This window comes from Panulirus ornatus, chromosome 48, assembly GCF_036320965.1.
Source record: "Panulirus ornatus isolate Po-2019 chromosome 48, ASM3632096v1, whole genome shotgun sequence".
NCBI lineage: Eukaryota > Metazoa > Arthropoda > Malacostraca > Decapoda > Palinuridae > Panulirus > Panulirus ornatus.
The window spans coordinates 22,868,536-22,931,035 of NC_092271.1; the positions used below are offsets into that span (position 1 = coordinate 22,868,536).

General features: G+C 40.3%; 2 protein-coding genes across 2 annotated transcripts in view; both read right to left on the reverse strand.

Annotated features, from left to right (window-relative positions):
* Nucleotides 1–14,308: 14,308 nt before the first annotated feature.
* Nucleotides 14,309–42,822, reverse strand: LOC139763827 (carotenoid isomerooxygenase-like). The gene is made up of 12 exons (XM_071690143.1): nt 42,699–42,822; nt 31,932–32,032; nt 30,589–30,700; nt 30,143–30,283; nt 29,344–29,488; nt 28,711–28,846; nt 27,362–27,561; nt 25,588–25,767; nt 22,915–23,061; nt 22,182–22,313; nt 20,773–20,871; nt 14,309–20,012 (listed from the first exon to the last, which is right to left on the reverse strand). Coding segments are annotated over exons 1-12 (1,572 nt in total). The 5' UTR covers nt 42,701–42,822; the 3' UTR covers nt 14,309–19,835.
* Nucleotides 42,823–54,977: 12,155 nt separating this feature from the next.
* Nucleotides 54,978–62,500, reverse strand: part of LOC139763828 (caspase-8-like) — a 20,148-nt gene continuing 12,625 nt past the window's right edge. The window contains 4 exon segments of the mRNA XM_071690145.1: nt 54,978–60,171; nt 60,173–60,330; nt 60,671–60,832; nt 61,990–62,500. The exon segment at nt 61,990–62,500 is cut by the window's right edge and continues 662 nt beyond it. Coding sequence (XP_071546246.1) covers nt 60,109–60,171; nt 60,173–60,330; nt 60,671–60,832; nt 61,990–62,500 — 894 coding nt within the window. The 3' untranslated portion in view covers nt 54,978–60,108.

Below are 62,500 nucleotides of genomic sequence, written 5' to 3' on the forward strand. Positions count from 1 at the left end.
CTCTCCACACACACTCACACACACACACACACAAACACACACTGGACCTGCCCGGCCACAACACGACCATCCTAGGGGGATCGGTTTCAGTCTGCCGTAGCGGTGAGGAACCCCGGGTCGTATCCCGGCGGTGGATTTGCATGTTTAGCAGGAGTGCGCCTCATTAGACTTGGCTGCCGGGTTCTGATGGCCCCGTAATGGCACAAGGGAATGTCTGGTCATTAGTGTAGACAACCACCTGCGGATGACGCCGCCCGCTATCTGCCGGAGAGCAGAAAGAAAACGAGAGTTGGAGAGAGAGAGAAAAAAACAAAACAATGGAAGGCGAATATTTGTTCGGTGAGGCCTTCCTGAAGTTGCGTGTTTGGTGAAGTTGATAATTGCATCGTAACATGATGATTGTATCAATCTTGATTATTATTATTATTATTATTATTATTATTATTATTATTATTATTATTATTATCGTATCAGGATGATTCTTTCAGTCTTGACAATTTGTTATTATTATTATTATTATTATTATTATTATTATTATTATTATTATATTATTATTATCGTTTATTATTATTATTATTATTATTATTATTATTATTATTATTATTATTATTATTTGACCTCATGACGTCTTTTATGGGACTCCTGCTACGTCAGGGGCTACGCTACGATCAGTAGCAAGGAAATGATAGACTCCTTAGGAGTGAGAAGTTCCTTACCGTAGTGACTGTTGGTCTAGCGATGACCGAACCAGCCTCGCGGCGCATCAGAAGGCAGCGGACAATCACATGTTTACCAAATGGCGTCCTAGCTTCGTCTCTTCGATGTATATCAACTGACTGTTATATTTCTCTCTTGTCTCCCCTGATGATGTGATTATTACACGAAAGTGCACTTGGGAACTTTTCGTGTTTCATTTTCCCCGTGGACTCATAGGAATATATATATATATATATATATATATATATATATATATATATATATATATATATATATATATATATATATATATTCCCTCTGGAGGTACTGGTTCTGTGTGGTGAGGCGGCCGGCTGAACGTTGGTTGATGCACATGCAGGGGTGGCTCTCTTTCAAGGAAAGGGAAGCTGAGAAACGTCGAAGTTTACTCCCCCAGAGGGTAATACTTGCCTCATTTCAAACTTCAGCCTTTTTGACTTCCATTATCTGGTGGCTGTTCCCCTTACCATGTTTGCCTTGCGTTGTGAAGGGGGGGATGGGGGGGGTAGGGAGAGAGTGTGTGGCGTATCGGAGGGAGTGACTAAAGGGTGTTGGGGTTGGGTGGGTAGGGTGTGGGTGATGGGGAGGTTCGGGTCGCGGCGGGTTCGTTGGGTGGGGTGGGGGAGGGAACAGTTGGTGGGAGAGACGACGAAGCGACCCAAATTATTCCACAAGTTGTAACAACTGTGCCAGACACAATTCTCGGTCAGAAGTTTTTGGGGCCAAACTTTCTTGGCCCTAGATGATTCCTGTCTTTGTGCAGCGTTCATGTGTGTGTCAGGGGGCTACAGGCTTACATATATATATATATATATATATATATATATATATATATATATATATATATATATATATATATATATATTATTTATTTTTTCATTTATTATACTTAGTCGCTGTCTCCCGCGTTAGCGAGGTAGCGCAAGGAAATAGACGAAAGAATTGCCCAACCCACCCACATACACATACATATACATCAACGCCCACACACGCACATATACATACCTATAGATTTCAATATACACATACATATACATATATACACATGTACATATTCATACTTGCTGCCTTCATCCATTCTCGTCGCCACCCCGCCACACGCTCACCATATACCACATCCGTCCATTTCATTTTATCCTATCCATGCCCTCATCCTACTGATTGATAGATAAATAGATAGATATTGTTTATGTGGCTGTAATTATTTGCCTCGACCAAAGAACGTACCAGTAAGAAAATGAGGTTAGTAAACTGTATTATTACTTGAACGCTTAAGGAAAAAAAAAACGGAAATAGGAAAAATAATAATCATCTTGATAAAAGGATAATATTAGAATGATTGGAACATAATCAAGCCGCCGGTGCCGCCCTGAGCTACGCTGTGATTCTAAACCCACAAATACGGCATCGGAGCGTTTTATCACACACACACACACACACACACACACACTCAAAATAGTTACACATTGGAACGACCTGTTTCCTGTAACAGCACGCCGGAGGACACGGCTGTTCCGGACAACAGCGACACGAACATTATCAATAGTAGAACAGCACCCAGCATCAGCTGCTGCTCGCCGTTGTCCAGAAGTACCACCTCCAACTTTCGGAACAGTGGTGACAGGGTCTTAGTTTCACTACGAACTGATAAAGCCACATGAACGTCCCTGCTGCATTCAGTGATATCTGTTGAAGAGATAATGTGTAAATGTAGTCGTCGAAAGTCATAACTACAAGCTTGAAATAACATGCAAGTTTTAGCCGATACAGGATCTATCCCTCCCGAGAGTCTCTCCCCCCTCGCTAAATATTTGTAAACCACAGAAAATGAGACGCTTCCTATCTCACATCTCCGGAATATCGTTTAGATTCAACTGATCCGTTTCATATCAGCCTTGAGTATAATCCTTTTCTGTATATAAAGTCATCCGGCAGCCTTTACTTACAATTATTCTGCCAGCGAATATTGGACTTGTTTTCTTCCCCCCCCCCCCCCCCCCCCCCCCGCTGCCAGGCGCACGACACAATTGTCTCGCACCTTTATCGGGCACATGACAAGTGTCGGGGCTCTTCACACATTGAATATCGGCCACGTACTTTATCGGTGCCAGATACAATTTGGCTTTGTGGAGCGCAGGAGGCGACAATAGGACGTAGACTGGTTATGAATTTTGGCATAGCAACGAGGGGGGGGAGGGAGGGGAGGGGGGTTATTGAAAACCCACGTGACCCTGAGATGGTTTGGGGGTCGGTTGAGGGACTTGTTTGAATCAGTGGATTTAAGTGTTCATTTATAGTGCGCTACATGTTTATAATGCTATTGCATTATCGAGGATATCTTCACATATTTCCGGGTGGGTTTTTTTTTTTTTCTTTTAATCACGTCCACCTAACTGTGCGTACAGTTAGCTAAATCCTGGCTTGCTAGATCTTGATAGCATCAAATTATGATTGTACTAGGAATTGTAATTAGACAGGCTTCACAAGAACGACCCTCGCTTAACATCCCTACGTCCTTTGATGGTTATTTTTTTCTTTTTTTTTAGAAGCAACCTTCATTGTTTTATAAGACGGATCACGCCATAAACCCCGCAATGTATGTGGAGATTTGGAGGAGCAGAGAATGTTGAAATCAAACCATCACGTTTTTGCACCGTCGTGGAACGAACGGCAGGTATGTGGTGGGGGTTGGGTGGTTGTTGGCCCGACACACGAGCGGACGTGGTGAAGCAGCTCTCCAAAGATTTTGAATTACGAAGCCACTAATAAATTCAAATTATTTAGGGATATCCCATGACGGTTTTTAAGTCCCTTTGTACAGGTGAAGGATGCGTGCTTCCTCTAAATCTTTATCGCAGCGGTTCTTCCTGGCTGGCTGTGGCGTCACGTTTGACATCAGCCATTGCAAAGACCTTGGGGATAGATTGAACTGTACGCATATATTTGCGTATATTGCCGTGGATCTTTTGTGTAGGTATTCATGTGTGTGATTAGGCGTATATGTGAGTTTTTTTTTGTCCCCAAAAGAGAAATATATATATATATATATATATATATATATATATATATATATATATATATATATTTCTTTCAAACTGTTTGCCATTTCCCGCGTTAGCAAGATAGCGTTAAGAACAGAGGACTGGGCCTCTGAGGGAATATCCTCACCTGGCCCCCTTCTCTGTTCCTTCTTTTGGTTTCGGAGTTTATTTAAACCCTTGAGCAACGACGGGTACGACCCTTGGGGTATGATGCCCTTTGGCTTAAAGGGTTCATCGACAACAGTGACCTCGTTACTAGTGTGCCCACTGGCACTACCGCAGTGGGCGCCGCTTGTAATGCCCCCCCACACCACAGCAGCCGTCAGCACCTCACCACACAGCACACGTCGACACCTCACCGCCAAAGCGGCCGTCAGCACCTCACCACACAGCAGACGTCGACACCTCAACACAGCAGCCATCAGCACCTCACCGCCGCAGCAGCCGGGCGCCTCGCCTGCGTGCGTCAGATAGGGAACACTAATTTAAAGTTTGGCGCGAGTTTAACTATTTAGCTAAAGTTTGAGCGAAAGATGAAGGCCACCACCTCTCTCTCTCTCTCTCTCTCTCTCTCTCTCTCTCTCTCTCTCTCTCTCTCTCTCTCTCTCTCTCTCTCTCTCTGCGGTGCGCGCTACGCGATAGCCCTGCCTTTTGACAAAATGCTGTCCAGGGTAGGGTGGTACTCAAACGTTTCAAGAATCGGGATATATATATATATATATATATATATATATATATATATATATATATATATATATATATATATATATGTACAGAGATGAAAATCATGTCTGTTCTTTGAAAACAGATCCCCTGTGACAGGTTCAAGTGACAAGGGGGATTCTCAAGCAGTTGGCTGAAGGGGAGGGAGGAAAGTTTCCGTGCGCCTCCTCGTATTTATTCTCTAGTCTTGTCTTGGCATCCATTTTCCTTCGTAGCTTCGTCCTTGATCAGGTTTAGGTGACTCAAAAAGAGATGGTTCCAGTACTATTTCTTCGATGAATATTTTGATGGCTCTCATCTTTGATGGTTGTAAATGTAAGCAGCTGCTGATCGTATCTCTTAGATATTCAAGGGTCAATCGAGAAAAGAAATGTCATCTGTAATGTTGAGGTCAAACGTAGTAACTTCGTTTTATGAAAATATTGTTCAGTTGGAAACTTTATGACTGCTGTTTTTTTCCCCTATTTTTTTTTTGGGGGGGTAAATAATGGCATATATCACTTGTTTATTCGTTATTATTTTTGTATCTTTTTTTTTGTCATAGGTAGAAGATATGTATGTTGTTTGGGAGACAGATCTTATGGGAGCACTAGAGGGATACGATTCTTCTCTCTTCTTGGGCAACGAATCTTTTCCTTTTATTTTACTGTTATACCAGCTCATACGAACCTAATTTCTGGCCATTTGGATGGCCTGTGTTATTCCGGTATCTTTCAGCTACTAATCTTGGCTAATTTTCCGGGGTTTTGTCATACAGAGTCACCACAAGGTCTGAAAATGATCATCAAACTGAAGGCATGGCGGGTCTCAGGTTCAGATATCCATCCGTTTTACCCAAACAACACGTAATCGTTCAAAAACTCATTTCGAGTCGAGAAAGAAGGCTTTTTTGCTGCCGTAAATATCTAGTACACGTTCTTGAATGTTACAGAATTTACAGATGGGTTCCCTCCCTACCCTAACCCCCCTCCCTCCCTTCCCTATATAGAGCAATATAAAAAAATATAGATAAAACCCCCAGGAGAAAGAGGGAGGGAGGGTTGCCGTATCCCCCAACGCAGTTATTGTCGCCCGCAGAAATGCGGAGACTTTGTATCGGGCAAAACTTTGGTCCCGTGAGAACACAAACTTGGTAATACATGTTTCCTTAATGCGATTATTTCCGACTTCCGGAATGAGGGAGACTCGGCCTGTGGGGCTCTCTAGTCTGTCTCTTCGGTGGCCGAGAGATGGAGATGGTTGGACGTGCGTAACGTACTAAGGGGTAGGTAGACTTGCTCGTTTTCTGTGCCGTGCCAAGGGTAAGGTCTTCATAGGGGGGAAGGTAGACTTGCTCGTTTTCTGTGCTTGCCAAGGGTAAGGTCTTCATAGAGGGGTAGGTAGACTTGCTCGTTTTCTGTGCCGTGCCAAGGGTAAGGTCTTCATAGAGGTCTTGTCTGTCTGTCCGACCATCTACTGTCTGTCTCGTTGTTGTTGTTGTTGTTGTGGTTGTTGCTCAAGGGTTTCACGATACATCAATTTAAGTCAAGATATCAGGTAGGAGAATACGAGTCGAAATCTTACGGGCCTTTTGTCTTTGTAGTCAAAAGCGATGGACGAGACCTCGCGTTCTAGCCAAGTCACCCGTGCAACGGAAAGCGTTATCATAGAAAACTGAGCACTAGGGACACTTTACATATATGATTACATATATGACTGGGTTTATTTAGGGCCGTATTTACACTGAGGCAAAGGTGGAGGGAGGGGCAGATGCCTCAGGGCCACTACATTTAAGAGGTATATGAAACTAGCAGTATTTTGAAGTATGATTATCTAATACTTAATATTCTAGACAAACATACAGGAGAAATAAAAACTTTCGTTACAGAATATATATTTTTCACGATGAATTAAGAAATAGCACCTAAATGACTTGGGTGGGGGAGGAATTCTTTGTTTCTGTAAGTATCCAGCACTATGTATTCGTTGATGATGAAGACTGACCATCAGTCTGACACATTTCCCTTTTTCCGAATGGTTATGCGAATTAATTACACCATAGTTCACAGGGGGGTTTCCAACCAGCGGACAGCATTGCGGCCCTTGGACTGGTTTTCTGTGCCACCCTTGATCCTCCTGAAAAAAAAAAAAAAAGAAAAGAGAATATAAGGTCTTACGGCATACGGGGGTCGGACTTCATGCTATCAAAGGGCCCCTGGTAGTCTCGCTTGTTGATATATATGTGTATATATATATATATATATATATATATATATATATATATATATATATATATATATATATATATGTATATATATATATATATATATATATATATATATATATATATATATATATATATATATATATATATAATCATCCCTAGCTTCCCAGTGACCACCCTCCTCCAACCATCCAAAGACCCTCCTTCTTAATTAACTTTCTTAGCATGTTGAAGTATATGCATAATTCCGTCTTTGTTCTCCAAACAAGAGAATTAATCTCTGAGTACACGGTGAATATTTTAACTGTGAATAGACGTTCACTTTTTTTCCGTATGGCTGGAGCAAGATTGGAATAAAAGACTTGCGAGGTATGTGTCCCAGGACATTAATGACGTAAACACGTAGCTTACAAGGGATGTGTCCCAAGACATTAAAGACGTAAACACGTAATTTTCTTTTCTTCGTAATCATTATTCATATATTTTTTTTGAACTTTTCATCAGTGGTTGGTACATTTGAAACTTTTCATCATTGTAAGCATTGTCTTTTGTTTTTAAGAAGTGGCTTAGGTGCATCGCATCAGTTGAAAGACAGGCACGGAGGTGTAGAAGGTATGTGAAGGAAATTTTTGCAAAAGGATTAGAAATATTATTGGAATCTTTGAGCCTTTAATAGGAATAAACCATTATTGTTTTCATCTACACACACACACACACACACACACACACACACACACACACACATATATATATATATATATATATATATATATATATATATATATATATATATATATATATATATATATTATCATTATACTTTGTCGCTGTCTTCCTCGTGGTCATGATGGACCTCAGAGATCCAAGCGCTTTCGTGATAATTCAAATCGTCAGGGAAAACGCTCGGGTCTTCGTGTTTCGTTTCCCCTGCGGCCTCCAGCATATTCCAGATTCACGTGTTCTTTTGTGATTTATATGCACATGTGTGTGTATATGTATATATGTATATAGTATACATATGGGTATACACAAGTAAATGATCCTGTGCGAGAGATATACATCTTTAATAAATGTCCTCTCACGGCAAGCCTCTCCGTTTTGCTCCGTGATTATCAGCCCTCGGACCACAGTTACGTTGTCGCTTGTTCGTTGATGATCTACGCATCTGAGGACATTTACGGTATGTGGGGTGGGTGGGTTATATCTAGGTTAGTGTTAAGAAGCTGGCGGCACACAGCGTAGAAGTATATGTAAGTGTGAAGCGGTGTGACGTATTCAGATCAGGAGAAATTCCGCCGCTTTTTATGTAAATTTGACGCTTAGCTCGCCTCCTCCCAGCGGTCTCATCCCAAGAAAACCTTCTCTCCAGTCTCTCCCACCACCCGCGCCATTTCCCAGCGACCAATCAGAGCCCGTTGCGCTTTGACCAATCAACTCGCTGCCGTTCGTCGGCTGACTTTAATGTATATGCATATGCCATGCTGTTCTTAATTGTTCCCTAGCGCAGAGTCTTGCAACTCCTTTTTCTCTGTTATGTGTACACTGCTTTCTCAAGATTAAGCTAGAATATTATAATATTTCTCTCTCTCTCTCTCTCTCTCTCTCTCTCTCTCTCTCTCTCTCTCTCTCTCTCTCTCTCTCTCTCTCTCTCTCTCATATATATATATATATATATATATATATATATATATATATATATATATATATATATATATATATATACGTGAGTGTATGTAACACAGCATACATGTATATGACAGGACAGTAAAATGAACTTCGTAGATTTTTTGATAAAAGTCAACAATCGCTGGCCTTCGTAAATACCTACGTCTCTCGTGGTAAACAAAGGTGTATATCCAAAAGTTTATAGCTTTTAATTGGTTACGATGTCGTAAGTTAGTTTTTTTTTTTTTGGCTGGCGTAGCCCAGATAATCGCAACTCCACCTGAGCTATCCAAACTTACTTTGAATATTCGAGGACGCTTGATTGTCATATGTTAATGTTAACTGGTTCTCTTTTTTTTTTCTTTTTTTATTTACACAAACTTAACGCGCACTAGCATAAGCACTGGTAAATATTTTTAAGTACTTAGATCCATGACTATCTGTAAAGTAATTGGGGACAAACAAAAGAGTATCAGTCGTTAGAATGTCAATATGATTTACTTTTATCCAAAAAAAGAAAAAGTTAAATGTCGAGCTTCTTGTAGACCCCTTTACCCACCTGGTGGAAAGACTGCTCCGGGGCTAAGGTAACTCACCAGGTGGTGTGGGGGGGAAAAAACCGGGTCAGTGTAAACTGCTGGTAATGTAAATCCCCTATCCAAAGAACCCAGAGGACGGAAAGACCTCCCTAGTCCGTGAAGGATAAAGTTACTTGCTGGGTGAAAACACTCCTCCGGGGTAAAGTGATCGAGTGGGTTACACGATCCCGTAGGGTGGAAAGACACCGCCGGGGATAAAATGACCCACTATTATCAAGCAGAAAGATCCCTTTCCCCACCAGGGGCGAAGTATAGCCCGTTGGGTGGAAAGATCTCTTTCGGGCCAAACTTTTCCGCCTGGTGGAAAGACCCCACCCCCCTCACCCTTCCGGCCCGGAGTGACACGCAGGGTGGAAAGATCGCTCTTGGCCAGAGTAATTAACAAGGTGGAAGGAACCCCATGAGGTTCTAAATGCCGGAGGGTGCTTTCCACCCGGAGAATCGCGTTATCCCGGAGGATTCTTTCGAAAATATGCAGCTCCACTTTCAGACCACATCCGTTCAAGCAAGAGGATGCTCTTATTTCTCTTTGGTACTCTAAGAGAAGCAAAACATTCCTATGAATATATCAGTTCTTATATATATATATATATATATATATATATATATATATATATATATATATATATATATATATAAACTGGACATCAGTGACTTGGTAAATGTTATAACGTTCTGTTTTTGAGATGTAAAGTACGTTTGTTTATATATATATATATATATATATATATATATATATATATATATATATATATATATATATGACGAGAGAGAGAGAGAGGGGGGGGGGGGGAGCTTGTCAGGGACCACTTCGTCTGCTCTCCTCATCTCTCACCCTTCGTGCGGGAGTACATGCAGTTTACCCTTCAGCATAACTTGGGTCATAACCCGATACCTCTGAGTGACAGACTTGTAATAATGTAACCAGTCGGTCTGCGTTACCTAATGAATCGAATGTCATAAGACCCATAACTCTGATTTAGGTTTTGTTATAATAAAAGGTTTAACTAGGAACTGACCTGACCCTGCATCGTAATTTTGAGAAAAATTCAACCCGTGACATTGATGCCTTACATATTTATTTTTTTTTCTAAGTATCGAACGAATTGAATGGCCCATTAAGACTAATTCTGATTCTATGTTTCATAAAGTTATTCAACCTGCTTACAGTCCCAGTAACTTTGCTACGTGCAGGCGACAGTGAGCATCCTTCTCCTGTCTCGTTTTACACGCTTGCATTTCTCACCTTAGCGAACAGACATCAGGAACAGACGGACCCGCTGAGCTTGTGTCAATCGTGTGTATAGCACTCCAGTGAGATATCACCTAACATATGAACAAGTCATATGAAGTATTTGAGTATAGATTTAAGGATGATTTTTCGCGTCGCCACCATCTGTTTGGAAATTTATGAAGAATTTCATTGGTTTAAAACGCATCTGTTCTTCAGTATCGATTACCATTTTTTTCTGGCCTTGTTCACAGTGACAGATTGGGCCTGCAGGAAACATTGCGTTGTTGTCGATGTGATCCCTTCAGAGCTCCACTTGAACTGCTAGAATATTGGAACACTGGCTCTCATAAACAACATGACATCAGTAACGATGTGCACCCGAAACCTTTTCTCATAGGAATCTTTTTTTCTTTTTTTTTTTTGAGTTGTGTTTCGTCCATCTGTTATTGTAGGAGTGAAAGAGTGAGATAGATGAAGTAGATATTCGAGGATTTTTTATTCTCTTTTTCATAACACCGTTGTGTACTCTCGTTGATATTAGTCATATTCTTTTTGCGGGTACTGTCGCAGGTGTTTTCGTCACCGTGCCTTTTCTCATTTTTACCATTTCTTGTTGGACATTACAGTCGCTGATGTAAAGATGGTTGTCATTATACCTCCGTGCGCAGTACGATTGACTTTTGTGAATTAAGAGAGATTGTTGATACAAGGTAGCATCCATACCGGATCGTGTGACTCGGAAGTTCGTGTTTTACACATGGCACAATACATTCAACATGCAGACATGCAAATAAGTGATATCTAGAGTGTAATTAATGCCGTGTTCCAGTAACCCGGTTTGCCCTGGGCGTATTAATTAATGGTGTCCTCTGGTATATTGCTGTGCGAACTAGGCTTTCTCGCATCCACCCCGCTTGGCTAGGCTTGGCGAGTGAGTTGCTCCCGTCTGGGGGTCGTCTGCATAATGCCTGGCTGTTCTTGCACTGGCATTATTCTAGTTGTATCATTTCTCTTGCATCATTCCAGTTGTATTCTCTTCATTCTGTCATTAGCGGTAAGTGAAAGTAAGACGTGGTGCTTCTTTTCGTAAACTGAATGCGCTCGACCAATCTCCATGTAAGATGTTCCGTACTTCATAAGCCCATTGAACTCGACGGTATGACCCTTGGAACCACGACGGTACGGCCATTGAGAACGATGGTACGATCCTTGAGCACGACTTTAGGGCCCTTGACCACGACGGCACTACGTCATGACCCTTGGGCACGAGGGGAACGATCCTTATGTACGATGACGCGGCCTCTTGACCTGCCCCAAAGGGATGGATCAAGTCAAAAGACTACACCGTCATATCCAACTGGTTCGATATCGCATTGCTTAAATTTTAGGCTGTATCATTTTTCATACTTATTTCTTCTTCACTTTATCAATGAATACACTAAACTAACCTTCATTCAGGAGTGTATATCATCTCTAAACATATTATCAAACATTTCGTCTACCAATAGTATCTAATTTTCCTGTTCAAGACTCATTCCTGTGTGCTGCAGTATTACTGTATTACCCTGTTAGCAGCGTGTTCTGAGATTGTCCGCCTTCACCCAGTGACATTAATTACACCAACGGGTTGATACTCATGTGGTGCTCTAGGACTTTGAAAAAGAAATACTTTAGAAGTATTCATGTAATGAATATCGGGTTGGCATCCGTCACACATGTAGGTGGAATTTCAGTTTTCTCAAAAGACAGCATTCAAGGATATGTCTCGCTCTTATCTGTCTACTTCATTTTGATAAGCGTTGAACACCTGACCATGATCTTCGTTTTCAAGACTTTTTTGATCACATTACGTGGAGGTTCGAAATGCAGTTCGTGTTATATGCACGAAAGAACTGTTGTCACGTTTGTTACAGTATGTTCAGTATTTATGTTTTAGCGATACTTGATTGACACTCTTAAAACTGTAGCATTAATTTGCTGATTTATTAAAGCGGTAAGATCATGACAAGTAATAGCGAATTCTCACTAGTAGTCACATTAATTGCACAGATTTTTCTCTATATTGTTTCTTCATCATCTGCAGATCAGTCCCTGGTTGTGATGAATGTTTTCTGCTTTTTTGTTTGTTGTATGAGATCTTTGTGCGTTTCTGTCTATCTTTTATGTATATTTGTGTTTGCGCGCGTTTATGTATTGTTGTGTATCCCTTTGCAAGTTATATATATATATATATATATATATATATATATATATATATATATATATATATATATATATATATATATATACACACGCCTGTGCGTGCACGCGTAGGTGTCATGCGGATGGCATAGCACGTTCCTGAGCAAATCCCTTGATGGTTTCATCGGGTAATCTTATTTCAAAATAGAGTAACAGATTTTCTGGATCCATCCCGCATGGCAAGTCTCAAAGCGTTTCCGTTTCATTCCGGTGATACTTACTTCCCTGAAACGATGGAGATTAATCCGGGACTTTAATAAACAAAAACGATAGAATTTCATATACGAATTCCCTTCATAATACCATTTTGAGTTTATCCCGGATTAAAAGCAGGGGATTTTACGGCGCGCTGGCAGCCCTTTCAGAGCCCAGGCGCAGACCCCACCTGTCCCACAGTTTGCTCTGGCCAAAATATAATCTGGACGGGAAATCCCTTAATCGGATTATAAAACAAATCGCAAGAACGATTTAGACCAATGAAAGTTCGAATTACTCTTAATGTTTACTTACTGTTGTTGTACGTACACTCCTTTGGAAATATGGCTCATAGAACGACCCAGAGTTTGACGTACATATGTAAATTTTTGGCAGAGTACGTTTGTAATTTTTGCGAAGGGAGGGGATATTGTTAAGGCCTTCCAAGTAGCTATTCATGTCGTTACTAGATATTTATATTCTCCACAAGACTATCTGTGATGTATCAAATGCATTGAATGACATGTATCTGTTTGTGATCGTGAAGTGCACGATTGGTCTTTCTGCGTGTTTTTAGTTGTGTTTATGTTTTATATTCCCGTTTCACTCCATGTGCCGGTGTATTTGTGTGTGTGTGTGTGTGTGTCTGGTTTGTTGGCTGGAATGTTTGTTTGTGCTCACTTATTTTGTGTGCATGTATGTTTGTATGGATGTAGTTCGCGCACGTGTGTGTCTATTTCTGTGATCACGTGCATACCTTGTTACACGTGTTACACGTTTTTGTACGCGACGAATGATTGATTAGTCAGGATTTTCATTGTATATGCGATAACTCGAAGGTAAGGTGCCTGAAGACTGGCGGAATGGGTGTTTAGTGCTTTTGTATCAAGGCAAAGGGTACAAAAGTATATGTACCAGTTACTGAGGTTAGACCTGTTGAGTATACGTGGTAGTGTGTATCGTGATTAAGAGAGAGAGAGAGAGAGAGAGAGAGAGAGAGAGAGAGAGAGAGAGATGTAGCATGCACATGGCTTTATACTGGGGATTAGCTGTGAGGCTTCGGTAGTGGAGGGTGTGTATAGACCAGATATTTCGTCTGAAGACTTTGTGAGAAATACTGGAGAAGGTGATGAATTTATGTGTGGTTTTTATGGAACTGGTGAAAGTCTGTGCTAGGGTTTATAGAGATGTTTTGTGAAGGGTGCTACGAATGTATTGTGTGGAAGATAGTTGATGCAGTAGGGAGTTTTTATCGAGAGAGGCACATATGCCAGCTGGGAGGGAGGACGGTGAGTGTTTCCAAATGGGGATGGGTCTGCTTCAAGAGGGTGTAATGTCGCCTTGGCTGTTTGATCGGTTTTTAGATTGGGTGGTGAGAGAGGTAAAAGTGAGGGTCTTACATGAAAAGGAGTGCGTATACAATTCGCTGGAGGTAGGGAGACCAATTGAGGCCATTTTTCGTCAGGCAGGTAGTAACGGTAATATACCTCCCTGGTTGGTGGCTGCCTACCAACCACTACTAAAAGAAGATTGAAGAATTAACATACAAAAAAAAAAAATTGTGCTGCTCATATACATATAGCAAACCATTTGTTGGTCTTACCAAGAAAAATGCATTTGAATAATCATATTACAGTGGTTCCAGGCTTAAGGAAAAGGAAATGAAATACACTTCAATCATTGTATGTTTTGATTATATAACATTTCACATTATTGTGCTAAAAAGCTCTATAGAGTGATTTTACTATATAGTCGGTCAGTTTCGGAGAAACAGTTTTCTTAATCTCATATAAGGACCTCCTGTTTTTATCAAAAGCTATAATTGGCACAGCCTTCAGCAATCATCTTAGGTCATAACCAAGTTAAATATGATAAGTGGTACATTCAAGAAGCAAAATATAGTTTCATATTGCAAAACAAGAGAAGCACATTTTAATTAGTGGAAGAATGACTGGCAAATCAAAATGATAACACATAAAATGACATCTTTTTCACCATATAAATAAATAGAATACATATTTATTGCTTTACACATTCATGTAAGTTTTTCATAAACCTAATGCTCAAACATTTGAAATTCAGAGTAAAAGTCAACTTGTTGATCATTAATCACTACTTTTTGTTTATCTATGTCCTGAGTATTATTGTCCAGTAATTGCAAGTATTATCACTGAACACCTTTTGGAACACAGATAAGCATCTTTGTATTACATCCTAGTGATGCTGTGTGGTATTTAAAAAGAAAACTTGCAGTAAACCTCTGATATTTGAAATCATAATTAAACAATGAATAAATAAAATGTGACAAATCAGCGTGTTGAAAGTGGCAGAATGACAACGTTTGCCTCCACTCATTTGTTATTGTCAGGCTCTTTGTACATTAATGATTTAGTATTCATCTGAACAGATTTGTACAAAATTACATTTTCAGTCTGGTTCAGTTAATAATTAGAAAAATTCAAAGCATTGCAATGCTTTAAAAGGCTTCTTGAAAATATATATATAAAACAACTCATATCCATCAAAAATCTAATCCTCATATTTCTGGTGTTGTTAATGTATATTTACGTTTTACCACACAGTAGTTATTTTACTTACCAGCTGGTTGGTCCAAGAATTCACAGCTAGCATAAATACTCTGCCTTAAGTCTATAGAGTTAAAATATCCCTGAAAGCTTTCTTCCTTACATTCTTAATAACTGCAGTTGATGTGCACTATGCACAAAGCCTTCATATGCAGACTTTTAATATACAACATATTATCTTTTGAGTTATATAATTCCTATAAAATATCATAGCTTAGGTATACAAATTATTTAAGTTATCCTTAATAAAATTTCTTTAAATACAACAAATAATACAATAGGTTTTCAAATGAATTTATTTCCTGCTACCTACTAAATAATTTTATTCGACCATGTATCAACATTAATATCTGTAAGGCTCATAAAAGACTGTAATTAAACCCCAAGACATGAAATTCAGGAAACCTGTAGTTTCTCTTTTCTGTATCATGTGCAGCTTTTTGATACTCAAAGTAGACAAGTATATGCCGAACCCTGCCTTACTATATTGACTACCATATACTTCCATGGCTCATGACTATGAAAACCCAATAGCAATACTCATGAACATGCTGAAAACCTCTGTTCCTTTCAATATATTAAAGGTGAAATAATGCTCTTTGTTAGTACAGTGAGTGTAAAGAATATGATTGTTACCTCAGTAATTTTACACAAAAGATAAAGAAGGTTGAAAACCACAAAAGATGAAATATTGAGGGAAGGGTCAGCAAATGAAATTAAAGAAACACCAAATTGCAATCTTTGAAACATAGTGTAGTCTAAGAATATCCAACAGTACATATTAGCAACTATTCTGTGATATTGCTTATGAAATTTTTGAAGAATCAGTGGGGTGGAGGATAAACCCTTTGAATCTCATTTGAGAATATAAAACTTGCATGGGCAAGCAATGGCAGGTGATCTGCTGTAAGCAAACCTGTAATTACAGCTCTTCATTACTTTCCCAAATTCAGCAACTCGAAGGCTCGTATATAATTTTGAACAACAACTGCGAACCCACCAGTTGTTTGCCATCTTTTATATTCTCCTTTCATAGTACTAACTTGAGTAGTGTTGAGTGCTAAGATAGATAAGCAGATGAAAATAAGAACTCAAAAAGCTGCCCATTACAAGAAAAATCAAACAGATCCATAAAGCTAATGAAGAAAGAAATGAAACAGTATTTGCCTACTGAGGAACAGGGTATTCATAGTCATCCATCTTCAGTACAGTTTATCAAATGCACATCTTAGTGTGTACACATCAGCCTTAGTGAGATAAATGACACAAGCAGTGACACAAAGCACTGCTTGAATCATATCTCCTGATGTCATAAGCAGCATTTCTGCTCAACACAAAGTAATTACTGAGTGCATTCCATTTTTTAGAACTGCCTTTTTACAGTGATCATTACAGGTTTTCATCTGCTCTCTGAAATGTTGATTATACTGTTTGCTCAATTACCTTCTAGTTATGTAACAACCATATCTCAAATAAATAAAAAGGAGAATGGGTTGAGAGGGGGAAGACAGTGAGAAGCCAGATGAACATTTCAAGTGAGCCAAACTGTCCCCTTTAGTTGCATACATATGTGTTTTTGAGTTTACATATGCATGTGATTGAGTGTGATGTAAAGGGGCATGTAAATGAGCTGCATGTGAATATATAATGTGTGTACATGCATGAGTGCATGTGCCATAACACACACATGGATGTACACATATCCAGTATACATCAGCACAAACATGAACATACAAAGTGGGTATACTGTAACTTGCCTACCATCTCCCTCCATCTCTGTCATTTTCTTCCTTTCTTTCCTAGATCCCCTCTTAAACTCACTTCACCTCAGATGTGAGGCACATATAAGTTATACCTGAAAAAACATCAAAGAATTGATTGCAGCATGGTAACACAGATATGTCAAGGTTTTTCTCTAAAATAAATTTGTATATCATGCACTCAAAAATTTGAACTTTATTAATAGTGCTTTCACTCGAGATGTTTATTACTTGAACATTTTACATGTAATGGATTGAACGATATGTGGTCTTACTTGCATCAGTGCAGAACTACTTAAGGAATTGTGGTCTTACTTGCATCAATGCAGAACTACTTAAGGAATAGCTTTGTATGCTAAAACATCATTAGTTAAACTGACCAAGCTTGAGATACTTCTAAATGCAACATTTGCAGTTAATACACTCAGTAACTGAAGCAGTGAATTAGCTTATCCAGTGAATAAACTACACAGCCTCTGCAAAGAAAGTCTCATTTCAAGCATAGAGCAAGAAACTTGTTGAATACATCCTTTTATCCTTAAATCTAGCAAAAGAATATGTCAGCAATTGAATGTGAATATAAAACTGAACAAGACTTGTATGTCATTCATTCCTTAGTCATATTGAAAGAGAAATCTCACCTCATATTTGTTGATTGTAAAAAGAACTTGTTAACATCTATAATTCTCGTCTCTCCAATATCCTGAAACAGACGAAGAATGGCCCATCCACTCATGTACACTTATATATACATAAATGCTCGTACACACCCATATACATACAACTTTGGTGATATAACCTTGCTAGAGCTGACTTTTCACTTGCAGTATAATCAAAAGCAAGCAGAGTCCAGCAACCCACATCGTCATTCATTAGCACATGCACGTAACAACCATATCACTACCAAGTCAATAAGTCATTGTGATGGATTATTCAGCATTTGTTTGAAGTACTGTTGCTGGGGCCCTTACATTTGGAAAAAGTATGCAAACGATTATGGAATGAAATGTGGGAACACGACTCTTGGTGCTACTTTACTCTAAAAGTGGAAAGGAGCACAGCTAACACAGATGTATTTTACTTTCACTATTATTTTGAACTAATAGCATATTGAATAGAGGCTATTCCTGCATAATGTGTCCTGCTCAAAGTAGTTTCATTTTAAAGAAGTTGCAATATTAGGGAACATTTAGTTAATATAGTTCCTAATCTGGTTTAAAACTGTTATTTGATGTCCATAGGTTACTCTGGAGCACTGGGCTCCCAGGAGATTAGCAGTGCCAGCCATGAGTCACCATGTGGTGATGTAAATTTGCTTGTAGTGACAGTTATTGTGATTCCTTTCTGTAGTACTCCATCCCACTCATGTAAAGTTTGTGATATGCATTGATTGATAAAGAATGCAGAGGTGCAAACACAAAGAGAAAGATCACTAGTTTTGAAATGAAGCTGAATGTCTTATTACACTTTTAGGTAGCCATAAAAGCAACCAACTTTGCCATAACCTTTTATCTAGTGTTATTTGTGGGAACAAGAACAAAAACTGAGTACTCACTCTGTGATGCCTTTCTACTTCTGGATTATCGTATAGTTATAATGCTGATGCTAACAGGAGATATCTCAATAGTTTGCAAGACATTATTAAAGCTGGCAACACCATGTATTGAGTGTTGAATGATGGTGAATTTCATTGTTTTGGAAATACATGCCAAAGAAACCCCTTATATCCACAGAACAGGAGATGGCTGAGGGATTTAAAGTTGCTGATACTACCATCCTCTTCAGGCTGGTAATGCTAAAGGAGACTTTAAGCTTAAGCCATTACTAGTTTTATCATTTGGAAGCACCATGGGCTATAAATGGCTACAGCAGAATCCATCTCCTTGTGATTTGGCACACTTACAAAAAGGCGTGGATACCTATGAGTATTTTTTAAGTGTTTCTTGATGTATTTCTGCCCAACTGCCAAAATATACTGTACCAAGAACATTATTCATCCTCAGTTATGCCACATTCCATTCAGCAAATTTAAATGTTAAAACAAGGAAGGGTTGAGTCTCTTCCCAAGAAGACAGGTTGTTGATTCAGTCAAGGTGTTGTTTTTGCACTTTAGGCTTATTGATTAAGAACCTTTGCACATCTCATTAGCAAAACCAAAAATAATAAATAAGAGACTTCTGATGACAAATTACCAACATGAATATGATACAAAACATTTCTTATTCTTAAGAGGAAGTTACACTCACCACAATGAAAGATGTCAGGAAAAACCTCTGGCCTGAATGTGTCCAAGGCTTTGATGGTTTCAAGGAGACACTTCCAAATATTCAGAAGGTCCTGGGCCTTGCCAAAGATCATGACTTTGAAGAAGTCCAGGACTCTGGTGTTCTAGATAAATTGAAGTTTCATGTGAAAGACCTTGAACAACAGTGAGCTGAATCAGGAGAGGATGAGTGTGAATACAATCTTTGTCATTTAACTATGAAGAAGTTGTCTGTATCTTTCATGCTTTTGGAAGTACTTCAGAGATCATAATAGAACATGATCCATGCTAAGATCACAGCCTTAACATTTGTACATGAGGCAACAATTCATTCCAGACCTATAGAGAATCCTATGAACAGGAACACACTTGCTTAACATAGTACTTTTCTGGGAAAGTATCTTGTGCCTTAAGCGGGGAATTCCATATATTAGAATTAATTCACTGAACACTAAGGCAGTATATAAAATTGGTATGGTGCATAACATTGTAAAAGCATTTAACTCAGCAGAATCTACAAATAGAATATGGCAGTTTGATACATATCATATTTAGCACCCAGCAATGCATTACAAACTTTCCAGTGACTGCTTACTGCACAGTGTTTGGAATATAGTGACCATGCAAGGGCATAGGAACAGCTGACGGAGTTGTCACTGATGCTCTACATATTTCAGTCATATTTGCAGCATCAAGCACCAAAAGATAGGCTTTCTTTTCATCTTGTGAATCAACACACTGCAACATAATGACTCCATCATCTTCATTCTGAAAAGAAAAAAATTATGAATTAATCACCTGAAAATAGCCTACTGTACCATCACCTTGTAATCTATAACATTTTTTTATATGCTAGTACTAAACATATTTTCAACAGAGAATATCAAGAAGATTCTTATACATGTGATGTTATTAATCAGCTCCTAGAAATGTTTCCGTGCTCTGTCTGCTTGCAGTTATGTGAGTGAAAAGTCACCTTTAGCAAAGCCTTATCGCTGGAAGTACAGTCTCATCAAAAAACTCACTACAAAGGAGTCTACTTATCCTTGCTACTGAAAGTAGTAGAGCCTTGGGCTGCAGGAACCTTCAGAAAGGTCTTGGATGACAGCAGGAATCTTTCATGGAAATTGGATCTGGTGTGATTATAAGGAAAACTATACATATATTTCACTCTTGTTCACCATTTCCCATGTTAGTGAAGTAGTGCCAGGAACAGCAATAGAAATGGCCCCATTTTCTTATATCCATTCTCTAGCTGTTGTATAAGATGCACCACAATTACATCCCCCTTACCACAAGCAAGCCCTGTATAATATATATATTATTTATTACCCAGAACCCATTTCAGAAAGGTTCCTGTTGTTAATGGTGGAGGTGCCCTGAGGTTATGTATAACAATATAAGCATGAAAAAATAGGCATTATTGGACTACTGGCTTTTGTTTACACCACTGGTGAAATATCATCAAAAGTATATCTAGTAAGTATCAGACTCTCAGAAAAAAGATATGTCTCTATCACATGCTTACCACAGCATCAGGTTTTGCTATAAACTCTGGTGCAGCACAATATATCTTTTCTTCTGAGAATGTGAAAGTTTCTCCCGAAGAAACACTCAGTTTCATCACCTGTTAGAAGAAATACGGAAAAAATACATATTTATTGTAAAATTAACTCCTTGCTGTACCTAGTATAATAAAAACATGTTTAAGAGAACAGCATAAAATCTCAGTACAGTAATACCTCTGTTATCCAGAATGCTTAAGGAATCGGCCAATTTGGATAACAAAATTTTCATTTATTCAAATTTCTTTTGTTATAAACTACAGAAATGATATTTTTTTAAGTATTTTACATATTTGTAAATGTTTCATATAGAATACAAATTCATTCACATAAGCAAATAAGCTCTGCTAAATGCTATAATCTTATGCTGCTGGTAGTTTTAAATAGTCAGCATGCTGATGTTGAAGTCCTTCATAAGTGCTGCCTTGGACTCGCCCTTAGCTAGCTTCTTACATAACTCCATTTTCTTTTTAAGGTTCAAAACTTTTTCTTGTGCTTTTTGTGAGATACAGATGTCTCCAAGGATTGTCAGGCAATTGCTGACAACACTTGAAAAGAGTCATTGTCCATAGTATTTATCTAGGTACTCAAAATTTATGAATGTGCACAACCAGCACACAGCATTGCACGAGAAAGAGCATGGGATATGGTAAATAATCACCAGCACCATAAAACACCGGGTGGTGAGTACACTAATCGTTGTGGTGCAGCACAAATGCAATCTGAAATATTTTTACATTATTTTTCAACTTTTATTTTTGGACAATCAAAGGTTGCTGACCAAAATTGAAAAACATATGTTGTTTTGAATGTTTTGCTGTCTTGAATTTAGATAACAGAGGTTTTACTATACTTCGAAAATTTATCATCTAAATGATAATATGCTAACTCAAAACTAGTCTTATATTTGTTGGATGAATTTGATTTCAGTGAGTATCAGAAAAAAACACTTTCACAATTTTCACAAAAGCTAAACTGGAAAGGGATGAAGCATGAGGTTTATAGATGAAAACAACAAAAATATTTAACAGTTATCAAAGTTACAAGGAGAGAGAGCGAGCAATTATGTTGACAAAAGAGGTACAACATATACAAAACTGGCTAACTTAGACCCTTTAGGTAATAAACAACCAATACCCCCTATATTGTGCTCAAGAGCCAGGACAAACTGTTTTCAATCATTTGCCCATAAAACCATAATGTAAACTCAGGACTAACAGCCATTTTAAAATAGAGACAAGCTTGTAAGAGTACACTGTCCAGTACCTTCTCTTAAAGTTTCTAGTTCTTTTAACAGAAAAATCAGAAAAAAGAAATAATTACTAACATGACATAAAAGAAATATACTCTACACAGTTGCTAGAGTACTTACAAAACCTGAATCTCCTCCATTAGGATCTGGTCCCATGGCCCAAATAAACTGGTGCTTTGAGGCCTTCATCTTTGGGTTAATGCATGGATTTTCAATGGGGATCTCCGAAAGTTTCTCGCTCTGAAGTACAATCTGGAAAAAATTACCGTGTTATCAATTAGTGGTTATTACATAAAATCTTGCATTGGACCAAACATTTGTTGGGGTAGTGAGGGTTTTCTGCTCCTTATGGTAATTGCAGGTCCATCTGTAGTGTGTGTGTGTGTGTGGGCAGCCACCAACCAAGGAGGTATATTACTGGTACTACCTTCCTGGGTGTTGGTAGGATTAGTATGGGTGCATAGTATACCAGAACTTCAGTGGTTGTAAAGCTGCAGTCCTCTGATCTAATTAGTTACCTTTCTTTCTGCCTTGCCCACATGTGGACTGCTGGCATTCTGTCCACAACCATACAATCTCTCCTTGTCATAAATAACACCTGACACCACATTATTATTATTATTATTATTATTATTATTATTATTATAGTTAGGAGGGTAAAGGTAATTGAAGCCCTAATCAAGGCCAGTTATTACAATATTTTCTTCAACATTTAATTTTTAATACATTAAACTTTCAGATTATTTCATAAAATCAATTCTCTTTCCCAAAAATCAAAGCCAGCTGATATTCCCACTGGTTGAAAAGTAAATCATTCATGATAAAATATTACAACCAAACATAAGTCTCATACCTCTTGGCCAGACCATGAAGCTGTGCAAGATGTGTCTGGCAGTGTGATCAGTTTCTCCTTTCCTTTAGTATTGACTGGAATAACAAATCTGTGCATCGTTGACTTGAAGGAATCCAAGTAATCCTGGGTGTTCTTCCCTCGCTGCTCCTGTAAAGTCACGAAATCCCTATAGATAGGTTTATTTCCGTATTCATGCCCCATTTATTTTTCACAGTTGTCTTCACTGGACCCAAATAGAGTGATGTCATGATTCATGACTTTCTCTCATCTCTTCATGACAAAGGTTCTTGTCATAACAAAGTCATGTCATAAAGGGGAGAAAGACAAATTATTTAGAACAGATGTATACAAATTATTTTGAACAGATGTATAAGCATTTTGTATATGTTTATGGTGTATATAAGGAAAAGATATTAAGTCTCTCCCTATAACTTAGGGTTAATTAAAGAATTCACCCTTTCATACAGTACAAGGCTTTCATAACTTTGCCAGTAACATATGGGACATGCTTTTAGTAGTTTTTTTTAGCAATTTTGACAGCATGTTAACAGGGTTCCTGTGGTAATCATAAGTTGCTAATGGTTATAATACATTTACCCATATAGAAGGAAACAATACCATTCATAAATTATAATCTTCTAGACATAAGGAAAACATCGAATGCTGTCACTCAAGCTTTATGATGTATTTACCGTTTGTAACATAAAAGTGGTAATAGAAAATTATAATTTACCTTTGGGCACTAAGGACTCAATCCCCAGTCCTACCACATGGCAAGCCAATATGCTAACTACTGGACAACGAGGTAGGACCAGTGATGAATTGTTAGCACCCAAAGGTGTCCAATGCATATTAGAGATGTATTGTGTAAGAAATGCGGTATATTACTAGATTGTATTGAAAATATTGGGGAGTAATGTAAACAAGCTGAGAGCATACAATAGTTACAGTGCCCTTGAAAATACATAAAATATCTTAATATTTACTGCACAAATGTCCCCTTTTTTCTACCAGACCACTTCTTAGAACTAACAACATATTAAGTTGATTTTAGTGTGTTTTTCAATTGTTTTGAAACTTTCAGTATGTTGTACTCTCCTAGTTGTGTACACAAGTAATATGGTCTATCACAGGTCTTTACACATGACTTGTTTGTCAGTAGGCTGAATATAAATAGTTTCACAATGCCTGTTATCCCATTCACTCAGGGTGATTTGTAACTGCTTCCACAATGTTTAAGTGAAATTATATTTTGGTTAATTTTTTCATTGTTTTATAATTAAGTTATATTCAATATTTTCTAAAGGTTATTTTACAAAAATTCAGACTAAATTTTTTGTTTGCTCATTGTGCGACTATGGCCTCACAGAATGGGTCAAATACCAAATATTCAGTACTGTATTTCAGGATAGTGATACTTACCAAGGCAGATGCTGTCAGTAGCCTGTTCTGACATAGAGGACTAACTGTTACATAATGTTTAGCCATGTGCCCTGTAGAACTTAGCATTACTGTATGTACTGTGTGTATAACAACTTGAGAATACAAAGTTGCAGGAAGATGATTCTTTCAGGTTACAAAATATTTATCATGGAATGAATACAGGGCTGTAGTGGCCTCCTATTATCCTCCACAGAGCTTATTACGGCTCCTTGCATGTAAATAGAATTGCACTTATCAGTTTGTTAGCAAGCTCAAAGTATGTTAATTGGCTAATTGGATTCTACATGGGTACCATAGGAAAGAAGATATGAGCTAATGGTGTACATGCACATTTGGATACGGCTATTTTTACTCATCCAACATTAGTTAGTGAATCATTAAACCATTTCATCATACAGGATGTTGTGATGTATTAAGGTAGCAATAACATTTTATTAGAGCATGTACAAAATTCTACAATGAATATGTAAAAATGCAATTCTCCAACAGGATTTGCTCACCTCGAGTCTTTACATGTTTGTTGTCCAGTGGGTTACAGGGCTTTCAGTAGACTTTAAGGTAACTGGTGCCCTGCTTTAAAAATTTAGTTGGCAACAGCAATTTCATGATTTAAAAGTGTATCTGTGTAAGGATTGATTTACTTCAAAAGAAGTGTCAGGTATTGCATGATAATGAAATTACTGGAGTAGCTTCAGTGTTTCAACTCTTGATCAAGAGATAATGTACATTTTCTCTTTATACTGAAAATAGTTCCTGTTATTCTTATGAAAAGCATATAATTATGGCCAAAGATTACTGGATAAGAGTGAATGACTGAAATGGACTTTTCTTCCCTAAGTTTCTTTTCTTACTATGATTTCTCGCTTAAATAATGGTTACTGGCCTGTGACTGTCCAGCTAATTTCATGATCAAACTTGAAAGCAGTGAAGTACACCAACTTTTCTTTTGGGGGGAGAGGGCAGCAAAAAGGCAACACCTCCACAAGCATACATCTCTAGTAATATCTCAAACCTTGATGTAAGATACCCCAAAGACATGGCATAAAATGGTAAGCACTGCCAAAGTTACAGAGGAGGATTCCTTAACAGCAATCATGCTTTGACTTGTGGAAGTACCTCATCTGATCTTGTGCCTTGGAAAAGAATATTATTTGATTTTAGAGAGGTACAGACTTTACATGATGAACCTTAATGAAACTAAAGTACTGTTGTGAAAATATAACAACTTACTCTGAGTGTATTAATAAACATATTGTGTAAGATAGATGAGTTCTTGTAAGTTGGTATGTCAAGTACAACATGTTCACCATCTTCATATGCATTGGCTACATGCATGAAGAAGAAAGGATCTGTAACATATCTTGTTTTTACTTGCTTCCATGTCTTTCTATCGATAATGTGAATGAGCACCTGAAAAATAAAATGGAAATATAGCGAGCAACATTAGAATTTTCATACCAAAGAACTGTCAAAATTTAGTTAAAATTATCAGTTTCAATGTTGCACCAAATGAAAAATACTGCAGATTAACACTAACTCAATAACCCAAGTGTATTTATCATTCAGAGAAATTATACACTATACTTAATGAAACAGTCTGGCTTTCATCTTCAAGACAGTTGTGCAGAATAACAATTTAAAACAGAATTGAAAGGAAAAATCTGGAACACTTGAAATTAATGTTACTAAGGTGGTTTATGATAAGAGAAAATAAATGATGTATTGAGTGAAGAAAAAAATACCACAATAATGAAAATGGAAGTACAGCAAGATGATCAGTTCAAGGCTCTTGCAGATACGATTCCTATAAATGTAATCAACAATATAAAGACTTTCAGGCAACTTATGTTTGTCCTCTGTTCTACTTAGCTGCACACTTTTCTTGCATTTTAATTATTTACCCAGACTGTTTTCTCAGTTATTACCTGGCTGAAGTGTTTAATCACCTCTGCTTCCTGCAGTGTTTACCTATCAGTATTTTGGCAAACTTGGATTTCATAGCTGTGCATTAGAAGTGGAGGCTATCCTTTATCACATAGCCTTCTTGTAGCCATGATATTTACCTTCTTCTACCATAATTCAGTGGTTAAGTACATGGTGTACTAAAAAGGAAGATATCTTAAAAGTCCAGTAACTTGAGAAAATATAAATGAAACTATATGAGATTAGATATGAAAGTGAATGCCTTTTTGAAAGGCATGGATTTGATATGCATAATGAGGGAGAGCAGACACAGGGTGGTACAAAAATGTTTGACTTTACTACCACCGTATCAAACCAACTTCCTTACTTTTGTAAAGAGCCATGAAGAGGTATACATATTTCATTCTGCAGTTAACATGGAACAGCCAGTCATCAGACTACCACTTCTGAAGGCACAATACTTTGAAATTCACATGAATTTATGTCTAGCACAGCTGGAAGAAAGTATGTCACGATAAAGTGATTCTGTGTAACTCACGATATTTTGAATGTTTCTCAACCTCCATACAGTCATGTAGGCAGATGACCTGGTCCAAGACTTTTGTGAGTTCCCAGTACAGGGATGCATTCTTTATACCCAAATTAGCATGATGATATTTGTTTCTGAGACTACCTCGATGAAAAATGTTCTTTCAACAACACTTTCTTTTAACGATTTTATAATGCAAGCTCCTTTTAGGTTGAAGCACATTTTCAGAACCTTACTGATTTCCACAGATGAAAATTTTTTTCTCTCCTCTCCTGTTTCCCTTTGATTAAAAAATTCTGTCTTCCTACCTCCTTACTTGCACTTTACCTTAGTGCACCTTCTCAGGTAGCCCCCGTTCTTTTCGCATAGTTTAAAGTTGTGATGTAAGGAAGTTTTACTTCTAGTCATATGTATTGGTATGTAGCCTGAGCAGTTGGATGAATGTGTCACCTTGCCTTGTATGCAGATAAAGGGAACATATGGATAGCTAGATGAAGAAAACTGATATACATACTAAATGCTTGGAAGAAGAAAAATTTCCAAGTCACTTACTGGTTCATCATGCCATTTAAGCCCATCGATGAAAGGTGCATTGCTTACTATATCACTCAAGAGCTCTGAGAGAGAAACGGCTAATGGCTGTTCAATTATCACGGCATAATTTTCAGTCATAGCCATAGAATGTATATATGCTGGTGACAGTCGCCATCTTGCTGGAACAGAGGCCACAATCTTGCCCTGTTTTAGATTACCTGTAAATTTTGAATGTATATTTTACTGCAATATTAAGCAAAGTAAAAGTTTTTAAACTTTGCTCAGACCTCACTGTATATATAACAAAAAATCTCATTGAGAGTTTGCTTGCAACTGTTTCCACAAAACAATTGGTAGTTTGTTCAAGTACAAGATTTTCGCTTCAAATATGCATACATTCTAAGTTCCTTTTTTTTTTATCACTTGTATTTGCTTACTTTTTAAAGTAACCTGAATTGTTAATACCTCAATAAAAACTTACACTTAATGAATCTCAGTTCTCAGTGAATGTAACTACATAGTTATGTATCAAGTACAATTTCCATTTTTTCTTCTGTACTGTTGACAATACTGAGACAAAGTTGTTAAGAGTTAGTAAATAGATTATGAAAGAAAAGGTCAGGAAATCAATGAAAATAAAAACAATGTTGTAGTATCCAAGTGAAGCATAATGTTACAGAGCTTTATACTAAACAGGATGATCAGACTTAATTAAGAATGATTTATTTCATAATCAAGAACAAAGAAGGGCCAGTATCTTTAAAAAGGCTTTAACTTGCAACCCTTGATAATGTTTAGCATGTTTACTATTGGCTAGCTTTATCTTCCCAAAGCATTCCCCCTTCTTCCTTAGGATCCATGTTTTAACTTACCAAGCCACAAGCCACAGTTTTGTCAACCAATATGTACTATTCACATAGCAATGAAGTAAACCTTGATTTATATTCTCACATAAAGTGAAGAATCATATCTGTATTAGCACTTAACTGAACTTACTGTATACTCATCATTGTATACCAGAGAGATTCTTTGAATAACTGAAGAGTCACATGATTTTCTACTTGTTTATATTCATTCTATAAACTTCATATTTTTACTTATTTTTCTTTTATCTATAATTGACCAAGGGCCCCTTTCTTGAAGGGGTCCTGGTGTTACTCCAGGACCCCTCATCCAGGAGTTTCAAGGTTACAGTACTTCCAATAGCATGGAAATGTTGGACTTCTTTGGATTGAGAAGATGAAAAATCCTTGCCAAATGTGAATTTACACATGCAGTTTAACCACAAACATGCAGATACATATACACCCTTCATATTTTTAAGATCATGCAGACATCATCGATTATTAAAGATGTTTTGTACTTACCATCAAGAGGATACCTAAGAATGCTGTATTTGGGTCCAGTCACACCCACACCTTGACCAACAGTGTACACTCCATCACTAGCAACTATGGGATGGGGGCTTTGTGTCATCAACCCATATCTCTTGTTTACATTTACCTAAATGTACAGAAAGATTTAAATTTCTGCTTGGATTAATATATATATATATATATATATATATATATATATATATATATATATATATATATATATATATATATATATAAAGAAATATAAGTCAGTTGATATACATCAAAGAGATGAAGCTAGGCGTCCTAGCTTTGTCTCTTCAATGTATATCAACGGACTTATATTTCTCTTTTCTCTCCCCTGATGATGTGATTATTACACGAAAGTACACTTGGGAACTTATCGTGTTTCATTTTCCCCTTGGACTCATAGGAATATATATATATATATATATATATATATATATATATATATATACACAGGCAACATTAATTATGAACCTCTGTCACTACTACTTTTACAATTGAAATCCTATAAACTATTTCAACTGACTATGTCTTGTGAATGGTGTTCATATATAGACAATTTCAGGTAAAAAAAATTAATATGGATGAAAACTAGATTAAATTTCTCTTTATACATACCCTTTCTTCTGTTTCAAGGCTGTCTGGGTTGATTTGCAGCATAAAAGGTGTTTCACACATTGCAAAGTGGCGTTCACCAATTCCAATGACTGATACTAATGCATTGTCCGAAAACATCTTCTCTGGATCCATAGCATCCAAAAATCTATAAGAAAAAAAGAAAATATTCAAACCTGTTTTGCTAACAAAAGATTTTTCACAGGCAGGATAAGGTTCATCGTGCAGCATCTGGAGGAACTATACAATGCCAGATATGAAAATATACTTTGAAGATTTTCCCAAAACATTTCACTGGAGAGATTTTTGACACTATATGGTCTAAAGTACTGAACTTGCTAGGGCTGAAGAAGGTAAAAAAATGACATAATAATCCCCTTTCATTAGCATTATAAACTTGCTTTGCAGCTTACTAATATTCATTTGTCAGAGAAGCATAAATATAGCAAAATTCCTCAGCAGCCTCATTATTGATAGGCCACATTTTGCCCAACAGGTGCATCAAGTCTTTTAATGCTATATGTAGCGAAGCTTGAAATAAGCCAATTAGCCATAAAAAATATGCAGTTATCAGGCAAGTTCATATCATTATAAAGATCTTCAGCTTTTTCAATCAACAGGACCTGAAATTAGTGCAAATTCAGACTCTCTCATTTTGAACTGTTCATAAAGTGTGAAAACCACTTGCTCTGGTTAAGAAACTTTTATATATCTTACCATTTCAATACACTGAAAAACAGAACACCTTTATGGGTCCACAACTTATCATCATACATGCTGATAGAAAAACCGGTAAACATACCTTGAGAACATGCCTTTCGAAGCTGGGGCAGGGGTACCAAATTCTGCACGTGTGATAGTCCCAGCTGCCTGATTCTGTTCATAGGTCTTTGAGCGTACATACTGGCTGCTATATGTAACCTTCCCATCTGAAATCTCAAATCTGAAATCAGAGATAGTATCTTAGTGTTATTAAGAGAGCCTGTCACTGGCAGAACATATGTTCTATATTTAATGATCTGTCTCATGGCAAATGTTTCATGGTCAGCTGGAAAGCATATGTATTATGCATGACTCATTCTGTATCCAAAATTATTTATTTTGTTAGAGTTGTTATTTCTTTGACCATTTCCTTTCATCCTATGAGATAGTAGTCCCTGAGGCCAAAAAGGTTTCTATACTTTATCCAAGTTCTTTTTTGTAAGGAACTGTACTGGTCAGCCAGAGTGTGATGGTAGGTGCACTCACTTTTGCAGTACTGCAGATGCATCAAAGGCATGACGGTATTCATTCTGGCCAACCTTGGTCAGGCCAGGGCCATTGTAAATGAGTTGCCCTTTTAGCCACTCTGGCACCGTCCCTGGAAAGAAACACATCAGTTATGGCAAAGTAATGAGAAATGAAGGTGGTCAAATTTTAGGCGACAGCATATCTGCTAAGATATTTGCACTTACAGTAGCCATGGCATGCTTGATTGGTAATCATAATTCTGAAACCCAGTATTGGTTTAAACCAACTTTAAATATATTTCTTCTCAAGAAATGCTGATTAATATAAATAATAATGCAAGTCTTCACAAAGATAAGAAAAAGTGAAACCACATGTTTACTACAATTTTCATAATCCATTTGCAAACCTTTGCACTGGTGTTACTATTTTGATGGATGATGTCCCAACTCAAATGCAAGGTATGGAAACCCATCCATATTCATTTTGTTTCTGGCCTGATTATGGCACAGTAGCACCATAAATGTAAAATTTTCAGTAAGATATGTCCAAAATTAATTCATCAAACTTTATAAGAATTTTATTGCATCTTTTGTTCTTATGGTACATTTTATAGCATTTAATCTCTCAGATTAAGCTGACATGACTGAGAGTACCTATTAAACATTTCTTGACATTAACATAGAAACTTATACAGTGACTATGGAATCTTAAATTGGGAGAGCAGTTCCTGCAATATGCTAATGTCAGAAACATTAGAATTAAAACATCATTACCAGAATTACTGTTTTAATCGTCTTGTCTAAATACCCTGTAATATTGTGCTTAGACCAACCTTGGACACACTATTTTGAAAATTTTTTGTTCATATATGTGAAAGATTTTACATGAAAAATAAGTTTAGCTTGGATGAGTGTCATAGTTTTGTGGGAGAAGTGCATCTTAATGGTTTGAGACAAAATGATACTTATTTCAAAGCTTATTTCATCAGACACTGGGACTATTTGAAGTCCACGATGATTACTGTTTTATTTGTACAGCAAGATATTTTTTTTTTCTGAAATTTTTCTTCAGACGAAGATATTATTTTATCTATCACTGTTTTCCTTATAAAGTTGTTCTACTTCTATTGTAGAGATTAAGTTTAGAGTATATTGTTTAAGAGATAGTACTGAATTTACAAAAAACAAATTTTTGTTTCATGAAAGACTGCAGGAGAAAGACTGCATTTCATATGTATAAAGAAAGAGCATTTTAGCCAAATTTGGAACTAATTTGTGTATGTAACCTACACTGTAATTCAGTTCTATGAAAGAGGGTACATTTTAGCTAAGAGATATTTACTTCATTCAAAAATTACTCACCCGAGAGTTGGCAAGGGATGGGGTCAGGACTCACTTGGTCACAGTGTCGACACAACACTGAGAAGTCATATTTGCCACAGTTGCTGTCCATGATGTTTGACCTAAGGGTAAAGATGGTGCTAATGAATTCTTAATAATTCTGCACTGGATAATGATATAATCATGATCATCATAACCTTGACCTTTGATGTCAAAGATTAATTGGGATATTTTTTTAAAGGAATAACTCTTCAGTTTTGATGAAATCCACCCAAAAGAACTTGAAATATCAGCATAGCATTTTGTTTTCCCGAATTATCTTACCTGATTTTGGTAAGATCAGAAGGTGGGTTTTGCAGTTTTAAGTACAGATATTGAACTGTGAATGAAGGGACAACAGAAAATCTGATTTCTATATAATATGCTGAAATTTGTTTGGAAATATGGAGTGAATGAGTCAAGAGAGGTTAACATAGAAGTGGAGGGGATAAGGAGAAGGGGGCTTAAGGGAACACTAAATCGGAGATGGAAGGATTTTGTCACTCCCAAGACTTCTGGGTAAATTTCAGAATGATGATTATTATGAACAGCAAAATAACTGCTAGAAACCCTCCCCTCCGTGTATTTTGACTTTCTAAAAGGGGAAACAGAAGAAGGAGTCACGCGGGGAGTGCTCATCCTCCTCGAAGGCTCGGATTGGGGTGTCTAAATGTGTGTGGATGTAACCAAGATGAGAAAAAAGGAGAGATAGGTAGTATGTTTGAGGAAAGGAACCTGAATGTTTTGGCTCTGAGTGAAACGAAGCTCAAGGTAAAGGGGAAGAGTGGTTTGGGAATGTCTTGGGAGTAAAGTCAGGGGTTAGTGAGAGGACAAGAGCAAGGGAAGGAGTAGCACTACTCCTGAAACAGAAGTGGTGGGAGTATGTGATAGAGTGTAAGAAAGTAAACTCTACATTGATATGGGTAAAACTGAAGTGGATGGAGAGAGATGGGTGATTATTGGTGCATATGCACCTGGGCATGAGAAGAAAGATCATGAGAGGCAAGTGTTTTGGGAGCAGCTGAGTGTGTTAGTAGTTTTGATGCACGAGACTGGGTTATAGTGATGGGTGATTTGAATGCAAAGGTGAGTAATATGGCAGTTGAGGGAAAAATTGGTGTACACGGGGTATTCACTGTTGTAAATGGAAATGGTGAAGACCTTGTAGATTTATGTGCTGAAAAAGGACTAGTGATTGGGAGTACCTGGTTTAAAAAGAGAGATATACATAAGTATATGTATGTAAGTAGGAGAGATGGCCAGAGAGTGTTATTGGATTACGTGTTAATTGATAGGCGCGCAAAAGAGACTTTTGGATGTTAATGTGCTGAGATGTGCAACTGGAGGGATGTCTGATCATTATCTTGTTGAGGCGAAAGTGAAGATATGTAGAGGTTTTCAAAAAAGAAGAGAGAATGTTGGGGTGAAGAGAGTGGTGAGAGTAAGTGAGCTTGGAAAGGAGACTTGTGTGAGGAAGTACCAGGATAGACTGAGTACAGAATGGAAAAAGATGAGAACAAAGGATGTAAGGGGAGTGGGGGAGGAATGGGATGTATTTAGGGAAGCACTGATGGCTTGTGCAAAAGATGCTTGTGGCATGAGAAGCGGGGGAGGTGGGCATATTAGAAAGGGTAGTGAGTGGTGGGATGAAGAAGTAAGATTATTGGTGAAAGAGAAGAGAGAGGCATTTGGACGATTTTTTTTGCAGGGAAATAATGCAAATGACTGGGAGAAGTATAAAAGAAAGAGGCAGGAGGTCAAGAGGAAGGTGCAAGAGGTGAAAAAGAGGGCAACTGATAGTTGGGGTGAGAGAGTATCATTGAATTTTAGGGAGAATAAAAAGATGGAAAGTTCTGTGGGGCCTGGATGTGGAAAGGGAGCTGTGGTTTCGGTGCATTATTATATGACAGCTAGAGACTGAGTGTGAACGAATGGGGCCTTTGTTGTCTTTTCCTAGCGCTACCTCGCCCACATGAGGGGGGAGGGGGTTGTTATTCCATGTGTGGCGGGGTGGCGATGGGAATAAATAAAGGCAGACAGTATGAATTATGTACATGGGTATATATGTATATGTCTGTGTGTGTATATATATATGTGTGTACATTGAGATGTATAGGTATGTATATTTGCGTGTGTGGACGTGTATGTATATACATGTGTATGTGGGTGGGTTGTGCCATTCTTTCGTCTGTTTCCTTGCGCTACCTCGCTAACGAGGGAGACAGCGACAAAGTATGATAAATAAATATAAAATACTTATAAAACCTGAGCATTTCAAGTACTTCAATTGATAGCTTGCTTGTGTATAATATTGGATCTGTGGTTATCAGCAGCTGCTTATCATGAAGGCAGATTCCGACAGCATGTTAGACACATTAAGACTTAGTGTTACTGTTGTCATTCCCTGTATATCAGAGATTGTAGGTCTTGCTCTCCCGGTGCTATGACGAGCAGTTGGCATATATATATATATATATATATATATATATATATATATATATATATATATATATATATATTCTTATGATACTTCAGTCATGCTATATTACTATATGATCGGGTAATTTATCTTGGAAAGTGCGACAACAAAATCATAATGACCTACTTCATGGCCGAGTGACTTGAAATGTAACCTCCCTCCCCCATTACTTGCAACGTTAGCTGGTGAATCATCAACGGAATGTAGTAATGATTTCTTGATTTTCTCTTAAGATGCACATTTCCGTAAATCTCATACTTCAGAGCCAAACAAAAAAGAACGCATTAGTAACACCGAATGTAGCAGCGTGTAGCCGCTCCTTCAGATTGGGACAGAAGCTATCTATAATCTTGTATATCATTTCGTTCGGATGAACTCTTCTAGATCCTCTAGAGCCACTTTTGAGTCTGGTTCTTATAGAATTTACAAGACTTCAATGTATCCCTTGCCTTGAAAAGAAAAAATTATAGCCTGAGTAATTTGTATGGAAAAACTCTTTTTAAGTTTTGTGCTTCACTTCATGTAGAATGAAAATTATTGTATTTACTGAGAGCAGCCATAACTAAGACATTACTTAGATACGGGGAGATCACGATAACTTTTTTGTGGTAAATAACTGTATTAAACTTGCAATGCTCTCTGGCAACACGACACAGTTGCCGCGTTAGCCATAAGATAAGCATGGGTACAGTGAGATTCCTTTGAAAAAATTTGGTTAAAATTGCCTTGGATTCCGGGATACGGAAACTAAAAGCATTATTTACATTTCTCCCTCTAACAACAATAATTTCAGTATTCATCAGCCAAAATGAGGATGAATAATTAAACTATCTCTAGTGTAGTACATCATTCTCAAGTGATATTCAAGGTTGAAGTGCAACATATCTTTTGCCTTCCAAGTGCCTCTTTCTCCCTCCCTGTCTCTAAGGGAGATGGACGAACAGCTACTGGTTATTCTATGGGTATCGTACCATTCAAACTCGTGTATCGTACCATTCAAACTCCTGTAAAGATCATTTCCATCATACAAGTGCTCTTTTTTTTTTTTGAGTCTGAAACGTGCGTTATTGAGGTACATATGTGATTAATCTGGTAACCAAGACATGGCCTTGGAAGTTATGTAATCAAGTTCAGTCACATTTCATGAGAAGTTGCGAGCGATAAGCATTACGTTAACTGATTGACTCGTCAAAATCTGGACCAACGCAGCATTGGACATACCTCCGCATTATCTCGTGCTTGGATGTGAAGGAACCAGTTTATAATCCGTCACACTGCGCAACATCCAGATCTTGCGGTAAACGATCGTAAATCGTGAACACATTACACGGAAAATAGTCACAATGGTCTTTTACCATGCGTAATACAAATTTGTGGATCCAGAAGCTTGGAGACCAGCAAGCGATGACTAAAACACTTGGGTGTCATCGTCACATGCCTTCTGGTCACCAGTGACTCATGAGTAATGAGCTGCTTATCCCTTGACTACCCACCTTCCATCGCCGCCATAAGCACAAAATTAAAATCCTACTTTTGTTCAGACACAACATAAGAATGTCGAGTGGTGATGTATATGTGTGTGCGTATGTGTGTATATAAGAACTATGATGATGTAACCATCACCTCTAAAGGTGATCCTACAAATTAAATTCACGGATAGGCTTTGTTTATGATAGCTTTACCAGTGTCCGAGAAGCAAACACATGTAGACATACATTTTCTCCTGTGTAGGTAAACTACGCACAATTCTTTAGCTGCTCAAAGAAACTGAAACGCCATCTTCCCTGTCTTCCACAAGATTATACTACCCTGTGACCACACTCTTCCCCCAGTGCATACATCACCCTGCCGTACAATCCCTGCAGCGCTTGAACGTTATATAATCCTCCTCCCTACCATCCGACACACCCTGCTACTCATGAAGCCCCAAATGTTTGCCACTTCCTCCTTCACACTGTCCACAACACTAGCCACAACCTTCTACACTACTCTCTAGAGACTTACACTGCTCGCTAGACCTCCAGTACAACAGTTCCCCCCTACTTTATTTTCACATTATCCTACTTCTTGCCGCCTCACTTCCATACTACCCTACTACTAGTTTTCCTTTGTTTATCCCTCCTCCCCGCTCCAGCCACATCTCGGGTAAAAACGCCTGCACGCCTAGTGACAACCTCAAGCCACCCGTACGACAGCCAAACCATAACCTCCACCACCACCCGTATATTCCTCAGGCCCCGCACTCCCCTACATCCCTCTGTGCGACAGCTCTCGTAAGTCCTCCTCCTCTATCCTTATTACAGACCCCGAGGCCTTCTCGTCCGGCCCGCCAAAACCACAGCGACTCGGCAACGCGAGCCGCTCTACTCATACACCCCCCCTCGCGGAAGGCCTCACTACTCGACTGACAGTCACTGCTCAGGTTACAGACCACACCCTCACTCCTGATGATCGTATTTGTATAAAGTCTGTCAATAGTTGGGTGTCGATGAACCACGCAGACACACACTATCTGCAGCCGAATATGACGTGGCCTTTATCACACACACATGTTTACCTTTTAAACTACATCATAATACTCTAACGGAGAATATTTGTTAGAGATTACGCAGAGTTCCACAGAGAGATATGATCAGGTGAGTATTCCATACTCTTACTCAATCCTCTTAATTTTCACGAGTCAATCTGTTTCTTGTTTACGGGGAATACTGTAGGTATGTGACACTACATATACTGAAACAAAAGCGAAAACATATACATAAGTCGACAGAGATGTCACCAGACGTCACTGTAAAGTTGTCATAGGTTAAATCACTTGTGATTTGCTTAATTCCAATCCCTTGAGCAAGGCATCTGAAGCACGATAATACGACACTGGGGTATGATGGGCGACACGTTTCATCTGAAACTTCCGAGTCATATCAAAGGCCAAGGGCATCATGAAAGGGTAAGGGCATCATCATACCCTTAGGGTTGTAACGTCGTTCTCAAGAGTATATCATCTAGGCATTTTGACGCGTAAGTAAGAATTACAACTTGCTCTAAATGATACTTGGTCTGAAGACTATAATGTTTAGTTTACCTTTTCGAGTCGTACGTTGTTGGATAGGCTTATGTGATGTCGAGGGTGTTGTGAGGATGAGGCTTCGAAGGACGAGGTTGTGGTGAAAACGGGTGTGGTGAAGACTTCCTTGGACGTAACCCGTACGCGTAGTGGAGACGCGTTTGAACGAAACTCTTAAGGATTAGGTCGACGGCCATTGTTATTTGAGTACGTGGTAAAAACGCCGCTGCCTAGAGTGAAGAATTTTAGTGATATACCGCGTTCATAACCCTTGAGCACGACGGTACGTGACTCACCCTTGGACGTGATGGCCCCGGTCTCTAAAATCTGACCTTTAAAACGGTAACGTTAAAGAGACCAAAACCGTCGTACCAGGGTGGGTCGCACAGTTAATAACAGAGGGTTGTATCCTCGTCTCTAAAACGTCGTAGTATCGTATTCGCCAGGTCTTACTCACCCTTCATCTTGAGGACATCAGGTTTCGTTTGATTCCATGTGGTGTGTGTGTATTGTTTCCTTCTCGTGCCACACCTCCACTGTGTAACTATTACATGACAGAGGCGGTGTGGGAGGATCAGCGGGGGTTCGTGTCGACTCAAGAGGGGGCACTAGCTCAGCTTTGTGACACCAATCCAGAACTGGTTGCCTCATTGGTGGCCTGCAGTGTCCACTTTCATTTCAACCGGCATCAAAGGCGATCTCACCCATTCCAAGAATTTGCGGATGACCAAAGCGGAGTGAATGTTGTTTCCCTGACCGCAATTCTTGCTTGAAACAAGTCGAGCCTGAGCTTGTCATTTTGTTCGCTCGTGACTGTGTTATTAGGCATCTTTAATGACTGTGTTTGTATCGTGTAGGGAAGGGACTTAAACACTCCTGGGGCCACACGTGTGTATGTGTGTTTGTCAGTTACGGGGAGAGAGTTCTACACAATTATTGCCCCGTCTCTTAACCTTGTGTCTATGCAGTCTTTGCTTGTGTACACACACACACACACACACACACACACACACACACACACACACACACACACACACACACCTCATCCTAGGCTTGCTTCCCATTTATCGGCCAGCCCCAATAGGAGGATGATCACCTAGATTGGGTGTGGGCCGACTGCCGCTCCCAGGATTCGAACCCATGAGGGGTTAGTAAATAAGAATAGTTTTCTTACTACACGGGCGTAGGGATAATTGCGTCAGATAAGAATAATGGTATATGTTGTAAATCCATCGGTGACTTTCTCCATTTTGTCTCTCTGGTGAGCACAACGCGCTCGCCCTATCTTTTGGCAAGTTCTCGTTGTAGGCACCGGAAGGACTATTCTGTATACAAGGGAATCGCATCTTTAATTCTGTGAACGTTGTATTCAGTTCCTTTCTGATACTGCGCGCTTACATTAGAATTAATCTGAACGAAAAGGCACTCCTAGATAAAAGAACATTGATAATCAGCTCTTCACCAACTTGAAAGAAGGAGGGTGGACCTAGCTAGCTAGCTACGTCCAAGCTTCACAAAGCGAGTCTTGAGTCACCAGGCTCCGGAACGTAGGTGACGACGAGAGCTCCCGGAGGTATCCGCTTGGAAACACCGTCTAGTATTCTCTTGCTGGGAAGCGCACACTCGAAAAGTCAAGGTCACGCGACGCGTTTCCGCCAACGACGTAGGTTTGGTTGTGATAATATCTTGACGTGAAAGCTCCCTCGTTACCTTTCGACAACAACAAAATATCACCCCCCCCCCCCCCCATGGATTTTGACCAGCAAGGTCTCAGAACAGTCTTTAAAAATGAGTGATCATGCCTAACCCTTCCTCGAACAGGACAGAACGACGTTTGGTTACGATGGCTAGGCCTTTGTGACCTGACCTAACCTGACCTTTAAAAGAGTCGTATCGCTGCGCTCAAGCATCATACCCATTGCTCTTAAGGGGTTGGTTGATTGATCTCGCGAAGAAAGGGTATTGTTGTACGTATTTATGTTGCGACCCTGATGTAATTTTTCAGTCTAGCATCGCCCTTCTCTCTCTCTCTCTCTCTTCTCTCCTCTCTCTCTCTCTCTCTCTCTCTCTCTCTCTCTCTCTCTCTCTCTCTACTTTATTACAGTTTATTCTGTGACAACGAAATAATCATTATGTATTAGTTTTTCCCTCCGAACCCATGGAGTTACGTCTATATTATTTCCATCTGCTTAAAGTTTCAGAAAGGTACTGCGCAGATAATTTCGAATCCTGGTTGCTGCAGTCTGTCCACAGTCGGCCTAGCTGTTCATCCACCTTTAGGATTCGGTCAATAAAATGAGCTGGCCTTGATTAGGGCGTCAGAAATTGAAGCCTAGCTCATGCAGATTTTGCGCTCAAATGAGAGGCTGATCAACTTGACGGAAGTTGTTCCATCGATACACATGGAAACTTAGGTGTACCCTGAGCGAAGCTCGCCAGATGCGCACTTGTACATGAGGGTCAGTGGAATTTCGTCCGATTCGCATTCCGAGAATGTCTTAAAAAAAAACCTAAAGTTGGCGGGCACTATTAATGGAACTTGATCCGAGGTGCCCTGAGGCCAAAAGTCCTATTGTATGATGGACGTAATAATTGTAACTTTGTATTGTTTAAGTACATATCAAATCCCTAACACTGGATATAAAGTTCATAACCCGTAAGACACACTCAAAAGTTGAACAGCACCACTATCAAACATCTATAATAATGTCCTTGATTGTGATTAGTTAAGTGTAAGTTCTCAGAACTCACACTGTCGCGAAAAAAAAAAAAAACCAGTTTCAGGAGGCTATAAAAACAAGTACATGTACGTCTGTTGTATTATCGGTTGCCGGTTATTATTTCCTTAACAACGAGAACAAAGATTAATTCTGTTGACCTTTAACAAGTCGCCATCTCCTACTTCAAGTAATGAACTCATTTTTTTACATTAGATAATAGTTAGATAAGTGAACGTTCCCAAACATAATCTGCTTTTCGTACGTTCATAGAAAACCTCACGGTTTACTTTTCCCACTGAAATACAGAGCACTTCATCAGTAACACTTCATATCTATCACTTGAATGTATATGTCTATGGGAGGAATTTACCTCTCCTTTATCCGTCCGTTTTATACCGTTCTTAGAAGCACCACATAAACAAAGCGTTATGTAGCACATGAAACCTTATAAATTAACCACAAATTCGCATTTTGCCGAAGTATAGAATACCCCATACTTGAAGTTTTCCCGGGTAAAATGGAAACTTTCAGCTGCTGTAAAAGGCAAACCTGACTGATTTGACTGGCTAAAGCAGCCAGCCGGGTACACTTGGACCAGAAGTACACAGCACGCGAGGGGTCTTTGCCCTACACTCCTGAATTCCACATGACAACCCGCTACATCAATCCTCTTGAGCACGACCTTACGACCCCTTAGGTATGAAGGGCTTTCCTCTGACCGCATCTGTGTATCATCATGCTTACAGACGCCTCAACAAGTTCATATTAAGAAGGATCAATGTACTAAACTTATTGAACCACTTTTTTTTTTTTTTTGTGGATGCTTCTCCAGGACGGACTAGTTACAATTAGAGCAAAGACATAGAAGTGATCCAGGACAATGCTATTTAAGGTTACATGTAATGGACGCAGGTGGATAAAACATGCAGACATGTTAGCATAACCATAATCAATCTCTTCTGGAAGTGCCACATAATCAACATCACAAAACCTGCTCCCAAAAAGCTGGGAGCCTTATGCAGGTGCCGTAATTATTTTCGTGTAAGCAGCTGTTCCATATCTAGAGGTGTTTGATTCGCCCTAGTGTGGGGTACTTCTTGCATATCTGGGTTGGCTCTTTCAACCACACCCCTCTGCGTCCGTGTTGCTGCCCTCACCATGTGCAACAGATATTATTTCGGTCATTGCACTCATGAGTTTGGCGTGCGTTCCTGCCAGGTAGGCTTCGGAACCCGTCGCACGCGCCTCAACTAACCGCTTCCATTATATTCTGTGTATAGACCAGCCACACCAGGATCACCCGTTATACCTTCTTTCCTCAGGCAGCGAAGCAGTGGAATTCTCTTCCTTTCGTCCCTCCCACATCCTATAGCAATTAAGAGCCTGGTATACAGGGCATATTTCTGCTCGTGCAGTTTTGGGTACTAGATAAAGAAAGACGTAATAGATGGGAAGGTTTAATGTGGCTGCTTAAAAATGGAAACGATGTAACCATAAAAGTGTCAGGCATCAAATTGTGTGGACGAAAATTAAACTTCATGGCCTCTCAAGCAAGAAACATACGTCGTTATTAACCTCGTAAAGAATAACTTGAAAAATACCCAAAATATATCCAACCAAAAATATACGAATGCCCTGGTAGACAGCGCAAACAGCTGAATATTGTCTACAAACAGAAATAAGGAACAAACTACAGGAACATTTTTGTGATTGAAACCAGTCCCAGATGTGGAGAGAGCGCTTACTCGCTCGCTAGCCATTCCATCATTGCAAAATCTCGTCGTAGGGACCTGTATGTAAGTACTCTTTGTCTTTTACAATTAATCAGTCGGTTCATATTAATGAAGTAATGAGCATGTTGCGTGTAGGCATGAACACCAAAATATCCAGGAAGGAAAAAAAAAGTTTCATTACAGAAGCTAAGCGCATAATAAGTGATGATGGGCCAGCAAATAAGCGGTCTTGCTGTCATTTGTGAGATTTAAATACCTAACAGAACCGTTTGTCTGGTGATCATGCACCAACCCGTCACTTGTTCGTAAACGTCTCAAGTGACTTGACAGAATATTGTCAACAAGTGTCGGGGGATCCAAGCAACGTGGTAGGTGTGAGGAAAATCAATAGAGAAACCCAGCTGGGTGCATCACATGGTCGGGCTACTGGCCCTGCAAGTCTGTCTCCCTTGTACTGACATGATATCTCGGGGGTGTTGTCGCGAAGCAACACTGCAGAGTCCTAATATCGCTATTACCCGTTGTGTTCGTTAAGTCTTCGTTCTCCCTTGACACATCATGTGCATGTGGTTGATACATTGCACACCTCGTATAGTTACAGTACGCCGTTAACAGACTATCTGAATCAGTTAAATAAAGGTATATAGAAACTCGAGTACGAGAGCCTAATACGCGCTGATCTAAGGGGATGAATGGAGTCAAGCTCTTAAAAACCCTGCCATAGAACTGGTCAAACCAGGGTAGCACACTTACATTATTGGTACGTGTCTCTTGACTACGCGAGTCCTTGTAAATCCACTTGCTTATCCTCTTCCTTCGACTCGTGAACGAAAACTGTTCTCGTGACAGCCAAAACCTCACTATATAGGATCGGTTGTGCTGGTGACGTAGGTCTGGCAGCGGAGAGTGCGACGACGACCACCACCTCCTGTACGATAACTTTGTTTACTCCTGAAGGCTTAATGATGTGTTGGTGTTTATAATACGAAATTTGTATGCATGGGCATATGATGCTTTAAAAGACATGTTAAACGTCTCCATCGGGGACGAAGCGAATCCTAATTCAGTGAAGTCAGATATTAACATATGGTAAAGTCATGCACTTTGATCTTGTGATTTATGAAATATCAAACTCCTGACGGCGAATATGAGCTCGAAATATTTTTTTTAAAACTTATAGTCTCTTGGTGGTAAGATTCATAGTTCTAAAAGTGAAAAAAAAATAGAGATTGACGTTTGAGACAAAGGAACATGCATTATGATAGCCTTCACCGCTCTCTCTCTCTCTCTCTCTCTCTCTCTCTCTCTCTCTCTCTCTCTCTCTCTCTCTCTCTCTCTCTCTCTCTCTCGTCTAATCTACTTTCTCATAGTCCAAGACAAACGGCATCTCATAGCTGTTGACGACCTGCTTAGCCTATCCTCACCCAAGTTGAGCCCCTCTCACCGTAGACTACCTTTCCATGTCTGCAGACTGTCACTCTTCACTCCAATTGATTCCTTCTTAATACGGGCATTGCTCCCTCTGGACGTCCTGCCTTTAACCCAGATGACTTTCTATTCATTTCAAACTACCTCTCACTCCAGATGACCTCCCTTCACCCCCCAGATGACCTCTACTCACCCCGGTGACTTCTCCCCACCCCGAATGACCTTTCCTCGCCTAAATGACCTTTCCTCATCCCAGAAAACTTACCCCAGATTTTTTGAACACCCGATTGGCTCCATCCAAAGACCTTTCTTGTTATCGTATTCACCTTCTCCGGATCCGACACAGCGCTCTCTACACCCTGGAAAACCCTCTGTTCTTAACCCGCCTATCCTTACCTAAAGAATCCCCCTTCTGCTTCGAGGCTTTGGGAATCTTTCACCACCTCACCACTATCCCATCTTTCCCACACACAGTCTCTTCGGACTCGTCACATCCCACACAGTACCTCACCCCAATTCTTCTCAAAGTTGAACATCCCACAGCCACCAACCCCACAGACTCCCTTCGTGCAAGGAAGATATCGCCATTCGAAAGTTTTCCAATATTGTTCTTCAGCGACGGACTGATAATGTGATATAGGAGAGGAGAATTCCATTCTTATTTTTATTTTTTTTTTTTCTGTGAACGGATGTTCCAGGAAACAGAGAACATTCCGCTGTTTATGTAGGATTATAATCTACCACAGGTGAATTTGTTAATCGGTTTGCAAATGTAAATTGTTTTCTTCGGTGCATTTCGGTGAGTGCGAATTTATTTAGAAGTAAATCTCGATCCTGTCTGCCCGGTGAGTGGCGTTGAACAATACTAACTTAGTCATCCCTTCATTTCGTTTTCCCACGCATACAAAGGTAACGTACTCTATGATTTCAAGCTAGTGTGAACTCTTTTTATTCAATCTTGCACCCACGCAGCAGTGTCTTAAATTGGTTTCTTGCTTAACTGTGACGTTAATCGTTAAAATCCATAGGTTGTCCCATGAGGATACTTAGCTTGCCAACAAAGTGCTTATACGTCATTATCTCGCCACTTCCTTAAACAGGACTTTCAAAATTGTTTAGTAAAAGATGATGTGGAGGTATCTTGCCAAAAAAGAATGGTTGTACGTTTTAGGGTGGAGTTGACTGCTATAGTAGATAACTAGCCCATCAAATATCTCGGATACTTCACAACAGAATCGTCAAGAAATGATAAAACACGTCGCACCTCGGAAATAAACATGAGTTTATGTAAACACAGAGGTTCATCCTCAACTTGGTCCATTTTGAATAAGGGTTCAGAAACTTGATTACGTATAGTTTTAGAGAAAATCTCACATAACACTGGTGTCAATGGCAGTTCCAACTGGGTGAATCGGCTGCTGTCGGATTTTGAAAACTTTGCATAGACCACTTGTGTCTAATACATCATGTTCTTATAGATAAAGCAGAAGATGACGGCATGTTCAGAGATCTTTATAATAGTCACGGCTTTGAAATGAGCAGACCACAGACTAAGTATTGCTCTCTGATGATTAAGGCAACTTGTTATTTATAGCATGTAATTATGTGAATTTTAGAATAAAAGAATTGCTGGGTTAAACTGTTTCATTCTGGGGTTATGTATATATATATATATATATATATATATATATATATATATATATATATATATATATATATATATATATATGCGTGTGTGGAATGATTTTAGAGTCGAACTCTTTATAGCTATGTCTTTTAGAAATTCACTGGTGTCGAGCTTCGTTGCCTTGCTGTCAACATCCCAGTACTGGTTTCAGAACCGTTTCCTGAGGTGTTCAGAAACCTTCCACATCTACCATTCCAGGCGTCAGTTGCATTTTAGCACGATGTCTGGCCGCTCGGTTTGCGACTTTGGTAGACCTTGTTACGGGAACATTATCAGTCCAGGTGTTCCGCTGGGTGTCGCATCGAGGGATCCACGAAGCAGTACAAGTTGTGAAGATCCTTAGCGGGTCACTGGTTGTGCTCTGGTTCGTCCGCAGTCGTCCCACTATTGTTTCACCCCCCCCGTTCGTCCACCTGTTCACTATCGTGCCAACTCACCCAACGTAAGTAAGTGTCTTTACGTATCCCCAAGTTGGTGAGGTTCATAGAATTTATCCTTCCTTCAGTCCTTCAGTCTGCCTCCCTGAATGATGAACACCTGCCGAGAGGTCATTCTCTCCAGGCTTGGCCTCGAGATCCTCTTCCTCCTTCTTCAGCTCTCCTCACTCCTCCTCTCCACACTTCCTTCAGTCATCTGTATCCTTCCTTCTCTTCCTCTTCTTCAGCGCCACATCCCGTCATCTCCCTTCACCTCTCCTTCCAAACAGGCTTCCATCCCCCCCCTCATCTCACCCCTCCACAGCCAGCCACATGAACCCAACTGGACTGTATTTGCTCTTCGGATGGTACTTACCCTTCCAGCCCACTACAGTTGGCCACTCACGCACTCTCGCCCCGGAAGGTCGGGTCTTGATGCCGTTCATCCCCTTCACCCCTGTTGTACCTGCTCCTCTTCCTGCCTCTGGTTTCACCCACTCCATCGTATCAGCTGGTGAGCTGGGTCTGTCTTACTGAACATTCGAAAACTTTGGCAGATTTAGAAAAAAAGAAAAAGAAAATCGCTTGATTACAAAATCTTGTTCTTGAGGATAGCCTACCTACGTAGCTTCTGCTTGTCCTGGAAGGCGACTCTGAGAGACCGTAGTAGGGAAGGTGCTGAGGCTAGGGTGCAGAAAGAGCCTCCCTCTTGTATTATTACTTTCTGAAATCAGGAACAGGAGAAGAAACAAAGTGAGAACCTTTCCTCGAAGGGTTAATGACACGTGTGTTCCCGATATCAACCCTTCTTAACCTGTCAAAAAGTAATGCGACGATCATTAGAATTTGCAAGTCTAATATATACTCTTTTCTTTCACGAATGTCGTGTTGAACAGCATTACAAGAAGTGTCGAAAGTTATCCCAGAAATTAGTTGTTGGGAACATTCGCATCAGACTTGTGTCTCACCGTGAAACCAATTTAGCTAGAGCCCACTCCTTAGTCAAGTGGAGACCGATTGTACTGAACGTATCATTGATTCGTTCGATTATAGATGTGTTAACTGAATATTGAATTTATTATTTAAGTTTACTCAGTTCATATGTTTTGACATTTTCTGAAGAAAACAGCGACCTTCGCTTGAAGGAAGTTAGGCGCGGATGAGCTGTTTCAAAGTCGCTCCGGAGGCCTGCGGTAGAATCGAAAAAAAAAAAAAAAAGACGGTCGAGTCCCGCCCCTGTTCTTCCGCTCCGTCCCTTGGTGACGGCAACATATACATGTCGTATTGGGGGCACCGCCACTTTTACCCATGGCGGAAAACCGTGCTTAAACCTGACACGAACCGCTTGGTGGTGCCCCTGCGGAGCTGCCTAGGACGTAAGCGAAGCACGACCACTCGCCCTTTCCGAAGGATTAAGGACGCAGCTATGTGAAGAAAAGCTGAAGGTCGGCGACGAATGGCGCCGTTTTGCTAACACGTCTAGCACCTTCCATCAGCAGTACCTTCCTTCATACGTTGGTGTTTTAAATTTTAGTTGCCTTCTAATTTTTTTTTTTCCTGTGGTTGAATGTTATGATTTTTTTTTTATTGTTGTAATGATCATTCACTGTTAAGATATAATTTGTTTCAGATTTTTTTTTAGTGATTACTTATTATTATTATCATTATTATTGTTGTTTGTTGTTGTTGTTGTTGTTGTTGTTGTTTCGACATTGTTACTGTTCCTGTAATATTTCTCCGTTTCGAGATGCAGTTTGGCTGGCCATCGCGAGCTGTGTCCATTCTAGGGTGGAGAATTTTCCACTCGACAGGGTAATGCATCAGTCACTGTCTAGCTCATGATTTCGCCAGTGGCCTGAGGTAGTTTAAACCCTGTAAGTTTTTTTTTCTTATTTTCGTATTGATTTACATTACATAATGTGTATAATATATAAGCTACAGAGTTTGAAAACGTGAAGGGTGAAAGTTTATAAAGTTATTTATAGTCATGTTGAGGGAATGAAATGGGGCGGTTGTAGAATATTTAAGAGGTATATGTGTGCAAGTTGATAATTGTGAAGCTTTTTTTGTGGTTTGGAGGAATTCATTCGATTCCTCAAGGAGATTATATAAGCTGAGGATGTGTATGAATGAATTGTAAGGTTTGTATACAGCACTTGATCCTCTCTATGGAAATGGACACGAAGGGTAGAAAATACGTCGTGATCTCGGAATATTTACAAGTGAAGTGTTTGATTCCTTGTCATTGGGTATCGTCATTTCATGATATATATAAAGCAGGACGACGCACCTGAAGAAGCACGGAGAGCTAATAGAGAAGGTCCAGAGAGATGGTACCAGGTTTAAGTAAGACAGCTTAGGTACAGGAAAAAGCTACGGGCCATAGATTTGCCCTCCACTGACGAGGAGTGAGGAGTGACTTGATCAAAAAACCTTTAAGGTTAGATTTAAACCAGACTGATAACGTAGACAACGAACACTTCTTTCGGAAGATCAAGGGGTAGAAGAACCAGATGACATAACGCCAAATTAAGCAGGAAAACCTATTTAGAAAATGGCGAAGGCATGTTTTCGTGGTGTGTGTTGTGGATGAATGTAATATACTGAATAGGGAAATGGTAGATATGGGCAGCGTACAGAGAGTTAAGAAAAAGTTGTGTGACACCAGAGAAGATTTACGAGTGTGTAACTCCCTCCCCTTTCACTAGAAGTAGGTAATTACACACACAAAAACAATTAACATGGCAAGAATATCTTCCATAGTTTAAATACTGTGGTTCAGAGGTACCTGGTAATCGTGCTGACATCCGAAGGGGAGGTCATATGTGTAAAAAAAAAAATATATATATATTACATTATTGATATGATTATAATGATACGGTACGTCTCTCTCTCTCTCTCTCTCTCTCTCTCTCTCTCTCTCTCTCTCTCTCTCTCTCTCTCTCTCTCTCTCTCTCTCTCTCTCTCTCTCTCCAAGGTTTAGGGATTGTTCCTTTAGAAATGGCTGGCAGTAGCGCGACGGGAGTTCGTCCTCAACACGTTGATATTCTGAGTGGCGTCCTCTTGGTTCGTCTCTGGACGCCTAGTGTACCGGTGGATATGTAAGGCTTAGCTTGTGCACCCCGTGCCGTTTAAGTCGGGTTGGAAAATACGTTAAAGGAAAGATGGACGCAAAGTAACGCCCGAGAGTCGTTTACGTCGTGGACATAACCGTGGACTTGACCAGGAACGTAAATAAAGTTTGTGTGGACTTAATCAAGGACGTAAATAACGTTTGTTTGGATTTAATCAAGGACGTCAATAATGTTTGTGTGGACTTAAGGACGTAAATAACGTTTATGTGGACTTAATCAAGGACGTAAATAGGACTCCTTCCCTCTTGGGTGTGTCTGAACCGAAGAATTTGAAATTCTGAAGTGTGAAGAACGGATCGAACGCTTTAGTAAGCGGGGTGTCACTATGGTAGTTAGGATCCCGAACACCCTCGTGTGTCCAGGCCAGTTATAACGCCATGTCTTGAAAACGAAATGGGAAGGGGGGGAGGTTCTTCAGCTACACACACACACACACACACACACACACACACACACACACACACACACACTGCAAATCGGTTGTTGCATTTCTCAGACCTCGAATCATGTTTCGTCAAGTCTATGGAAAGGATGAGACGCAAAGGACGAGACTGCTGCTCCTGACCAAGGAAAGAAAGTGCCGTGGTTAGATAACGGGTCCCGGGCTCCTGCAAGGCTTGGTGTTTTATCATCAGCGAGCGTTTTGCCGCCCCTGGATCTCGCTTTCCCGCCGTACATAATCACCCTTGCGCTCCCTGACCCTCACACTCCTCCCTTCACGAAGACGTGCAGGGAATACGTGGGCAGTATTCGTTCTCCTCTATCCCCATGGACAATATATATATATATATATATATATATATATATATATATATATATATATATATATATATATATATATATAAAGGGTGTTACCGGACTCCACCTGCAAGAGGTTGCAGCAGCAGTAGTGTCGGGCCAGTTCTCATAAGCACACTTACACAACTAACATCATGGCTCGTGTGGCCACGTAGACGCCCTCGCTGTTTACACCATATTCCACCGTGATTGGAATAGTTAAGTGTGGATTATCATTGATATGATCACAAATTAGCTGATAAGTTGATAGACGGGATTGGCAGCTGGATGATCGCGCGCGGGGTAGGTCTCCGGAGGAAGCCTTCGCGCGCCCCTGCTCTCAGGGAAGAAGGTTTAACCGTTGCTCCGAGGCGTCTTGGTACCACGCAGTGATTGGCCAGATTTAATCCGTCTGATGACGGGATTGGTGGGCTGGGTTAGATCGCGGGAGCAATATTAGTGCGAATCGGGAGATATGTTAGTAGGATAATCGGGAGATGTGTTAGTAGGATAATCGGGAGATGTGTTAGTAAGATAATCGGGAGATGTGTTAGTAGGATAATCGGGAGATGTGTTAGTAGGATAATCGGGAGATGTGTTAGTAGGATAATCGGGAGATGTGTTAGTAGGATAATCGGGAGATGTGTTAGTAGGATAATCGGGAGATGTGTTAGTAAGATAATCGGGAGATGTGTTAGTAGGATAATCGGGAGATGTGTTAGTAGGATAATCGGGAGATGTGTTAGTAGGATAATCGGGAGATGTGTTAGTAGGATAATCGGGAGATGTGTTAGTAGGATAATCGGGAGATGTGTTAGTAGGATAATCGGGAGATATGTTAGTAGGATAATCGGGAGATATGTTAGTAGGATAATCGGGAGATGTGTTAGTAGGATAATCGGGAGATATGTTAGTAGGATAATCGGGAGATGTGTTAGTAGGATTTTCAGTTATTCATTTATTTGTGTGTTTATTTTTCTACCATCAGTTTGGCGGTTTTATACGACAAACGTTAGTGTGTGTGTGTGTGGGTGTGTGTGTGTGTGTGTTTTAGGTTGGAGCCTCCAAGTCTCGGACTAAAGTCCACATCAAGGCCGGGCCTTGATAAGGGGAAGATCATGGTCTCCCACTGACCATATTAGTGCTGGTGGAGGAGGTCTGGCTGAGCCTTATTATTCCCGTGAGGAGAAATATACAACCCTTGAGCATAATAACGTTACGTGAGGCGCTTGGTTGAGATAGCAGACCTCTTTACCTAATCCTCAGGTTCAGTATTACCAGAAATGAGGAGATGAGGTCAGTTCCTGTATTTGCCCTCGTTACCTGCAGGTGATCTGACCGATCGTATATATTTCATCGAAAAAAGAGAGTATATATATATATATATATATATATATATATATATATATATATATATATATATATATATATATATATATATATATATATATAATTATCCCTGGGGATAGGGGAGAAAGAATACTTCCCACGTATTCCCTGCGTGTCGTAGAAGGCGACTAAAAGGGGAGGGAGCGGGGGGCTGGAAATCCTCCCCTCTCGTTTTTTTTTAATTTTCCAAAAGAAGGAACAGAGAAGGGGCCCAGGTGAGGATATTCCCTCAAGGGCCCAGTCCTCTGTTCTTAACGCTACCTCGCTATCGCGGGAAATGGCGAATAGTATGAAAAAAAAAAAAAAAAAAATATATATATATATATATATATATATATATATATATATATATATATATATATATATATATATATATATATATATATAATTTTTCTAACCCCAATATTGAGATTCCTCGTCCATCAGGATTAACATTTTCTCTGATCTAATTGGATATATAATAAGCAAGTCGTCCGAGTTTCATGAGAGTTTTACTTGTGGGTAAGGGAATGACTTTCTGATTACCTTCATCTTGATCTTGTTTTTATTCCTTCCTTTCCCTTCATCCTTGATCTTGTTTTTCTTCCTTTCCCTTTCCCTTCATCCTTGATCTTGTTTTTATTCCTTCCTTTCCCTTCATCCTTGATCTTGTTTTCCTTCCTTTCCCTTTCCCTTTTTCGTAAGCATTTGAGGTTTTCATTCCCGGGAGCAGTTGGCTCCCAGCGACGACGACCTTCGTTAACGACCACGAAAACACACTTCCTGGAAGCTTTAATAAAGCACGGATGTTTTCACCCCCGGGTACTACCACGGCTCGACCTTATGGGGAGGAGGATAGCCTTGTCCTCTCACCAGACCCTTCGAGGTTACGTCAGTCACTCCATCGTACGCGCGGGTCGTGCCTTTGCGGTCAGTGGTCGTACCCTCGTGTCCGAGAAGAAAACGGTACTGCAGGGGTCAGGAGTGTAGAAAACACGCCGTGAACCTCTGGATTATCTACAAGTGAACTGTTTGATTCCTTGTCATTGGATATCATCATGTGACGATGTATGAAGCAAGACGACTCACCTGAAGAACCACGAAGAGCTGATCGAGAAGGTCCAGAGGAGGACAGAGAGATGGTACCAGGACTGAGAAAGCTGAGTTTACTGGGAAAAGCTACGGGTCTCAGATTTTGCCCTACGTTGACGAGGAGTGAGGAGTGACTTGATCAAAAAATAACTCTGAGGTTGAATTTGAGTCAGACTGATAACGTAGACGATGAACAGTTCTTTCGAAAGATCTAGGAGTGGAAGAACCAGACGACATCACTTGAAACTGAGCAGGAAACTTGTTCAGATAAGGGTAAAGAAGTGTTTTTACCGTGCGAGTGGTGGATGAATGTAATAACGTGAAAGAGGAAATGCTTAGTACATATGGGCAGCGTACAGGAGCTAAAAAAAAAAAGTTGTATAATAGCAGAGGAGGTTTTGTGAGTGTAAAACTCCCTCCCCTTTCAATAGAAACAGGTAGCCACACACACACACACACACACACACCAGATATCTAATAACTTATTCATCTGTTAACCTAATTAGCTATTCAATAATGAGTCATGCTGGCGTGTGATACCGGAGTGACGCCCCAGGAGGACTGATCACACGCGGTGAGTCACCCCAGCAAATGAAAGACTCGGAGCATCTCATGCCAGTGTCTTGGTGTTGGGTGACCGAGGGACTTGGTTGGGGAGTCCGTCAGGTCAACCTTGGTATAAAGAGCTGGTTAACGTGTCGTCTGCCGTTGCGCGTGGACGGGCGAACCAAGGCGTGTGTCGGCGGTAAGATGAGGGCGGGGGGAAAAGACAAGAATGTTGGGAGCTGGAGGGCATGGGGGAGGGGAGGGGGGGTAACCCTGACGCCCATCCCCCAAACCTCCTTTCTCTTAGCTTCCTAACCACCCAGTCAAAATAGAGGCGGTGAGAGAGAGAGAGAGAGAGAGAGAGAGAGAGAGAGAGAGAGAGAGAGAGAGAGAGAGAGAGGTTTACAAATACTGAGGAAAGTCAAGAGTCCTCTTCTTCTCACTTAACGGGTATCAGACCGCTTGAGAATTCCAGTTGTAAACACTGTGCACAGACAGTACGATGGAAGACGACGACGGCATCTCACACATCAAGTTAACGTCGGTCCGCCGCCTCCCGTAGAAATTCACACCACCGTCTGGAGAAGCGGCTTTGTCCGTAAGGAACCGAAAGAAGAAATACCGAATGAAGAAGGATCGCGTGGAACAAGTAGATGATTTGAGGTCACCATCACAACAGTGCCTTTAGGCAGGCTTCCTGAGCCAGTTCACTCCTTAGGTTTGTTTAAAGAAAAAACACACAGGGAATATGATTAGAATCAGTAACGAACTGTAGCAGAGAAGTATTAAGTCAGGAAATATTTTACTGCGAGTCTGAAGGCAGGGTGCGTGACGAACTTGACAAGGATCCAGCCGGCTCCTCGGAGGCAGTAAGTAAATGCAGTTTCCAAACGAGACACGTCTATCAAGCAAGAAAGACCAGCGATATGGCATGAACAGAGAGGAGGACCCCGCGGCGAGGGTATGTATACATCAGGGCGACCCTTACTTACCGGCTGAAGGCAATATCGCTTCCGGGTCTTCCTCTCTGTTGATGCCTCGACCGCCGCTAGTCTTTCCTGCCTCAATACACGTGCGTCATTTGGAACTGCATCTATTTACATATTACTCACAGGGCTCGACCTAACCCAGACCAAGCTCTGTTCACCAACCAACTCAGGTTCCTCCCGGTGATTCATCCCTCTCTCCCGGGTCACATGTTATAGTCCGTGAGTGACTTGGCTGGATGGGAGATGCTAGTTAGCCACCTGACTGACCGACTGGCGGCGGCTAGGCCATGAGTCACTGACCAGGTCAGGTGAGGACGGGCGTCAGTGACGGAAGGATCTCGCCACTGATCATGCCATTCCTCGGCCTGCTTGGCTTATGCCGACAGCCGCCAGTGGCCCAGATTGCTCAAATGTGCGTTGTCTCCTACACCCGGTCGCTTCCTGTCGAGCTTTTAGAGGAGTGTGGGGGTCCGAACCCATTCCCACGTCCACTTAGAGGAGTGTGGGGGTCCGAACCCATTCCCACGTCCACTTAGAGGAGTGTGGGGGTCCGAACCCATTCCCACGTCCACTTAGAGGAGTGTGGGGTCCGAACCCATTCCCACGTCCACTTAGAGGAGTGTGGGGTCCGAACCCATTCCCACGTCCACTTAGAGGAGTGTGGGGTCCGAACCCATTCCCACGTCCACTTAGAGGAGTGTGGGGTCCGAACCCATTCCCACGTCCACTTAGAGGAATGTGGGGTCCGAACCCATTCCCACGTCCACTCGACACTTGCGCGCGCGGGCGCGCATACCCGCGTCCACTCATTTAACCCAGTCATTTCCGCTCGTTGTCGTAATCGCGCTGATTGTGGAGAGTCTGATATCTATAATGAGTCTTGTCGTCCTATAAAGAGTCTTATCGTCTCCGCAAGTCTTGGCGAGTTTACCTGGATGTCTGAACCTAAAGATCGTCCTTATTTGATGTGTATGTGGTGCTGCCATTACGTCATGTGTATGTGTGTTTGCTTTGATGATGATCGCCGGCATATCTCTGTGGCTTGGTGGTCTTTCTTCATTGCGAGTGTCTGTTGAATATGTACATGTGTATGTATGTAATGTCTGCGTATGTGTATGTATATATATATGTACGTATTCCTATGAGTCCACGGGGAAAATGAAACACGAAAAGTTCCCAAGTGCACTTTCGTGTAATGATCACATCATCAGGGGAGACACAAGAGAGAAATATAACAGTCAGTTGATATACATCGAAGATCACACATCAATTGTGTGATCTTCAGTTCTACCAGTAAAGAACTTCACCCAACAGGTAACGGGTGGACTTGATCGAGGAAACAATGGCTGTTCCTAATTTAGTGTCAACACTGTTTATTTTCAGTAAAAAAAAAAAGACCTTTACTTTTTAGACTTTGGTTGGTAGTCATTTATACGATTTTCTGTTCCCACGTGGATTATATGCTCTGTGTCACAAACTCCTGTTTTACAGCTAAGCTTTAGTTAGAGTGTCAAGTTATAGACGTATGATATTTTTTTTGTAAGTCACTCATCCGTGTAGGTGATTCTATTTTTCTCTTTCTTTTTCTTTTTACATTTGTCTATTTTTTTTTTTTTTTTGCGCCCTTGAACTCAGTGCCCGTACGACCGTTGCGCGCGATGGGTACAGCCCTGAGCACGTTACTACGACCCTCAAGATGCACAGTGGTACGACCAATGATAAACACGTTGGTTCCCCCCACGACAAGTACGACCCTTGAGCATGACGTAAACGCCTCTGGCGCTGCGATAGCCAGACTCTTTAAATTCAAGCGTCGGGAGTGGTGGAGAGAGACGGTCTCTTCCTCCTGTACGATGTTGACGTGGAGGCGCTTCAAGGGGGTGTGGAGTTGGGGGGAGGAGAGGAGGTTATCACCGTGCCGTCGATGGAGCAGAATCCCGCGGGCGGTGGGAGGGGACACGCGCGCTCGGGGCGATCAAAAGGTGGAGAGGACAAGCACGTAACTGACTCATGGGGATGTTCAAAAGGAGGTGTAAACTCTTGTGCACCGAACGCCCAGTGCATTACCCCCTGAACACGTCGACGGCCGGTGGAGGGAGGGGGAAATTGTTGACATTTGGAGGCTATTTTTTTATTTTTTTCCTTTTTTTTTTGAGCTTTTTTCTATGGCCGCTTTAAGCCCGAAGTTGCGACCCCTTTGAGCATGACGATGCTGCTTTTTTTTTTTTTTCTTGAGGGGGAGGGGGTATGATTGTTTGGTCTGTGTGGCCCTACCCAAAAGGCTCGGATTATTATTTAAAGGCCAGGTCACATCGTGCTCAGGGGTTCTACCGTCATACAACAAGGGTCGTGCGCTTCCGGGCATAACAGGTACGATAACTTGGTGCTCGTCTCATACCAAACACACGATGAAGAAGAAGAAGAAGAAACTACCGAGGTAGTTTTCTAAGATTCAGGGTGCTGTTTGGGAGGCGGGGGGCGGGTGGTGGTGGTGGGAGAATTGGATAAACCTACCTTAAATGATAGTTTTAAGGGGTTACTTTGTGACTGTTGAATGAAAGTGTTCTAGATAACTGACGTGCAGCGGATCTGTCTGTACCTTGTTATTATTAGTGCGCCCTGCCGGGAAATGTCAGACTTATCATAAATGTTTACAGAGGAGCGAAACGACTTTAATGCCCAAAGGGGCATTAAAGTCAACCTTCCATTTTGTCTCTTTGCCTATAGATGCCGCTATGCCCCTGTAATGGTCCTTGGCGTCGCCAAAGGGGATTCAAATTAAACCTTTAATTTCTCTTTATTTTTGGATGCCTTCAAGCAACTCTATTGGCCTTTGGCATCCCTAAAGGGGCATTAGAGTAAACCTTCAATTTGTCTGCCTTTGGATGCCACTATGTCCCTGTAATGGCCTTTGGCGTCGCCAAAGGGGATTTAAGTCAAACCTTCAATTTCTTTTTTTTTCTTTTTTTCTTTTTTTCTTTTTTTTGCATGCCGCCATGCCACTCTACTGGACTTAGGCACCCCCAAAGGGTCTTTTAAGCAAACTTTCAATTTCTCTCTTTCCCTTTAGATGTCGCTATTCCCTTGTAATGGCGTTTAGCGCCGCCAAAGGGGATTTAATATAACCTTCAATATTCGTTTATATTTTTGGATGCCTCCAGCCTTCTGGACCGTTGCGTGATTGGCGAGGGACCGCTTTACATTACATTCATCGCTTCGGTTTTAATCCAGGTCAGAAGCGACTGTGGCTTCAGGGGATTAACAGAAGGAAATAGAATCTGTCTGAGCCAGGTCGTCACACACGACACCGTCATCAATTGACACTTGTGAGCTGGGCTTGACAGACATTTTGGGGTTCTGCCGTCGGCGACCGACAGTTCGCTTTGGCACTTTGTTAGTTAGTTCTGTGTTATAATCATATAATCCTAGCACGCTCCTGACGGGGAAGGGCTGCTCCTCCTCCCGCTCTGAGGCTGCTTCCCATGCAGGAGCAGGGGAAATGACGGTGTCCATCGGGGCGCGCTCCTGACGTGGGGGGATCCTCCTCCTCCCTCTCTGAGGCTGCTTCCCATGCAGGAGCATGGGAAATGACGGTGTCCGTCGGAGCGAGAAGGTCCTCGACGAGACCTGCTACTTCCCATCCCTTGGTGGTACAACAGCTTCGCTGAGGGTGACTTCATTCTGGCCGAGTCTGTGTTCACATCAGCAGGAGGATGAACAGCTGGGTTGACTGCGGGCCGACGAATTATTTATGATGACCCTTGAACCAGTCTCTCCTGGAACTTTTCTAATGGCTCCATCTCAATCTTGCGTTACTAATAGTATTTTGGAGTGAGGTTTTCTCCGACGAGACTCTACCCGTAATGATACAGCCTCGCCAAGGTGCCTTTTCACTCGCGCGGTGTAACCTCGAGCAGGCGGAGTCCGGTAACACTCGACGACTAATACATATATATATATATATATTCCTATGAGTCCACGGGGAAAATGAAACACGATATGTTCCCAAGTGCACTTTCGTGTAATAATCACATCATCAGGGGAGATACAAGAAAAAAGTATAAGTCAGCTGATATACAAAGAAGAGACTTAGCTAGGATGCCATTTGGTAAACACGTAATTGTCCAAGACAGACAACGAGCGTATCATAAACTTTTATGTGGACAAGAAGGGAAATTGTTTACAAATTTTATCAACAATAAAGCTATCCAATTTGTATAGACCTTCACTAATATTAAGGTTATAATTCTTTGTGTATTTGATAATATTACATTCAATAATACTTCTCGTGATACTGGAGTTAGAGTTAATAACATATGGCATTACTCCAGTCAATACATTGATCGTAGTTTTTAACGTGATTAAACAAGGCATTTGATTCTTGTCCTGTTCTTACTGTATACTATATTCATGTTGCTTAAGTCTAACAGAAAGATCCTTACCAGTCTGCCCAACATAAAACTTATTACAATTTCAGCATGGCACTTTATAGATGCATCCAGGAGAATTTTCTGGTGAGTTCCTAATTAAGATATTCTTTATAGTATTATTGTTGCTAAAGGCGACATTTACATTAAAGGATTTAAGCAGCATGGGAAGTAAAGTAAAATTAATATCAAAAGGGAGAACTAAAAGATTCTTGGTGTCAATGGGAGGTTTGGGTTCAACTCTATAAGATGATTTCTTTACTAACTTAAGAGATTTATCAATGAAAGATCTAGGGTACTTTAACTTAGATGCAATAGAATATATCTTCTTAAACTCATCATCAATAAACTCTGGACCGCAAATACGCAATGCCCTAAGGAACATAGATTGAAATGATGATAATTTAACTCTGTCATGTTGAGATGAGGAATAATGAATATATAAGCATACACTGGTAGGTTTTCTGTATATGCTAAACTTAAACTTGTTTCCTTGCCTATGGATCATGCAGTCTAAAAATGGTAACATACTATTATTTTCATTTTCTACAGTAAATTTGATGGAAGGTACAAAATTGCTCAGTAAGGGGTGAAATGTTTGCAAATTTTCATTTGTTGGCCAAACGCAAAGAACATCATCTACATACCTAAACCAAATTGCATTAGAAGGTAAGATGTCCTTTAGTAATTTTGTTTCAAAGAATTCCATATAAAGATTACTTAGAACAGGTGAAAGAGGGTTACCCATTGCCATACCAAATTTTTGAGTATAATATTCTCCATTGAATTGAAATACACTGTCTTTTATACACAATTTTATCAGTTCAGTAAAAACAAACTTTGAAACAGGTAAATGAATATCATCCAAAACACCAAATAAATATTCTAAAAGGTCATCAACTGGAACTTTTGTGAACAGCGAAAAAACGTCAAAGCTTACAAGTTTGAAATCAAAATTAACATTGATATTGTTAAGCTTGTTAACTAAATATACATTGTTCATGATATAAGAATTTAATAAAGGGTTTAATAAAGAAACTAACCATTTGGCAATTTATATGTGATGGAGCTTACTGAACTCACTATAGGTCTTGCTGGAAAATTTTGTTTATGTGTTTTGTTAAGTCCAAACATATATGGCAATGAAGGGGACAAAGATGATAAACTTTTGATAAGAGAATCATTACCTTTCAACAACAACTTCATTTCTTTATTGAAATGGGAATCAACATCTAGGGGATTCTTACTGAGTTTAAAATATGTTGTGTCATCATTCAAAAGATCATTCATTTTAGATAAATGATTACTTCTGTCCATAATCACAACAGTGTTAGCCTTATCTGCTTCAGTAATATGTATGTCATTGTCTTTTAGGGCAACAATGAATACAAATATTAGATTCGTAAGTTGTCGCTAATCATTTATATTCGACGGGAAAAAGCTATCATTTCACAAATACAACTAGGATCCACTGGTTTTCACAAACTCTCATACACTAAACCCTTACAGATATTAATTTCATCATCAGATGTTTTACCATACTTCTCTAAATTGCAAAAAGACTTTTTGACATCAGAAAGTGCACGAAAGTGCACTTGAGAACTTATCGTGTTTCATTTTCCCCGTGGACTCATAGGAATATATATATATATTGTGTGTGTGTGTGTGTGTGTATGAGTGGATGGGTCGTTCTTCATCTGGGGGAATGGGTTATATTTACAAAAGATAATGAAAAAAATAATATCTAACAATGAGTTGATAATCCTGACAACCAGTGAAAATGGTCATGGGAGGGGAGCCCAAAAGCCATGATATGTTTAAGTAAGACCGTCTTGATAAGAACAAGAATGACCCAGAAAGGCCAATGGACTGCGAAGCGTACTGTCACCACACTCACTTCCCTTTAGGATAAGGAAAGTCCGCTAACATTCTCAAGTACCGTGTGTCTAAATCGGGTAATAACCATGGAAGTCATGTGGCATGCATCCGAACACACCCGCTGACAATAAATAGAACACCTTAATTAACTAGTCTGAGAGGGAGGGAGCGGGGGTGGGGGGAAATTTTCGTGGAATTGTATCCTTTACACGTGTCAAGAATACATTTCCTGTGAGTAGACACAAGTGAGAGTCAGCTCCTTTCAGTATGATGGAACGTAGACACAAGTGAGAGTCAGCTCCTTTCAGTATGATGGAACGTAGACACAAGTGAGAGTCAGCTCTTTTCAGTATGGTGGAACTTGTGTGCATATACGTCCGGCAGAGAGGCTCCATTTAAGGAGCGCCTTCGCCTGGCAGCTCTAAGGGGAGGAGCTGCTGGGGACGAGGAAGGTCTTTTGTAACGTGCTCTCGAAGTTGCACGCCTTGCTTGACCTCCCCCTCGACCAGGTCCTTGCAGTTGAACAGAATCTGGTGCATCTTGTTGCAGACCCTCTCTAGGACTTCGGTGATGCTCTTTCCACGGTGTTTTTTCAGCATCTGACAGACGATATCCACGTACAAGGAACCTCCCGAACTTTCATCTGTGGAAGGAGAGGGGAAAAAAAAAAAAAGTTTCAGAGTTTGTTATGGTCGATTTCAGTGAAGGCTTGAACCGCCAACCAAAAGCCGTTTTCTTTGTGCGTGTTATTGGCGTTCTGCATGGAGGGAGGGAGGGAGGGAGGTGTGGGTTTGGAACGGTGGTGTGGGAAAAAAGCCAAGGTTAAGGGATCGGGACCCGGAGGCATGCAAGGGATAGAGCCAATTGGAGCAGTGTGTGTGTGTGTGTGTGTTTGTATGTTTGTTTGTGTGTATAATGCCATTTCCATGCGCTTGTTCCCTTCACGCTACGTGGCATGCACGATAACAACCGTCACCCCTCACCTCCCTTGTCCAGCCTGAAGGAGCTCTGGTCGGGGAGGGTGGAGTTGGCTATGAGGCGATCCATCTCGTAGTAGACGACGGTGATGTCGATGCAGCTGTCGGGGATTTCACTGAACGGGGACTTGCCCTCGTTCTTGCCGTCCGCCGCCACGGTCATGCCTCCTGAGCGGCAGAGGAAGGAGAGAGGTGAATAAGAAGGTGTCGTGGAGGGTGGTGATTATCATTATCATTAATTATCATTATTATTATCATTACTAATTATTATTATCATTATTGTTATTATTATTATTACTCCTGTCATTCGTTTGGGGAACACCACCTTTACATATATATATATATATATATATATATATATATATATATATATATATATATATATATAGTAAGGAAAATAATAAATTTGATAATCATGACATGTAGATTCGTGAGTTACCTCACTTAAGTGAGCCTAAGATGTGGTTGCTTTGGAACAGGTCTTCCTGCCCCGAGGAACTTACGTGAGAGTTGACCACACACACACACACACACACACACACACACAGACACACACACACTTACTTTTTAACAGAATGCTTAAAAGGTCTTGACCCTTGCAAGGGTCATAGCGCCCCATGAAATTTTTACCATGTGTGCTGGTGTGTGTAGCTTGAATAATTATCACTCGAGGAGCCGCTAGAGAGAGAGAGAGAGAGAGAGAGAGAGAGAGAGAGAGAGAGAGAGAGAGAGAGAGAGAGAGAGAGAGGCGCGCTCAGAACTCTGGGGGAAATGTGACAAGTCAACGTCATACGCATCAGTAAGATACGTAACCCACCACTGGGAGGAGAGGCGCTGCACCACAGACTGAGTCGCTACGGACGAATGCGGTTCGTAAGGTCAGCAGTTTCCGCCGACCTTTTCGTTCCTGTACGCACACCATCCCTCCCTCGGGCATTCTGACAGGTTCCCATGTTACCCCCTAACTATTGACGTGTATGTAACGTTGTGACGTGAAGGAAAGAGGGAGGAAAGCTCGCCTAGTTAGCTGTTCTCTTTATCAGCTAGTTTGTCATGACGAGGGTGTTCTGTATATTGCTTTTATGATCCACAATACTCAGGGTTGTACACTTCTGTACAGCGGTGTACACTATTGGACTTGTTGTATATCAGCAAGATACAGCGGCTAAATCGAATAAAGCCATTTAAATGTACTAAAAAAAAAAGAAAATTCAGAATTTTTTTTTGTACTGATGGAAAATGTTCCAGGCTAAATCTCAAGAAAAAAAAAATGTTTTGGACCTTTTTTTTTTCCATCATATATTCAGAGGTGTACGGGCACTCACTCTCACATTCGACAGGTATGGCGCCTTTCCCTCGGCAGGAAGCCATGAAGAATATCTTGGGCTTCTTCCTGAAGTTTAAAATCTTGGAGAAGTTGTTGATGGCGAGGTCGCGGTTGTATCCCTCGCCGTCGGCCAAGACAATGTCTTCCCCGGTGCCGTGGCTCATGAACCAGTACACCACCGAGTCGTAGAACCGGTACTTCTGCTTCTCCAGTTTCATCTCCCACTCCTCGAGGGTGACTTTATTCGGGTTCTTCACGATCTCGACTGTGTAGCCTAGAGACTCCCTGAAGACCTTCCCAACCTTGTTTATTTCCCCCTCCGCCCCTGGCCTGTCCTTGGTGACGCAGAAGACGATGCACAGTCCAGGCGGCCGACACTCGCCGGGGTAGATGTTGAGGAAGTCGGCGAGTCTCGCCACCTTGCACCGTTCCTCCTCGGATGGAGCCACTTCGCTCAGCCTCTCGAGGAGGCTCTCGAGATTGTCTGTGTACACTCGATTGAGTTTGTC

Excerpts from the sequence above, each read along its gene's own strand:
- LOC139763827 (XM_071690143.1), bottom strand. Across the intron at positions 28,847-29,343 it reads GCCTTGAAACAGAAGAAAGG|GTAAATGTAAACAAGAGATA; the intron begins GTATGTATAAAG and ends CTGTACATTTAG. Across the intron at positions 23,062-25,587 it reads TGTTTATTAATACACTCAGA|GAGCAGCGAGGGAAGAACAC; the intron begins GTAAGTTGTTAT and ends GTGACTTTACAG.